The 72,089-nt window shown below is 35.7% G+C and overlaps 1 protein-coding gene across 2 annotated transcripts; it reads left to right on the forward strand.

Annotated features, from left to right (window-relative positions):
- Nucleotides 1–7,431: 7,431 nt before the first annotated feature.
- Nucleotides 7,432–35,417, forward strand: fam204a (family with sequence similarity 204 member A). 2 transcript variants are annotated; one of them, XM_066693269.1, is made up of 7 exons: nt 7,434–8,114; nt 10,457–10,547; nt 10,825–10,864; nt 13,415–13,517; nt 18,163–18,252; nt 33,396–33,505; nt 34,875–35,417. In XM_066693269.1, the coding sequence occupies exons 1-7, from the start codon at nt 7,878–7,880 to the stop codon at nt 34,924–34,926; spliced, it is 723 nt and encodes a 240-aa protein (XP_066549366.1). In that variant the 5' UTR covers nt 7,434–7,877; the 3' UTR covers nt 34,927–35,417. The 2 variants fall into 2 exon arrangements, with proteins under 2 accessions (XP_066549367.1, XP_066549366.1); XM_066693270.1 differs by lacking the exons at nt 33,396–33,505; nt 34,875–35,417 and adding an exon at nt 26,205–26,316 and having other exon boundaries at nt 7,432–8,114.
- The last annotated feature ends 36,672 nt before the right edge of the window (nt 35,418–72,089 follow it).

The following is a 72,089-nucleotide window of genomic DNA, read 5'->3' on the forward strand; positions in this document are numbered from 1 at the left end:
GATAGAGATCCCAGTTTCTAGTACAGTGAGACAAGCTGATATCTGGAGCCTCTTCTGACTTGGTGAGCCAGTCCATCTCAGAGGTGTTCTGTTGGAAACAAACCTTTTCCATGCTATTTTCCTTTACCACTGATATACACCCACATTTGTTACATGTTGTTATATTGTTGTTGGATGTACACTCTTAAATTATATCAATGCCGGCTGTATTCTCATCTGAAATATCATGCCATGTTGGCAATGGTATCCATCACAAAACCCAACCTCTAAATACCACATGACCTCTGGAACGGTCCATTACCACTGGAGGGAAGGTCGCCCATAGCTCTGGCAATTTAGAGTATGTATGTAGAGACAGATCATGTCTGTCACTTGACCTTAACCCAATTGTAACATTATATGGGCAATTGAAAACAACTTAACATAAGAACATAAGAACGTTTACAAGCGAGAGATTAATTATCTAAGTGATCCAAGGATCCTATCCAGTCTATTTTTAAATGTTCCCACATTTTCAGCTTCAACCACATCGCTGGGGAGTTTGTTCAGATTGTGACGACTCTCTGTGTGAAGAAGTGTCTCCTGTTTTCTGTCTTGAATGCCTTGAAGCCCAATTTCCATTTGTGTCCCCGGGTGCGTGTGTCCCTGCTGATCTGGAAAAGCTCCTCTGGTTTGATGTGGTCGATGTCTTTCATGATTTTGAAGACTTGAATCAAGTCCCCACGTAGTCTCCTCTGTTCCAGGGTGAAAAGGTTCAGGTCCCTCAGTCTCTCAGTAGGACTTTCCCTTCAGACATGGAATAAGTCTCTAGAGCAGCGATATCTTTCTTGAAGTGTGGAGCCCAGAACTGTCCACAGTATCCAGATGAGCTCTAACTAGTGCATTGTACACTCTGAACATCACTGCCCTTGTTCTCAATTCTACACTTTGTCAATTCTATTTATACAGTCTATAATCTATACAATTCTATTTATATTGTCAATATAAATATGGAATGGATAGACAACAGTAGACAACAAAACACTTCTAAATGTCTTTACAATAATGCCGTGTCATGCCTTTAATGTCATTAGTGAGACAGCATATTTGTTGAAAAATATTTATTTAGACTTTATTTTAGTGTTGAAAATTGAACTAGATCTGTTTCTTAAAAAATGTAGAAATAACTGTTAAAAACACCTTTAATTTACTTTTTTTTTAATTCATTTTTTTATTGTCATGTAAGAAATGCATTATTGGTTTGGCCCAGGGGGTGCAGAGATTATACGTGTAATTTGCATGGGTATACAGGTTTGTAAGTGCTAATGTTTTGACTACTTCTTTATTTATGACGTTACTGAAGACAAAACAATCTTGCTTTCTTTCTTAAACCTACCACTCAATAATGCAGCAACATTACATTTACATACATATGTATTGTGTGTGTATGTGTAATATATCTATATCTATATATATATATATATAGATATAGATATATCATTGCCTAACATCAATTATTCCTCACATTCAGCAGTGAATTAACAGTCCCCAGACCTCTACGTTTGCCATTAGATATCTCATCCACTTTGTACATACTATGTTAATCTGTGCTAATTAATTCTGCCACCCCTAGCCAGGCCGAGATGACTAAAATTATTACCACTTCCAGAGATATGCTTTTTTCATTTGAAGCTCAATTCAGCTGGTTCCAATAAACAGCCTGTCACACTAAGATACCTCCTATAATTATGGGTTTAAGATGATTAGTTTATCTTTTAATGCTTATTGCCTCTTATCCTCCAGAGCCAAAACTTAACAGTGGGTTCAGAGTTTTGAACTTAAACCCTCTACAGCAGCCGGCTTCAAATGGCCAGCATGAGGAATGACAGTAGTAATGGGCTGTATATTTCACCACAGGAAGACACATTTGCCCACAGACTATGCATCAGAAATGGTTATGCTGAGGTATGTATTATTGAATGATACTTTTCCTACTCACAGGTGGGGATGTATCATCTGTCTTCTCCACCTCGACATATTATTACTGTTAAGTGATCCTTTCCCTATCACTGTCTGTATTAGGTTTGCAGACATCCCTTATCAAACCTCCATGTACATTTGCTCTTTTGTGTCCCTGTCTGCAATTTAGACAGTTTCTCAGATAGTTTACAGGAAAAACAGACCAGTACTTTTCATTTTGCTTGCATTGTTGAATAGGTTGAATGGCCTGTTTACAGTTTGGATTAGTTGTTAGCTTCTCCTGTATTGTGTATTATTTTCCCCCTTTCATCAAACATAAATCTATATATTAATTGTAGCCATGTCTAAATTGTGAGAGTATTCTTCCTGAAATCTGAAGTCATTGCATACACATCTAGACTCAATTTCTTTTTTTTTTGGAGTGTCTTCGATTTTGACAATAAAGGGTTATTGAACCCTGGGTGAACTAATTTGAAGCAGATGACCTTCAACCATCAGGGGTGAATGCATTACAGTTAAGCCTCACTTCATAGGTTAAACCCAGAATTAATGACAGAGATGGGAAGGGAATGCTGGAATGGTGTTTACAATCAAAACCATCAATTGAATTACAATGAATGTCTGCAGACAGTGTTTCACAATAAAAAAGACAAGCTGGAATATAAAATTTAAATATATAAATCCTTGCTACTGTTGCTCACTGAGTATTCTGGAGTAATGCTTTCAGCAACTTTAGCAATGATGAGTCCATGCCTTTTCTTGGGTTTAGAGAACAAAACTAGCAGTCTGTCATGTTGTTTCAAAAAGTCTAGCTGTCCATAGACTGCTAATGCAAATGTCTTGATTTGAAGTGAGATTACATGCCTGTTGCCATCTGAAACGCTTCATGTTCTTAGCAGTCAGTTGTCTATTTGAAAGGGTATTCATTTCAGACAATGTGTGCCTTCAGTTTCAGTTTTTGTTGAGCAATAAAAAATCTGGTACACTTTAGAAACAGCTGGGCAGTTTTTATTTTTGGTGGGGGGGGGGGGGTGGATTTGAGACAGGCAGGGAGTTTGGGTCATTTCAATCCATCTCCTGGGCGAAAACATGATTATGTTGGAACAAAAGCCTTGGGTACAATTCCAGAATGAGCCCAGACACAGTAATTTGCTCTCCAGTGGGAACATTGGGTTAGACCCCCTTTCCTTTAACATAAAGGGAGCTACCTCTTTAGTTTAGATGTTCCCAGCTGGCCCCTCAGTCTTATTTCATTTTCATATGTTTCTATTTCCAGCTTCCTGGGCAGAATTCCAGCTTTTGAAATTCCAGCTGTGCCTTTTCTGCCTATCAACTGTCTCAAAACACCAACTCTACCTGGCTTCAGGAATATGCTTTCGGTGCATCTATTCCAACAAGAACCACCTCTCTTTCAAGTTAAGTTACGTCAAGCCTCAAACCATTCCCTTGCTTCAATGCAGTGCCGAATTCAATTTTTAAGCAGACAAAAGAATTAAAACTGGAATGACTCTTTACACATACTGGAGTGGGTGTAAGTGAAGAGAATTCATTTATGCACTTGGATTGAATGTTAATCTTGTGGAAAGCAGCATGATTAAAATGTCAGGATTTCAGATCTGACATGTTCACTTCCAGTACCAAGTACAAAGGGGGGAAACTGTAGTTTAAAACACTCTTATCTAGATTTTAAGTGTACCCTCTTGATCCTTTGGGATAAAAATTGCCAGGCTATGTGAATGCAAGGTATCTCCTTTCCCAAGGAATACATATATGGAAATGTAGCATTTGGTATTTATTTCCCCTCTGATTTACTATATGCTAAGTATTATAAGGTGTGCTATTGTGAAGCCTTTAACTTTTTCAAAGACGTATAATCAATTTGGAAATTGATAGGAGAGCTACTTAACCATTGTTAACTGGAACAAACTTCTATATGACACTGTGTTGTAATTATCCCTATCCCACTATACTAGTCTGTAAGAGGACCTTCCCCTGCTTGATATCCTGGATTGTCTGTGGTATGATTTGATGCTACAATACATTTTAATATGTCAGTGAGAGCTGATATTTATAGTCTTATTGAAAACAGTGGAAAACAACAGGTTCAGATAGGATTGTTTTGAACATTAGTTAGAGAGGTGAGTGTTAACTGTAGAATGAAAGCTCTCGTCAATCCTCAACATATATAAGATAAGCAACATCAGCATTATCAATTTATGCCAGTTGTTTCTTTACTCTGTAATTTCTAAGGGAAAAAATATGAATGTAACCCAATTAATCATATAGTTATGAATTGTTAATACCGGCAATTCATAATCCATCACATCACCAAAAATAAACGTCTGTGATTTTTCAAACTTTGCCATCAGTGTATAAAAACTTATGACTGACGCACAATCTATGCCATTCTCCCAAATTCAGGCCATTTTCTATTATATCTCATTATTGCACAAATTTCTTGGGGAAAGGAACAATATGCCTTATTTTATCTTCAGTAAAGTAACTACCTAACTATCTTTCTCACATTTTTATTGTACATAGTCTCATCTAGGTCTAATACAATTATTCTTCTTGCTAACTGTAATTGAATGCCCATAGCATTTAACCATCTGAACTTTCATATTATTCCCCTATTTTACCCGTTTATTATTTTGTTAGAGGCTCATTCATGCTGGAACAGTGAGCAAGCATTGCAAATTGCAATCTAAATAACCGACTGCAGAGACAATAGCAGAAAATCAGGTATAACACACAATAAAATTGTTATAATTAATAAAATAGGAATTATTATTTGATATACACTACTGTTCAAAAGTTTGGGGTCACTTAGAAATGTCCTTGTTTTCCATGAAAACATACATGAAATGAGTTTGAAATATAGCATATATAGGAAATATAGCAAAATGAATAGGAAATATAGTCATTGACAAGGTTAGAAATAATTATTTTTAATCGAAATAATTGTGTTCTTCAAACTTTGCTTTTGTCAAAGAATCCTCCATTTGCAGCAATTACAGCCCTGCAGACCTTTGGCATTCTAGCTGTCAATTTGTTGAGGTAATCTCAAGAGATTTCACCCCGTGCTTCCTGAAGCACCTCCCACAAGTTGGATTGGCTTGATGGGCACTTCTTACATACCATACGGTCAAGCTGCTCCCACAACAGCTCAATAGGGTTGAAATCCAGTGACTGTGCTGGCCACTCCGTTATAGACAGAATACCAGCTGACTGCTTCTTCCATAAATAGTTCTTGCATATTTTGGAGCTGTGCTTTGGGTCATTGTCCTGTTGTAGGAGGAAATTGGCTCCAATCAAGCGCCGTCCACAGGGTATGGCATGGGTTTGCAAAATGGAGTGATAGCCTTCCTTCATCAAGATCCCTTCTACCCTGTACAGATCTCCCGCTTTACCACCACCAAAGCACCCCCAGACCATCACATTGCCTCCACCATGCTTGACAGATGGCGTCAAGCTCTCCTCCAGCATCTTTTCATTTGGGCTGCGTCTCACGAATGTTCTTTGTGATCCAAACACCTCAAACTTAGATTCATCTGCCCATAACCCCTTTTTCCAATCACCCTCTGTCCAGTGTCTGTGTTCTTTTGCCCATCTTAATCTTTTCTTTTTATTGGCCAGTCTCAGATATGGCTTTTTCTTTGCAACTCTGCCTAGAAGGCCAGCATCCCGGAGTCGCCTCTTCACTGTTGACGTTGAGACTGGAGTACTATTTAATGAAGCTGCCAGTTGAGGACCTGTGAGGCGTCTGTTTCTCAAACTAGACACTCTGTATTTGTCCTCTTGCTCAGTTGTGCACCGGGGCCTCCCGCTCCTCTTTCTATTCTGGTTAGAGCCAGTTTGCGCTGTTCTGAGAAGGGAGTAGTACACAGCGTTGTATGAGATCTTCAGTTTCTTGGCAATTTCTTGCATGGAATAGCCTTCATTTCTCAGAACAAGAACAGACTGACGAGTTTCAGAAGAAAGTTCTTAGTTTTTTGCCATTTTTAGCTTATAATCAGACCCACAATTGCTGATGCTCCAGATACTAAACTAGTCTAAAGAAGGCCAGTTTTATTGCTTCTTTAATCAGCACAACAGTTTTCAGCTGTGCTAACTTACTTGCAAAAGGGTTTTCTAATGATCAATTAGCCTTTCAAAATGATAAACTTGGATTAGCAAACACAACGTGCCATTGACACACACGACTGATGGCTGCTGATAATGGGCCTCTGTACGCCTATCCATTACAAATCAGCCGTTTCCAGCTACAATGTATTTCTGATCAATTTTATGTTATTTTAATGGACAAAAAAATTGCTTTTCTTTCGAAAACAAGGACATTTCTAAGTGACCCCAAACTTTTGAACGGTACTGTAAAAAACTAATTAAATATGAATCATTCTCTTTAGTTTCCAAAAGTATATGGATAAAAAAAGCCTCAGTCGCAGGTGCCAAGCTTTGAATATACAACTTTTAGTCTATTATTCTATTTTATTTATTTCTTAATTTTATTTTATGGAGGTGTCTTTTAAACAAGCAAACTTTTGCGAAACACATTGTACATGCTGATAGTTTCAACGCCTGTGTGATGCCCCTGGCAACTGAATAAATTATCAATCATGATCTAAAATCAGGAGAACATGCAATAAATAATATAGACATTTTTCTTCCTCACAGCTTGTGAAATGTAAATATTTTTGACAAACATCTTTGAATTGTCTAATTGTTAACTGAGAATTGCATGTCAAGAGGAAAGGAGGGGGCCTCAAGAAACTAAAATAACCTGGTCAGTAGGGTTACTACCATCCAGAGCTATCTTGTAGTCTCCATGAAATACAGATTGATTTCCATGACATTACTGGACACAACCCTGTAGTCCAACGTATATAATTAATGGTGATCATTATATTGGCTATATTAGCTTTGCAGTTTCATTCATGGATTTGAAAATGTCATTTGAAATGTAAAATCAACTTCAGTGCTTGTCCTCTCTTACCATGTGATCAGTGTTTAGCCAGAGATGCAACTAAAACTGGTCAGATAAAGTCGGGCAAAAAGTAACCTTACACTCATGTTCGTCTGAGTTGATTGGGGACTCTGAATCAAATATTTCCCCCCCCCTCATCTGATGTGTAATTGAAATATCCTTTATTCTTAACAATATTTCTACTAGCAAAATTATGACTGCCACAATCCAAGCATAACTTTAGCAAACCCATCTTTAATGTTTATACATAATGCTTTCATACTGATAAAAAAAGAAATGGAAAAATAAAATGCAATAAACTTCCTCTAGAGCCTCCAGTAGCACAGGCAGCTTGGCATGCATTTCATGATGATGATACTGTTTTCTTGCATCCAGTTTACATGGCAAAGTTGTCCTGACCTACTTACAAAACAGCCGTACAAGCGGTTGCTTTGGAGACAGCAGTCAATAAGCAAGTCCCTGATTGGCTGAGACAGAGCCACCAATCAGAGCACGGGTTACTGCACGCAACATGGCTGCCTCCAGATCACGGAAGATAAACATGTTGATGCACTGCAGAATTACGGCATTACCTGTTTGCCTAAACAAGTAGAATTGTATAAAGGGAGTTTATTGCATATATAATTTTAAACGTATTTCGGTTTGAATTAGTTATTGTTCGCCATTGAGATGCTGCAAAGAAAATGAGATGCCTAGTTCAGATTCAATAAGGCACTCATAGGGAGAGTTGCTATAGCTAGTTAATTTCATATTTGTGTTGATATTGCTTAAAGCTGTATGTAGTGGACTAATAATTACGCGTTCATTAATCGGTATTATAATCTACTCGTGTTGTTACAATAGCGTAACGAACTGCCTGAAATGAAACGTAATGCCAGTAAATGTGCATGTATTACCTTGAACGATCAAGTTTAGTTTCAGATACGATTCAAACATGTACAGTGGACTTCTTCCAAGGGGTTATGCTGAAAGTGATGAAAGTTGTGACGAGGCAGAAAATGACGTTACGGAAGACCAACCTGAACAAGCTGCGATTAAACGTGTTTCCGAAGAAATCCCGGACATTGGCCACGATCAAAATGATAAAACTACAGAGGCCAGCAGCGGCCAGCAGCCGAGAGAGGAGTCGTCAGAGGACTGCCTCCCAGGAGTGTCCCCTGACATGTGGAAAGTAGGTTTCGGCAAGACATGTGTGATATCATATTGTAGATTAATAGTGTCAGTAGTAAACCGTGACGTGGAGGCTGCACACATGTAGTATTCCACAGTTGTAACATGTGTTAACTTGTTATGTGTGTTAATATCAGTTATGATATCATGATATTGCATTTATTTGTCTTTGACATAAGGTCTGACATGACAGGATCTAGTCTACATATTACGTCAGACACTACGTCAGACACTATAATCGACATGCCTAGAGTACAATGCATGTTTCATAACCATTCTTCTACAATATGAAGTATACATTAACTATTCATTAATATGCTTATTTTTACAGTGCTGCTGATGCTACTAAAATGACCAAGGATTGTATTGTAATTCATTAGAATATTACAGAGAGAATAGTTATGCTTAGAACATATGTTACTTTTGTGTTTTCTGTACCTGAACTAAAAAATAACCCTGAAGAGACAGTGATGTGCTTAAATGTCCATGTGAGATATTGCTTGGAGGTCCATAGCATCTGCGAAACACATTAGTGAAGGGTTTGATTCAGTTTGATTCTTCCCCAAAACATTCAGTTCTAAGCTCGTTTTTCTGGAGCATTTGTTTTTGAGATTTACTTTCCTGTGATTTTATTTGCCAAGAAGGAAGAAGCCGGAGACTTTCATTAACTGACTGTTTCCTAATAGTTCATAGATAATGCTTCTTGTTTATCGAACTAATAAAATTAAACTCCCTGCAGAGCATTATTATGGTGTGTAGTTTTAACTTACATGATGATGATTAAATTAATAAACATTACTGGCAAAATTGAAAAATCTAATTCACTGTGGCATGTCTGTTGCAGTCTTGGGTGCCTGCAGGAAGCACTACCCACATGTCGCTACTGTGAAACTAGCCTGGGTTTATGCCTCTAACTTGAAACAGTAATTTACATGAGGCAGTGACCCTTCAAACCAGGTGGACCAAGTGGTTGCAGACAAATGTAATGTATCAGGACTCGGTATCTTATTTATCCTTTCTGTCACTTTCTTTAATTCCCAAGAAAACCCCAGCTAAATGGTAAGATGGGAGGGAACTCGTATAGGCTACCTGCCACCTCCATTCCTCCATTATATGTATTTCAAAGCAATGAAGGGAAATATATTTTGTAAATAATAGTAGTAATAATAGTTAATTTATTGAGCATGCCCCAGTTTAAATCCTTTGTTGTAGGTATTTTCACATTACCATAGTGGAAACCAGGAGACTCTGCTTTCTTGTGTAAATTAAGTGGCATTTTTTCCATCACATTTATTTCAATTTCACCAGATTAAAACAAATTTCACATTGATGTTATTCCTTCTTTCTTAAGATCAGCAAACCTATTGCTTTTCTGGAAGTCTTTTTTTTTCTTTCTCTCTCCCTAAATGTCTTATTAGATTGAGTGCTTCCTCTTCATTTAATTTTACAGCCAGACTCCACTTTAAACAGTGCACAATTTAAACTAAAACATTTTCTTTTTTATGAAAAGTCAACCACTGGCAAATTATTTTGAGCAAACGATTTTCCAATGGTTGGTTTAAAGAAATGAAAACTCCAGCTGTCACTGGGGGCAGAAAAACAGCAGTTGCTAGTTCTGAAATCAGATATATGGAGTTCAACATTTGTAGGAAAATGTCATCAACATAAGAAGACTGCTATGTTGTTAAATATATTCCTGTGTGTCTTTGTGTGTTTAAGAGGGGTTAGGCTAGAACTGCCTCTCCATAGATCTCAACCAAGGCATAAAATAGGGTAGTTGAGAATATATTGGAAATATGGTTTCTCAGGTAGCTGCAAAATGCCTGAGAGTTTAACATGCAGAGGTATTCAGTTTACATAACAAATATAGGCAAATTAACCCAAAATGATTGTATTAGAAGGATTTAAGGGTCCCTGTCCTTTTCCATCCACAGATTAAATATCTAACATTCCACATATTTGCACTGTTTAGATTTATGCATTAAATGTTTCATAATTCATATTTATATTTGTATCAAGCCTTTTTTACATACAGGTTCACCATCAAAGTTAATAGAAGCCAGTGTCTGTGCAGTGGATTTCAGAGAATGTATTGAATCAGGCACATGTAGCCTACTCTTTGCAGGATAAGGGGAACAAACACAGTTGCTTTCCTGACAACCTGCAAGCCTTCAGATAACCAATCTCTCCAAGGCACTGTTGCATTTATTTCCAGTTGACTGGACAACTCATTGAACTCATGATTATATTAATATATAACATAAGGATATAATAATGTTACTTTGTCTTTTTGCATGTTTTTTGAGCCAATTTTAAACTGAATCTTTGTGTCGATCCCCACAGAAATTTAAAGAGCTACAAAATAAAAACATGGAAATGAAGAACATGATGCAACACAGAGGAAGAAGACGAAAAAGAAAACCCAGAAAAAAAGGTAAAACTATAGCCATGTTTTATATAATGTGATTTAATAGAAAGAATCCATTCAAGAGGTGTGTTTATATTAATAGCATCATAATCTTCAATCTATGACATGGGGAACAGTTATCTATATTTGCATAATAATTAAATATGTATTAATATAAATACATGGATTTCATGTTGTAACTAATTCTACATTGGGACTCCATTAGATATTGTTTTCACAAGTTTGTCAAACTTTAATAATTCGAAAGTGCATTTCCTAACATCCTTTTTGTGTTAATAAATAGATGAAAGGGCAACCGATTCAACAGAGAAGAAGGAGGAAAGGTAATGTACTATAATATGCTGTAAATCTGTTAAAGTGAAAATCATGTAATTATACACACATAATACTAAGTCATGAAGGTACCACATTTTTTATTTTGATATTTTTATTACGAAGTGTTCACTGATACTTGTAAACCAGCAATTTCCTTGAGAGTCTGTGCCTAACCTTTATAAGGGGGAAGTAGCATGTCTCATGACTTTAAAGGTGCACTACCTGCTTTCATATAACACACGTTAGTATGTGAAATGTAATGAATGTATGATAATAGCATGACTTACATGCAAATGCTCCCAATATCAGATATCTCTTTAAGAGAAATAAGGACACAGAAGTGAAGGGTTCCAATGCCATTTCATATCTCCTAAAATTAAAACATGGTCAGTTTTTAGTTTTTGACAGATTGTTACTCTGTATATTAGTATTTGCCAAGTTTTTAAATGTTTTTAGTAAAAGTAAGTTCTGAAATAACATTGGCATCCATGGGCTACTTTCCATGGTAAATAGTAATAAAATCAAAAGACAGTCAGAGAGGGAGCTGGCTAATTAAAAAAATAAAAACTAAGTCAAAAAATAAATGAGACGTTTTGAAATTTTAGTGTCACACGAGCCTTCAAAACATAAAAAGTCAACCCACAATTTGACTGCAGGTGCAGGAGTTGAATACAGTGAGATTCCTTAGTTGCTCTCTGTGGCTGTTGTAGGCATTAAAAGCAATAATGTTCTAACAAATTACAGAACAAACTGCTGAAATCAGCCACAGTTTCTTTGATAGTTCAAATGTACTTACTGATATCCTAAACTTGTTGCCTGAGCAGTGAGCAACAAAGGTAAGATGAAAACTAAAATGTTACAATGTTGTATTATGGAACATCTGTCAAGGTAGTAAGATGGAAACAAAGTAAGAGAAAGTGCTAATGATATTAAGCATCCTTTTCCCCTAAATTATACAATTAGAAGCTCATTGTTGCTTTTGAAAATCACTTGTGCAGACTTTGCACCCTGCTGCGTGGATCTTCAGTGTGTTAGGGAATGTTTTGACATCAATCTTCTCTGAATAGAATTCATTTGGACATTTAATTCTGTGCTATTTCCTTCAGGATTCTGCATATTGTATAATTGAGTTAAGGGTATAAAATGTGTTAACGCCTTAGTTATTTCAACACTTCTTTTTTTATAAAGACAATTTGAAAAACACATAATCTCTTAATGCAGCCTTGAGTAAGTAATAATTTGATGCATATTAGAATATATAAAAATGAAAATAGTAGACAGATATATCTACACTGAGACATTATGTAGAGGGGGGAGATTTATAATTTGAATTTTATAATAACCTTTAAAAATAATTTTTGGGTAGTCAAAATATGACTTAAATATTTATTTTGCTCAAATTAAACTGAGGTTAATTTGCATAACCAAACAAGTTATGAAATGAGCTAAAGTTTTCAAAGTCTTCACTACTGCTCTTTTCAAGGGCGACATTATTTAATTGCTGTTATTTTGATAATTGGAACATGAACAATATCATTTTAGAATGTTTAAAAGTTATTTAGAATTCAGTGAAAGAACTTTGGAAGTGTGCAGAGCAATCGCATAATGAAGATTAGAGAAGCAACAGCCATTGCTTTAGTCTGAGACTGTAACACCAGACCCAAAATAGCACTAATCATGTAACTCAATGTTATTTTAGGTAGAGTAGACTACTGCTAACAAGATCTGTGAAACCAGCCACAGCTTTATCCTGTATCATGCAACAGTATAATCATGACGTTACCTATTATGAAGATGTATTGAGATGTTGATGTCTTTCTGGTGGAACTCTGAACATTTCACTCAAACTGAACTACCCAAAAGCTAGAAAATGAGCCCAGAAATATCATGACAGGTTATTGTTAAAAGTTTGTTGTGCTGGAATACCATAAAAGCTTAAATGTAATTGTGGATACAGACACTGCAATCCCAAGTTCTGCAGGTGCCCACCCAGTGATCGGGGTTGCTAGTACCTACAAGCCCAGGTTCCCTCAAACCTACTAGTCCTAATCCTGGTGCTGTTGGTGGCAACCGAAGACTACTGGGCCACTTAATATGCCAATTGGCCTGGGTTCATACTCGAGATTCACAGACTGGGAGGAGGCTTTTATAGGCAATGTATGTAGGAGCCAGAGGTCCCAGGAACTGAGGATAATTGTTCACTTTTTCTAGCTGATTTCTTGAGGTTTCCCTGGTTGTGCTCAGCTAGGCATTTTTAAATGTGTAATATGTGATGTCACCTTTGAGGACTCCCATTTGGAATCCATATGAATTGCTTTATTAAATACGTTCAAAAAGGCAAATAAAGGGAACAAATCTTTTATTTATTTATTTTTTTATTTATTTTTTTAAGACCATCAGCTTATACTTGTTAGCAGATAGCTCGTCTTACCTGGTATACAAGTGGCAGTGTCAAAAGAAATGTATGCATGCTGAATACCCCTGTGTTGAGCAGTCTCTGTAATTATCTTCCATAAAACAGTTAGTGAGAAATAGTTGAAAATGTTGTCATTTTTCAGCATGCTTCAAGCTGAGCGTGAAGCACACTGGAATGGGCTTAAGCAGTACTTTGGCGTCAATGATAGGTTTCAGCCCCCCGCCTGCAGCAGACCCCTTCCCAAGGTAATGACTCCTTTGCCGTCGTATTTTCTCTATGAAGATTTTGTTTTCAATTCCATTCTTCGTATAAAGAGGAATGCAGTTTTACAACCTTTTTTTCCTTTCTAAAATACACATACAATATTTGTATTAAAATCTGAAGGACAGATGAACAAGCCTCTCTTTGCTTAAACATCAAATTTAGCCAACGATAAAGCAGTGCAGTTTTAAAAGGCTTTCCGGGATTTTGTATTATGTTATGTGTGCTGTTATATTTAACGCTCAGATTATCTGCTTAAGAATGCCTTCAAGCAGACATGGGAGTGATAATTCTATGGTTCTTTTTCTGTGTGATTTAAATAAAGTGTGGATTGCACTTCCTGCATACAGCTGTTTGTGACATTTCATCTGAGAGAAACATTTGATAGTGCAGCCATGGCATCAAACTTGAGGTGTATTTAAAGAGAAGCTGAGCATGTCATCGAGAGATTGTTACATTAAAGTAGTTTATATTAACTTCATTTTCTTGTATTTTTTCATGCTACATATCCGATTATTACTGCATTGAGAATCACTTTCCTTTCTGTTGAGATTGTTATATGCCATTCAACCAAATTTGTTCAGGGAAAAATATAAACAACTTTTAACAGACAACTCAGTGCTGATTGGAAGGAAGGGTACAGAGGAAATACATCTATGTCAAAGTACAAATACATATTGGAGGTATCTTATGTTCAACTTGAACATTATTTCTATCATTATTTGTAGTCCTTTGATTTTACATGGTTCCCTTCTATAGTAGCTCGAAAAAGCAAAATGGCTTCTGGTTTAAGCACCAGTGACTTACTCTCCAATGCCACACCTTCATGAAGATTTTCTGAAATGTTTTTAATTAGAATAATAAATGACAGTTGATAGTAATGGTCAATGTTATAAAAACAACAATAAACAACAGGGAACACAAATAAATTGAAATAACTGAAACATTTGGATACAATTATTACATTATCAAATAGCACATAATTAAGCTGTAATTATTTTTGCATATAGGGCAATAATCTCTCCATGTAAGATGCAATAAACTTACATCCCAGGGGGAGACAGCAAATTTACCTATGGAAACTAGTACTAATTTTATATATATATATATATATATTTTTTTTTTTTTTTTTTTTTTTTAACGGAACGGTCACATTCTTTGTGGAAAATTGACAAGTTTATGTAATCTTATTTAAGATTAAAAAAAGAGGTTTTTTTTTAAGTAAAACACATTTTTACATTTTCAATCCATTTAATGTATAAAATGTTACATTGACCCTTCTAGAGACCACAGTGTAAATTGATTTTGGCAGCTGAAATATTTAATATTGGACAACGATCCAAACCACATGGTTGTGCTATTACGACTGTATTGTTTCAATAACATTTGTAAAACAAGTTGTCAGTTTGTTTTCAGAAGTGTTGCGCCAGATATGTTTTTGTTTGAAAATTACACACCCACCTCTGGGTCACTGCCAAGCTCAAATAGTTGAATGAAACTCGGATGTCTTTGCTGAAGATTGACAGTGTTAATTGGTGTACTGAGATTCTTGTCACCATCTTTGAAAATGGGACAGCTTCAGGGGCTATTATATACTTAACTCCATCTCTATAAAACTGAACAACAGCAAGTGAAAACTTGTACAACGAGTTGAAAAAGCATGTTATACAACAAAGAAAAACAAGAAAACAGTTGGATTTTTTACTTTTTATTGAAGTAGGGGAAGGAGGGGATAAGTCCTTCTGACTTTTGATCAAATCCTGTATGCAAATGTTTTGTTCTTTACTTTTTTGCATATTTATATAACTCATGGTAAAATAAAATAAGTATGGCACAAAAAAATGACCAATTATCATCAATATAAAACATGCATTTTCTACTTTTACAAATAAATCGGTATTCAATTCCTATTTTCACATCAACAGATGCTGTTGTTGAGCTGCTGAACGCACAATATAGCCAATATCTGTGTGTATTGTTGTGAAGTGCTGGAGAAAAATAATGCCCATCAATTGTCCCGCCTCAGTTCAGGGCTATGCCAATTCAATGCCAGTTTATTCAAGCCAACTATCTTCCACTCACGTTAATTACACTACACAGCATAACATGTGACATTTTAGAAGAATAGGCTACACAAGACTTATGTTTTACTTTAGGAAACTTGAGTGTGCAAGTCACAGCACGTATTTCAGACTTTTTTTTGTCCATGCAAACCCTTTTGTTTGAATTAGTGTGTCGAATGTCACACACTGTCAGTTATTTATGTGGTGATATATTGTGATTATGGGTTAATACAGAAACTTGGAAACTCCTGGGAGCATTTACATGTTCTATTAGTACACGCATGAATAATTGAGCGTTCTCGTTTTGATGATCCATCACTATGTCAAGGAAGCATTTACAACTGTTGGGGTTTTAGAAACTGAGCAATTTCATTTTTACTTATTATTTTTGAACTTATTTTTTACTTATTCTGTCATGATAGATCAAACTGTAATGCCATGGATATTTGTTAAAAAGCTATAAACCAAAATGTGTTAGTAAGCCTATACCTGGCACAGGTGCTGTTTGAATATTTGGTCCTTGGAGAACATAGTGCTCCAAAATCTTGGCACCACTTGCATCTGAGCTCTACTTGCAAGTCAAACAGGGAATCTTCATTTATTCATTTCCCAATTTTCCTGCCTCATGTCTCTATTTACTGCTTCAGTGAATAATGAAAACACACAGGCCATTTTGTCTCTTGAGTGAGACCGTTAAATGTGTGGTATTAAACAACAAAACAAAAACAACTTTACTTTGTGATACCACCCAGCACCATTCACACATTGTGCGGATTAAATCGGCATTTTTGATCTAATGCATTGCTGTCCTGGCACCTGTGTAAGTAAGTGCTGGGAAAGAGGTTTACTGAGACTTTACTGAGCTTTTGGCTGATGCACTGAACAAGTTTTGAGCAACCACTGACTCAAATGGTACATCAGAGCAAAGACAAGCAACGCATCACAACTTTGCCTTTAATTAAATTCAGCTAATTGAAATACACTTCTAATTAAACTAACTTTAAGTAGCATGCATGTAAAAAGCTTTGTAAATAGCAAAGTTATTTCTTACTTTAAGCCATTTATGACTTATCAAAATGACTTGCGATAGCTTGACTTTTTTTTTGTCTATGCAGTTCTTTTAATTTGCAAATGTTCATTTTAGAAACAATGATAGCAAACTTATAACTTGCTGTTATATGGACAAAAATATACGTAATTCAATTAAAAACATAGTAATAGTTTAAGAAGTAGCTTAAAGTGTAATTCTGAAGTTAATTTGTTTAAAAATGGCATGAAATTAAGTTTTTTCTCTGGTTTTTGCTTTGCTGTTTCAGAATTTGAATATATAAGTTGGTGTGAAGGTAATAGAAGATAGTTTGGGGGCTAGGTTCTAAAAAAAGAAAGAAAAGAGAAACTGGAAAAAGAACAAGTGTTACCAACTTAATTTTTTTACTGGAAAGAAAATAAAGTTAAAAAATAAGCAGTCTAAATAACACCAGTATGTTTCCTGTCTGTTTTTTATTGTTTTCTTGTTATAGCAGAAAATGGTAAAATTACAATAACATAAGAGTTAAACTAAATGTTTTTTTTTTGTACACAGTTATTCATTGGTTTCCACAAAATTGCACATTACATTTCACCTGAGAGAGGATCAAACATACATAATTATACAAATATAAATGTCTATATTCTTCATGTATTATTTTCTCTAAAAGTGTATAAATATAACATTCTGTAGACAAATGTACATGTTTCTCTATATTTCTATACTTAAATGTGATTTGTGATAGTCCACATCTCACTAGCATTTCCAATCTTTGCATTCATTGTAATCAGAATTTATCTTCTAAAGCGCAGGCCTGCTTTGAAAGGAGGTTTCTGTCACAGATTTAATTTAGAGATGAGAAGTTATGTCCATCAAAATGTCTATATTAAGATGATTATTATTTTGTCACTATTAATATCTTGAGCAATCTGCTTCTTAATATGTGCTTACCAGTACACTGTCAGCGTCAATTAGAGTGAAATGATTTAATTTCTGTGAATGAGGACCACTTTCTGTAAACACCCTTTTAGGAGCATCAGAATGTAAAAAATGTCTTTCCATCATTAAAATTTTTGTGAATTACACCAAATTTAAAAAACAACTAAAATCATCTCTTTTGGGTCCATCTTAAGCAGGAGTTTAATAATTTAGACAAGTACCATCTTTCCCCTGATATCATCTACTAAGAAAATTAGACAAATTAGATATGTAGTGTTTGATGTGAAATTTTCTGCATAGTTATGGAGCGAACTCTCTCTGGAGAGAGGGCTTGAAGTCTTGAAACAGGGATATTTCTGCTTATGCTACTTTTTAGCTCCTAATGGAAATATGTAATTAAAGTGCCACATCCACGTTTATTAATCTCCTGTAGCATTTCTAGATTTTGTGCCTAATATCTAATCAAAGGTTTTCTTTTGAAAAAAAAAAAAAAAATCTACATATTTGTAGTGAAAGCAATCATATTAAAAATATTGCCTGGGGATTTTTTTTTTTTTTACTCGGTTGTTCTTTGATATTTTTTTTTAATCACTTTTTCAGACAGGCCTAGAAAAGAGCATTGACAAAGCCATTGCTGAAGGGGACCTTGTGCAAGCGGGTGAACTGAGTGACAGACTGGCAACTCGCGAGGTAAGTTGGACTGTTCGTAATCTCAGGGTGTTCTTTCTCTAACGGACTACACTAATAGTTGTGTAACCCTAAACTGTTTTGCTATGGTAGAGGCTTTGGCTTTCACTTGCTGGAAAAAGGCTGCAGGTTAGGTATAGATGCTGCAGTCCATTTGAATGCGTTCATTTAAATTTATCTTTTTTGATGTTTAGGAATGTTTGATTCTACCTAAATGGAAGGTATATTCTTTAAAGCCAGCTCTTAAAAAGTTTAGGGGTATGATCACATACCTTTGAAGTCTGTCTCACTGTAAGTCAGCATTATGCCCGGCACAATTTCTCAAACTACAGATGTCCTTCGATGTATTGCAGACAAAGCAGTTTGAAGATAATTTACCAGAAAATGTAGCCTCTACACTTGCATAATTTAAAAACATATTATCTGTCAGTTGGTGCTCGTCTCAATTAAATTATGCTTCAACTTCTGTAAAGAGTTGTGTACAACCATTATAACTTACAGCTTTCAATTTTTTTAACCCCAAACTGCGTTTCTTGAAAAGTGAATGAAGGGTTGTGTTTGCCCTTGCAGTCGCTACCCAGAAAATGTACTTCAGAGAACAAAATAAAGAGTAAAACATGCCATACATCCCATTCTGCATTGGCAGCAATTGGATCATGTTTGGGGTATTACTACACTTAGGGGACATACTGTTCATTAAACACTTGCATATGTTCAAAGAGGAGGCGATTATCTGTTCAGAGACAAACATGTTTAATGAGTACAAGCATTAAATAGGTTTATAAGGCAGCACACACCCCTCCCCCAGTTATACAGCTTCCCAGAAAATTTAAAAAACATTAAACATGTGCAAAGAATTGTGCATTGTATTGTACAGTATATAATCTATTCAGAAATCCCAAGATATGTTGTTAGTGAAAATGTAGAAATACATTCCCACTTAAATTCAGTCTGTGTAACCTATTTATTAGCAAACGTATTATAAAAAGCGAATAAGTTAAAAATAATGCCTGTTGGAATGTAGTGCACCAAGTACACACCACAGAAGAGTTTGTGCGCTACTACAAAATGCGAGAGTAGGACAAAAGTAATGTGTGTGCTTCAAACCACCCTTACTTCAAGAGTAATAAGCTATAGAACTGTTCCTCCTCGAAAGAAAACTGTAGAAATGTTAAATGTTAGTACTGGACTACTCAACCTTTATCAAACTTTTTTGGGTGGAAAAATACTCATTTAATAAAATTTCACATGCACATTGATAACCAAGGTTTTTATTTATTCTTCCCATCAAAATCTTATTCATGAATGGGTCACAGAAAAGATTAGAAGTTGATGCCCACATTTGATTAATCACATCTCCCCAACTTTGATCTGAATTTTAAAATGTCCATCTTTGTTTTCTTTACTTAATAACCACATTCAAATAATGCCTGGGGAAATCGTGTGTTTCTGTGTTGGTCCGTTTTAAGCCACATTGCCTATTAAGATAGAATGATTGTAATTAACATACTGAAAAACACAAAAACAATGCAGTAACCTCTTATTTGATACCATATTCACAGAAACAGCAGATAGCTAAAAATAATTTATGTTTCAATTACTGTCTTCCAATATTCACACATCCAGTGAGAATGACAATATATGTACGTAAGGAGAATTGCTGCTAATGGCCTTAATTTCATGGCGAAACTGAAAGCAGTGTTTGTTTACACATTGGATATTTTGCTCCTAATTTCATTTGTTTTAGATTAATTTATTGTATTTTCTGTTCTGTTTGCCTGTGTTTTAGTGTTATGCTTGCCTTCTGTAAACATTTTTCTTCTATGCTACTCTTAAAAATGCAGTAGTGTCATATACTTACATCTACATCCTGCTTTAGCTTAATGTAAATTCCTCCACTGCGTTGTGCATTGACAAAAAATGGTGTATGAAATTTGAATTAATTTTTGAGTGAATAAGTCTGATCTTGTAAGGATTTTGATGTAAATAAATGTGAAGGTCTTGTTTGTAAGTGGTAGAAACCAGTCTTAGATAGGTGAGGACTGGAATCTATTCAGCACGAGTAAAAGAGGATTATATTTAACTCGGTTTATACTGTACCTTGGTACTAGAGTTTGGGAATTAAAAAATCCTCAATTTTGAACATGCGGAAAAGGGTGAGGTGAGCCATACGTCTGTTGCTGTGTATTGATCACCCTGCTTTTCCTTCCTGTTGAAGCATACAGTAACACCGAAGATATCACTACTTTGAACTATTGTCCCATTTTCAGAAGCATCCACTGATTACAGTTATCAAGTGCAATGCAAATCTTTCTAAATTGAGGCCACTCTCAGGTTATGTGAAGATCTTCCCTGTGCTTGATCCAATTCAGACTGCAGCAAAGTAAGCACTTACAAAATAATAAGGAAAAATCTATAATTTTTACTACAAGAATGAAAATAAATTAAATGTGGGGAAAACAGCACTGTAGTAGACAAATCTCTAAATTCATCCAGATTGTCTGTTTGGTGATTTACTTGTTTGTGTGTGATTTTAAATAGCTTCTCAGAGTGACTCTTTGGATTACAGCAGTATTTGCATAGACGGGCCCGCTCACCTGTTTTGCAGCCTGCCAGATTGCAGGAGGAATGCTTTGGCAATGAGCTTTGTTCTCCATGCCTGGCTGACACTCAAAGTTAGCATTTAAGTTGCTGGTGCACGTAACAGCTATTTGTGTGCCGGTGCCTCGCTGTCTGAGAGTGCATTGGCCTCGGGGTAGTCAATTGACTATCATAAAATCATTTTGAGCACATTAGATCACCCTGTCAGAGAAAAGCTTAAAATGCTGTGTAATTTGGAGGACTAAATTATTGGGGTGATTGTCAGAGTGTTTAAATACTACTAGTCCTGTCAATAAGTGGATAGACTGCTTTATTTGCTTTTGGCAAATTGGTGTGTAGAATTGAATGTATAAAGTTATAATTTTAAATTGAATAGCACATTATTTTTAAGTGGAGAGGTGTATTTTAATGTACCTGATACCTCATACTTGTACTTATAGTTAGAGAGAAGAGTCACTTTATTTTCCTGTTTTCATGCATACTAGCCCTCAGATACCACTAAAGTAATCCTCAATCTTTGAACCTTCGAAGCAGTAGCACAAATGAGATTTAAGTCAGTTAACACTAAAGCACTACTACTGTTTTTGACAATTGAGGTAATGCACTAACAAACACACTTAAATTGCAGCTAATATCCAAATATTTAAATAAATTTAATTAGCCAGAAACCAATACAATTCTGTTTTGAATTACTAATAATATCCAAAAATGAATGTTGGTTTACAGCAGTTGTTTATTTTTTTCTATATATAAAAGTCAAAACCTCCAGGGGGCGTAGTGTTGCCCCATATAGGCCTGCGTGTCGGAACAAATGTTTTCCTATTTCATAATGTCTATAAAACCACACTCTGGACTGTTATTTAAGGATTTGCTGACTGTATTGTGTATCTTGTCACCTCAGACTTCCAACACTATACAGGGGTTTGACATGTTATACAAAGCCTACAACTGCTGAAATGCTCAACACTTTGTACACAAACATGGTTGAAAATACTACAGTGTGATGAATATTCATTAAGAGCGAAAACTCACAGCTGTTCTTTTTGTAGTAGTAGCTCGAGGAAGGCAACTGGCTCATGAATGACAGTAATCTAAGCAACGTGAAGTGCTACATCTGCCACAGTGTATTTATTTTAAAACACAGTGACATGTGCCTTAATACCAAGCCTATTAACCTGTAATTCTGATCTTCATAAACATTCCTCTTTAACCTCAGACTGTGGAAGGGTTGAAGAGGACGTTGTGTATTTTATGTAGAAATCAAAGCTCCACATCAATTACATTTTAAAGTATTTGCCTTAATGTTTTGTAATTTTAATTTTATTTTTCAGGAACAAACAGTGAGTTAAAAGCTCTAATACTTTCTGTCTGATCTAGTTGTTAAGTGTTTGCCATTTTCCAGCTCATTATTCAGATTTAAAACTTCAGCCACTGGTCAGATTTAGGGCTGGTCTTGGACCCACCAGCACCTGCACTCAGTAGAGTGACAGGTAGGGAGAAACCATATGAAATCAAACCAGTGAAATCATACCCTGGGAATGCAGGTATTAGCCAATCAAACGCCCCATGGGCCTTCTTCTCCCAGAAATGATGTCATTGCAGAGGAGGCGGCGAGTACAAGGGAGGGATGGGAAAATCTCCGATACCCTACTGATGAGTCAAAAATCAGTGTTTGTTTCTTTGAATGACTCATGGAAAAACGAATATCCTCAGACCTGATAGAGCAATGTAGGGGACAGGAATCTGAACCGTTTCACCGTTTCAGATGACTTACACAATAAAACAATAACCATATAATACCTGGAGTACCTATTTCCTGCGTTGTCTTTGTAAACTAACTTTATATTGTTTAAGAATTTTCATTAAAGGATCTACAGTGACATTGTGTTAAACCAACAGCTTGGTTGGTCCTAACATGCATCTGTTCACGGATAGCCAGAACATTATTAAATGTTTTCTTTCACACTGTAACCCTCATTTCAAGGCAGAGTAAAACAATAAAACATTCCTATGATCTATTCAAATGATCTGCACCAAATATACTTTTTTTCATCTTCATTTAACTATGTAGTTTAACTGTAATTTCCCACATATCAAGGAACCTATTACCCCTTACATGTAGAAAATTCAGTATTGCTGATCCAAATACAGTATCACAATGTTTACTTTTTAAACAAAACTACTGAAGATATAAAGTACATTTTCAAAGTATTTTAACACAAAGAACTTGTTTTTATTTCCACAATATGTTGAGTTAATTTAATCTGTTAATGATTTTTTTATTATTGTTATTCTAGTCCTTTCTTCTGTTTGTGTGAATACTAAAATAATTTAGTAAACCTTTATTTAAGACTCTGTTCACAATTCTTGATCTCTGTGTTCTTTCATCTGCAGCCAAGTCTTAAAAAAACATAAAAAGGATATTACAGGTTGCTTTGAAATTTGCTTGTCATTAAAAAGAAATAAAATGTGCTGTCTATTTAAATAATTAATACACAGCTTTAATATCATAGAGTTCTATGCACCTTTGAAAAACCTTAATAAGCTACAAGAAATGTGTTATTTCAAGAAACATAAGTAAAGATTATAAATGAGAGGACACCATCTTGCTGGTGGAAAGAAATCCTCCGTGGATTTCCAAATTGTGATTGTGGTAGTTCACATACCAACAACTTGCTACAAAATGCATTTGCCTCCTACTTTCAGTCTAGCTAATTACAATTTTGTTAGACATGTATGTCTGTGTTGTGTATATTCAAGAACACTTAATTGTTAAAGAGTCTGAAATCCATATCTGATGTGTAAACAGTACACATGCAAAGTTAAAGTCCAAACCTATACTTGGTTCCCTCTTGAAGTATAGAAAAAAAACACTTAAACTGAATAAAAAGCCTCTCGGATGGAGCTGAAAACAAGAGACGGTTGTGTTTGCAGAACTAAGTGTAGGTCGATTTCCAAGGAGAAACTTTTTTTTTTTTTCTTTCTGAAAAGCAAAGAAACATCAGAAGTAACTACGTACTGGGAATAGCTTCTGGCTTCTTAGATACTGTTTAATATTAGTTTTGTAGATTAAATGTTAGCAGCCCTGAAATTAAGAGACACAAGTGTCTTGGTCCTTTGATTACTGCACATTATTTTATACTGCTTTAAGTTACATAAGGAGTCATTAATTTCATTAATTAGCATAACATTAAGCGACAACTATATATAACTCACTCGCCTTGTGTCGCTCTCTCAGGAGGATTGATATGATCCTGCTGCTTATATTAAAATTTCTGCTTCCTTGGGTATAGTTAACTATGAGGAAATTAAAGATGCCTTTATTAAGAATGGGTTTTCGAAGTTTTTGTCCTTAAAGAAAATAATTCTGGAAAAAATGGAAATCTAAATGTTCTCTTTTTTAGCATTGTAGCTATTTATAGTTTTCTGCCTGTACAGTATATGTTGTTTGCCTGTGTCTCTTATTATGATTAAATATATACAATTTCAGCTTCATATATGGGTCATTTTACGGGAATGGGACAAATTGGAGTTCCAAATATTTTTTTAATTGATGTTATTTGTTTTCATTGAAACAATCTGAATTAAGTATTTCAAGTATGGAAATGTACTTGGCCGAGCTGAAATTTTAGTATTTTTATATATTTGTTTTTTTTTATTTTGTTAAACTTTTGCATTTGTCATTACCGAAACACTAATAAAATGTCTTGTATAAAGAAAAATACACACCATATTGATTAAATAATGATTGTTACTCTAAAATATAAACACATTTAAAAGCATTAGCATTATTCATAATCATGATAAACTAAAACTTTTTTTTTCTTTTTTTATTAAATGGAAATCTAAAAGCGCTTTACACTGAGGCACAGAATCCATCTGGGTAGTATGTGTTTAACTGGTAAATATTTTAAATCGTTTACTACAAATAACTTCTGGTGTCACTTCCGTAACAGTTTGGTCATTACCGAAACAAAACAAGTTGTTACGGTAATGACAATTTTAAGCATTTTTAGGATTGTATAAAAAATTGAGGCTACACATCCTGATTTCTTTTTATTTTGAAGACAGAAATTATAAAGTAATTTACATTTACATTAATTTATTTTAAAATACATGTACTTATTATGTTAAATCATGTACGGTAATGATGAATAATAAACCTAACTCATGATTTTCAGACATTTGAAGTAATTTTTAAAACAAGTGTTTGAAAGAGATCTACTCACCATGTGCTCAAGTTGGAAAATGATGCAACCTCTTCTTATGATCACATGATCAAGTGGTATGACCTAATATATGTTCGAACTAGGGGGCAAAACACTGTTACGGTAGTGACATTTAAAACTAGGGACAGGAATTGGCACACTTTTTAAAGTATATGTATTAACATTTGTAGTTATTGACACATAAATGCCAAAATTGCATCAAAAATACAATGGACATTTTATCATTTTTAATGATAGCAGCTATGAAATAGGTGTATATTGCATATGCCAAAATATTAAATACATTATCTTTTTTTTAAATACAAATTTGAGGTGGGGACTGCAATTTGTCCCATTCCTATAGAATGACCCATATATGTGTATATATATATATATATATATATATATATATATATTATATATATATATATATATATATATATATATATATATAGAGAGAGAGAGATATTCATTGTTGATATATGGTAAAGCACCAGGATTTTACTTTGTGTGAAAGCATACTTTGACCTATAGAAACCTATAGCTAAGTCTGATATTGCACAAACATCTACAGCCAGGCCTATGGGACACACTGTATTTTGAAGATATTCATTCAACCCCACAGGGAATAGAACAATATAAAATGTATACTAAGGGGTGGAAGAAGTGTAATTCAATTAATCATTATTTAAGAGCTACTGCTTAGTAGTTCTATTACAGATAAATAAGGATATGTTGACACCATGAACCAAAAATACACCTTTCTTGGTGTTATGTACAGAAATTGTAACATTGCATGCACCTCTGAAACTCAGATCTTAAATCAATCTGTTTATATCTATATATTAGCCTGGTTTTGTTGGTCTTATATGCAGTTAAAGGGACCCAGGGACCCAGGGCCCAGGGACTATATGTTAGTATTTACACAGTGGTTAAAAATATGCACTTTATTGACAATTTATGGAAATTCATACTTGTTATATGGGCCGTATCAGAAGACATCTACTGTACACAAAGTAAAATATAACTTCTTTACAATGGCTATTATTGTATATGAAGAGATAATAACACTGTGATGTTTGTGTTGATTTTTCCCTTCTTTCTCCATTGCTCGTGCTCAGTGCATTTTTGTGTGTTATCTTTCAGATATTTATGTCTCTGGACTGAAAAGTGCAGAAGGGATACTTCTTCAGCATCATAATTTCCCTTCTTGATCACTTTCACTATGATTTGAAGTTTCATAAAGGTGGCAGGCTTTCAGAAAACCAGGTCTTCACTTTGCTTCAGTCTTTTTTTATTTTTAAAAGCAACAATGTGTACTGGCAGTGATTCTGGAAAAAAAAATAACAGAAAGAAAAAAGCAGAAAGCAGAAAAATACCCATAGGCAACATTAATTATGTAAAACACTGATGATGATGATGATATGTACTCAACATATGTATTGAAGGTTAACCACTCTGGCACTCGATAACCTTGCTTTCAAACCAACTCATAGTTCATTTCCCCCTTCAGCTTTATTAAAACTGTGAGAAATAAAGGTGTCAGGGCTGGCTTTGTTTTAGAGGACATGGCTGGTTAACAAAGACAAAGAGGCAAGCTAAGAACATTTCATGTCATTTATGTATTTGGGTGTTTATAATGCTTTCCCCTGCTATACTGCATGTTAGTAATCAAATGTTAATGAGCGTTTCTGTTGTGGAAAACAGTCATTATCAGATCCCTGTCCCCCCCCACACGCACACAAACCCCCACCCTCTTCCCCCATTTAACTGTCGTGCCCGAGGCAACATGAAAACTGTTCAGGAAAAGTCTGTTCTTTGTTCCTTTTCTAGTAGCATAAGCGATTTCTCACCAAATGAACTTTTATTATATCTCTGGATGACTCAAGTTAAATTTTGCCCATTAATTTTTAAATCGAGTGATACTAAGCTTTATCAAATGCTAGGGAATCTAATTTGGATTATTGTATTTCATTAATTACTTGATAGACAAAGCATACTTTTCAATGTAGATTTTTTGTGCTGTTTAATTAATTAGCATGTTTTCTCTTTTAATTAAAGCCATTTTTTTAAATTAAAGCCCACAGCAAAACACATATATAATTTGTTTGTAATTAGTCCTTAATTGGTGGTAGTCGAAGCTTAGCACCCTCGGTTTCTTTTTTCATGATTGCCATTTTATTACCAGTCAGTCATTAATTAAACTGTTTTTCTAATTAGCTTATAAAACTGTTGATGGCACATTATTGTAAATGTGAGTTCAAAGCTTGCTAATAAGCCTCCCTACTCAGAAGAGCTAAGATAAAGGAATAAGCACAAAGCAGGCGAACTTTCATACTTTTTTTCCCCCCAAAGATGATAGTGTGTTATGTATCTAGAATCAGATTATTTAAAGAAAATAGAGAAGCGCGTAATACTGTAGGGTGTTACATCTTCCCATGAGTTTTCTTGCACTTTATGGAGCTGCAGTAATGCTGTTTGTTAAACAGACGAATAAAGATAACATGAACAAGATGTTTTCCACCTCCTTACAGATTACTATTATATTTTAGCTGATTCTGTGAGTGTACACTGAATAATTGTGTGAACAGCAGCAATGTATAGCTTAGATCATGAGCATCTCTTGAAGGGAAACCTAAGCAAACCTTAATTTTGAAAGATTGTTTGATGATAAAAGTGTTGTGCTGTGTTTATAGGTAAAACTTTGTTTATTTTAGGTGGTGGAGAAGAGTTCAGAAATATGTTTTTTTTTTCAGGTGCGAGATACAGATTTAATTGAACAGTGCTTGGACACCTATACCCTAGCGTCTGTCCACAATCTGTCTTAGTCTTGAAGCTTTGGCTGGGTCACATTCATAATTGACTCTCGGCATGGGATTCAGCGAAGGTATCCTTTTCTTCTGCTCCCCTGTAACACCTAAGTGTGTAAAATGCTTGGGTCATATATATTTACGTTTTTATACATGTTATTGTAAACATTACTATTATTATGTTCCTCCATGTCTACCATACCTTAAAGACCTAAATGTCAAGTCACATCTTCTTACCCATTTCTTTCCTGGTAAAGCTGCTTACAGAATTGTGTTATGTTAAGTGACATATGCTTAGAAATGAACTCCCTGCCATAGTAGGACACCTGTTTTTAGTCCCTAGCATCATATATCAAAACTAAAACTCATGTAATCAGATAAGAGGCAATAGTTCTACATAGATACAAATCTGCTTCGACTGCTTGTGTTTGGTTACATGTCATTTGTCATGGTTAACCCCTTTCAGACACTGTTGTATGTCATTATTTTGATGTAAAACAAATCTGTTACATAGCTTATATAAAAAAAAAAAATGAAATATTGGCTTCATAAATGTGCAGAATGTAGAAACCATTTTTAATTGTATTTTGAGGCATTCTTGCTGAGCAGTACTCTTTCTCTGAACTACAGAATATTTTTTTGTTCTCTATAAAAATATCACGGCAGAAAGCAAATATATTCTTATATGTTAGTAAATGTATTGTGGGTGGAGCATTACTTCTTTTTACAGAGATATTTTTAGTGTCTAGACTTGGTATATATTGAAATCCTTGATTATTTTTAAATATAAGTACAAATCTTTTTTCAGGACAAATGGAAAGTCTTAAATACAATGTCTTACCTTGTTCCCATTAGCTACATTGTGTCATCCTCACCATTCAATTGCCATTCTATCGTTCAAGTCCCGTCTTAAACATGTGACAAAGGCACATTATTTAGGTACAGTATTTAGTCAGTGTGATAAGGGAATTAGAATGGCCATCAGTCGTTTACATGATGGAAGTTGTGAAGGCAGCTCTGGGAGAAGATAGAAGTTATGTGCCTGATTAATCCCAATCCTCTCACCCATTAATTTAAAGCAGCTTCCTATTAAAATGTAGTTCAGAAGTTTAGAAATGGGTTTAGGCCTACTTATTTTTTTCTAAACCCATTATATGCTTTACAAGTCATGTTTACTGTCCTGTAATAGTACGGCTCTATGTATTACCTTCTGTGTTATTTATAGGCCATTGTGATTCATGGTAATACTCTTCAGTGTAACTTCAACTTGTTATTAAGGCGACGTACTTTGTATTAAACATAAACATCACCCTCGCAGAGTCTGATTTGATTCACAAATATCGAAAGGTAATCTGATTGCCTTGTCACATTTCTCATTTGTGGTAATTGTGAAAAATTCAAGTTGAGGCACATTGTGAAGCTCATGTATATGATAACTCTTTTGTGCAGTGAATTGGAAACTCGGTGTATCAGTCATTTAAAATAAATACAAATAAATGTGTTTCTCAACACAGTGTCGGTGCATGATTAAACAGGATAGACTGAAATTATATCTTGTGGTGCATTATCAAATATTATGCTTTAATTGTTTCCTTTCTAGAATGTATGAGATGTAGAAGAGGCCGTTACTGTAAACACATTCAAATAAATGCAAAGGGGAACCATAAATGTTTGCATCCAGGGCCTTCCCTACAATGAAACGTGTACCTGCATTTTATTTCAGTGATACAAAGAAACTTCTCAAGAATGCAGGTTGAAATTGCACTTATAACTGCCTTGTCACAGCCTACGATTTTGTTATCTGTGTTGCTGTTTATCTTGTTTTCCATTACAGAATTGCCACAGTTTGTGTTCGATTAAATAACACATTGTACAAAATACTGGCACGAATGACTGGCAACCCTGATAAAAATGAAAGTAAATATCTGTCAGTGTTTAATCAATAGTGCATTTTACTATCTCCTTCAGGGCATTGTTGAGGAGTCAACCAGCATCTCAGCCCATTATGGTTGAATAAAGATGAAACATTACAGATATGATTGACAATCAAAAAAATGTCTGTTGATGTTTCCCCCCTAGTGGCTGAAACTGCAGTGGCAACAGTATGAGTGCAATCAGGGATTTACACGCCAGTCTCATTTTAGACCTTTTTAAAGGTCATGACTTTAATCCCGCTGAATTAACTTTGTGTAACAAAGAAGCTGCCATGTGTGGGGCAATATTAAGAACATTAAAAGTTGATAGTAAAAAGGTGATAGACACCAAATGATCCTCCTCCAGCTTTTAAAGACAGCGCTGCTGAAAACGGGAGTCGGGTTGCATGACTCCATAGAACAAAGAGCTCATAGGCTGTTTCAAGCCATGTAGGTTATTTTTCTTTTATATTATTTTGTTTTGTTCATTTCTCTTGTCTTTTCCAGTTTCTGATGTGAAAACATTTGGCACTAAGAAGTGCGTATCTGAGGGGGGGAAAATCTCGAAAAATGGATCAAAAAGTAAATGAAAAATAATGTCATATTACTGAAAATATGAGAGGCTAATTTGTGCCGACTTTTTGCTAATTTTGTTCCAGCCACAGAGAGAAGAGCTGTCACCTGCTCTGTGCAGCGGCGATGACAGTGCCAGTGATCCATGAAATAAGCTGCCGCTGGCTTTGTTCTGATAAGAATGAACAAATCTGCACAATGTACTGCTCTCCGAATCTCATTTTCATACTTGCATGCAGGCTAAAAGAAATAAGCTGTTTGCAGGCTTGATTAATCAGACATTTGAGGGGTTTTTGTCTCTTTGATCTGTTCCGTCTCCTAGGTAACTTGGTTGACATTAATGTCGAGCTTCAGTAAAGACAATCAGGAACTGTAGACTGAACTGATAAAAAAATTAAAGACCTTTAACGCTTTAAATATAGTTACAGTTCTGCTCCATATATTTTTTTTTTTTTAAGGTTTTTATTTTGGTTTGGAACAAATTTGAGGACAGAATGGTTTAAAGACCTTAGCATAAGAAATCTCCCCACATGGAAAGCAGGTTAATTTAGGTAATCCCTGTGTAGAACAATAAAAATCTCTGGGTATAAACCTCAAAAGAACTCGTTTAGCATCCCCTAAATTGATCTTGACTCAGAATAATGCCTTTTATGTAATTTTTTTTGTTTTGTTTTTTGTCGTTTTTTTGAGAAATAAAGGCGAATCTTGCCGAGATTGCAGACAATTTAATAAACCCCGGATTTGCTCTCTGTAAATGTTATTGCCAAGCAAGCTTTTAGCACCTGCACCAGTTTACACGGTCCTTGAAGCACCAGAAAATTATCTTTCAGCAATCTGCACTTAACATGAGTATGATCAGCCATTATAACTTTCTCTATTTTAAACATTTTACTAGAAAACATGATGTATGGGTTTTAAACCTATAAAAAATTGTGAGGAATTAAAAAACTGTCACAGTGTGTTAGCTTCAGGTTATGCAGACGCTTTTACAAATCTTCCAAGTGACTGTATAGATGAATGCCTCAAGGGCCCAGCCGGAGCCCGGCTCTTGCAGCCAGCTAAAGCCCTTATCTTAAATCCAAGCAAAGTACCATTAATCTTTTTGAAAGACCTTTATGGCTTTTAATGTATCCCAAATTAGAACATTTTACACCCTTGGTTCCTGAAATATGGTGATAAAAAGCCTTTAGAGTTTAATTTTTCCTGACTGCTCGCTCTGACCTCCTTAATCCCAGCATGCATTATAAGATATTTTAGTTTCAGTCTTTCTAATAAAGTTTATCCCAGTTAATTATAATTGAAACATTTATTTTTTTTCTCCAGGTTTTTTCAACTAGAGAAATGGTGACACATTTCTTCATTACCCAAATACTTTTTTTCCTCTTCTGTGGGCTTTAATCCATTCTGTTTTTATTATTATTATTATTATTATTATTATTATTATTATTATTATTAATAATATTATTCTGAATTACCAAAAGGTTTTAGTGATTTGTTCAAAGTACTTATCAAAGTTTGCTTGCTGGAGGAACCTGGACAGGGCAGCTTCTCTTTTGTTTCAACCATATTTGCATCTAGCCATGGTTAAGGGAGGGTAGTTTGTTATGATGAAACTGCTGTAATTTGTATGTGGATTTCATTCTCAATATTAAAACGACAATTGCCTGTTAAGTCATTTATTTAAGCAAATATTTATAGAATAAATTGTGTAAACTGTTCTTTGTTTACATTATTTTCTTTGTGTTGAAGTAAACATCAACCCTTTTAATTGAGATTAAACACACTGCTTGTTTCTTTGTAAGAAATTAAGGAACATTATCTGCCTAGTAGACTGTGTTTGACTGCTAGGAAAGTACTACAGTTTCTTCTCTAATTAGACTTATAACTGTGTTCCTGCCTTTGTATGGAGATGACCCATAAAAATAGATGAAAAGTAGAAAAAAATAGAAGGCAGAAAGGTTCATTGTGTGGGGCGACCCTTTGCCTTATGTAAGATGCTAACTTGCTCAAATGTTTTGTAAATGGGATCAGCATTAAACCTGTAGGTTTGCAATCTAGTTCTGACAGTTAATCTGGTTCTGAATGGATCGGTTTATTGGTTAGTTGGTTATGTTCATGGTGCACAATTGGAGCAAGCCTTTACTAAGGACAGCACTCTGCACTTGAATGTTTCTAGAATAAACAATGAACAAAAAAGTATGTTGTGTCCATTGTGTTAATACAACAGTGATACCCTGCAGTAAACAAATAAAACAATATACTTGGAAGTATTTATTTTCCTTTGCACTGCGTCGAAGTTGTTGTTGCAGTATGGAAAGAGATGCCTTTTAGTGTGAGTTAGAACATCCGATACATTTCTACTGAGGGGAAATATTGGCATATCTTGCTCATCCCTCCGCTAAATAACTTATTTTCAAGTACAGACATTTTCAAATGCAAGTTAAAAGGTTTTTTGTGCCCCTGCCATTTCCAAGCATAGAATCAGAATTGTTCCCCAGGGACAACACACTTGTGCTCTTATCTCAGAAAGCACCGTGTATATTTGGAATGGTCTGTCTAGTCATGTTGTACCAAACAAGGTTTTACTGGTAAGCACAAAATGGTTCATAAAAGCAAACGATTGTGCAGTTCAAAGGGTTTAAGTATTCTCAAATTGAGCTTCTGAAATTGTTATTTTGAGTAGTAATACATATTTTCGTAGTATTGTTTTTTTAGGAGGTTGTCAAATGCATTTGGTGGTGACCTGTTAGAAAGGCATTCAATTAGAGAAGGCATTCAAAATACAGCAGGTTTATTATCAGATGATTCACTGAAGTGGAGGTTGTAAATGTACAAATTATTGCATCATTTCAAACATTTTCCACATCATTTCATTCCATTGGTTTTTCGTACTCTATGAACATTTTAAATCCCATCTCGGAACAGAAAAGGTGCATCAAGAAAGATGTCATCATTGTTGCTTACAGCACTTTGAGGCCACACCTGCATATTCAGAAGACATTTATATAACATCTGCTAACATGACACCTCTCTCTTTATAGCTGGGTGTGAAAATTGCAAAAGCTGTGGATTGCCGTGAATTTGTGAAAGCCAAACAGGAAGCTGAGACATCCCGGGAAGCCCAGAAAAGGAAAAAACAAGTTGCTTGGGGGTTTGTCCTTTTTCTGTTATCTTTTACAGTTTCTGATCAACCTGAAAAAGATTCACATGCCACATTTATTACTATCAATCCCATGATGGCTGGTTGTTCTGTACAGATCCATACTCATCACTTAGGGCAAATGCTTTGTGACTTTTTGAGAGAGCATTTTATATGGTGTGAGAGGAAAACATGGTCTTTTATTTTAAAATTAGAATATCATATTGCCCAACTGGGTGTTGTATCACAAAGTGGGTCTAACCAAAACCCACATGGCCCTAACTGAAAGAGTGCAAGCTCCACGCTGCCAAACACAATTACAGACTCGGCATCACAACGGTCCTGTTAGTGTTTATGTCCGGCTTGTGTGGCTCAGTCTTCTGGCCTGTCTTCATGTGTCTGAACAGCATGTTCCTCTGGCCTCATGGTGTCGCACCAACAAAAGTATTTTAAATCAATATTTCAGCTACTGGTGTATTTCTTATTTCTTTGTCATTTTTAATATTCAATCTGAATGTTGTAGAAAAACACTACTGATTGGCTTAAAGTATACATTCAGAGAAATATACATATTATAAGGATTATGTACTATATTTATTCTCAACATTCACCTTATGGTATGGTATGTGACTTTTGCACACCCTACTGTTATACACTACTGATAATTACAGGGCAATTTACCTTTAATTGTTGCCAATTAGTATACAAATCACAGACAGGACTTGTTAGAGCTAATTATAACATGTAAATATTCCATACAAAGTAGAGACAAATACCTTTTAATAGTAGAAACTAATACAATTGGTTTCAGTGTTCATTTGTTGTTCTCTCTCTCTCTCTCTCTCTTTCTGTGCTGCTGTAGTTAACACAACCACATATTGACAGCAGGCTAATACAAAAGCTAATTTATTGGTTGTAAAACAGTCTGCTCTAATCTACACGCATCTAGAGCTGAAATGGTATTTTATAATGAAGGATGAGTTAGGAAATGACAATTAGCCCCAGAACGGCCTGACAAAGCAGGAAACATGCAGTTTATGGTGGATGAGCTTCATGTGCATAAATATCAACAGGGGATTCATGACCTCAGTGTAAAGGGGTGGTTAGGGGTTTTTATTTGTTTGTTTTTGTTCTGTTTAACGTCTCAGGAAGATATGAATATTGAGGAATTATACGTGTGATATTTAAACAGTTGTGGTATTAATGTGGCAAAACGTATACTGATTTATCTACCCCTTAAGTTCTTAAAGCAAGCAGCCCATATATAAAACCACATGCCACGTTTATCTTCAAGTCTCTCTAGCAGTGCAGACTGGAATAGGCATCTGTATAGAACACATCACATCAAGTGCCGAAATAAAAACTTTCTTGGTTATTTCAGGTTTGACGCCAAGAAAAGATGGGAGACAAAAAGCAACATGGGCTACATGTGATGTTAACATCCCACAAGCCAGACAGTTCAAGAGAAGACGTGGATTTCTGCCATGGAATATAAATACAGCAGCAGATTTCTTCATCCATTTGTTTTTGAACCAGATGTTTACAAAGTTTAATTGAAAAACACGGGCAAGTTATAATGTTACAGGAGATTGTAAAGTCTGCTACTGTTCAGGTTTGTATTCCAAAAAGCACAGCTAAATGAGATATTGTCTGAAAACCTTTATTTCTGACTAATCTCTGTCAGTCGTCCGTACACGAAGAAAAGAAAACCTCTAGTAGAATTAAATTTGCATGGCCTATATAGTATCCTTATTGATTTAGTCATAACGGAATAAAACAAAGTTATACAAATGTCTTGCCATGCTGCTGAACAGTAACCACTGTTTAGGGTTATTGATGTTTGCTTACGAGTGTTTGTGTTAATGGAAGAAGAGTTATTTTTGTACAATCCTGAAGATATTAAAGATCAGATATTTTATTTCAATGATTGTCAGTGCTCCTTATTTTGAGCTGTTGTTGTGTGTATTTTGTTTATTCTCGTAAATAACTTAAGCGTTGAATAATTTACCAGTATATTACTATGTAATTTAGTCTAGAAAATTGTCTGGAAGCAATATCTATTTTTGTCTACCTTTGAAAGATAGAACGATAGGTAGATAGAGAGCCAGATAAAGTAAGGCTGGTATTTTAAAATTATATATTCTTCATGAATTCTTGGAAATTCATTGTGCAGCACCTTAAGAAATTTATTTCAGATTTATTAGCACAAATAACATCTAAGTACAATGTTTAACTTAATCTCAGCAGTATTAACTAATCACAGGTTCTTAAAAAATATAAAGTATTTTCTACATTGACTTGTGTTTTGTGCCTAAAATCATCAAGGCTGGAATGGAAGGGTACAGAAAACAAATATTTACATTTTGTCACAAAATTAACATGGAAATGTAATTTTAAAAATAAACAGCCATCCAGAAAAGGGGTTTTAGAGTATTTCAGTTGGCCAACAATGTTAATTAATTTTAGCATTCACTCTAATTTTAATCTGGTGAGTGATTATTGATAGTCTGGTATCTGAACAGCACAACCCAAATTTATTGTTCATTTCCTTCATAAAGTTGGGCATCCATCCAGTTTTTGACTTGCACACCGATTATAGGATGTTATATCTGTGACTGTAATCCAAAGTAATTGAACATGTAATTCCCTGATTGAGTGTGACAAATCTTTACCGAGTGAAATGTGAGCTGCATGATTCTGAAAAAGAAAAAAGAAAAAAGTTATTTGCCTGCAATTTTCTACAATATCTTTGTGAAATACAATGTACACAATTAACACGATCACCAAATTACACAGCAGAGGCAACTGCATAGTGGTGTGATGAGAGGTTAAACCTATCGTACCATCATGTGGGAAGGTACACGCGCTGTTTGGTTGGGTTTAGTGGCACTTTAATTATCTGTTAATTGTGAAGAGGTAGAATTCTCTGTATATGTGAAAAAAAGTGTCAGGTTTTAGTTGTATTCTTGTAGAAGCCTTTTAAAGGTTTTAATAACCTTTAATTAAAGCTAGTGGACATTAGGTTTAATGAAACCTGTTAGAATAGCTTTGTGGTTATTCTGTTTGTCTCTCCTCAACACACATACAGTTGTTTTAACTGTGCTCCTTTATAAACAGACAATGTGTTTCTTCTCTCCTGCCCTGAGACTGTTACAGTTTGAGATGGTTTGTTCTGCATACTCTTTTTATACAGTTTATGTAGCCAGATAGTGACTTTTGTCCAGTATATAACAGTACTAGAATCAACCATACAGAGTTACAGCTGGGTGTTCGAGCAAAGTAGGTCATTGTTTTCACGGTTAGATGATTATTTTTAACATACGTGCTCTTTTTTTGTAATTTGTTTCTTCTGAGTGATTACATTTCTTAATTTTTAAATACAATTATAGAAATGTAGTCTTTCCCCACTCTCTCACACGTCTGCTTTTATATGTTTGATGGAACAAAAATCATCTGCCGAATCATTCAAAAATGTATTTATAAGCTTATAACTGAATTTGCCTGGAGGAATGTGTTCAACACGAAAGGACAGGTTGGTTCACACAGCCGCTTCATTTTTTATTTTTTATTTTTTTTAATTTACGTTTCATACAAATCATATTAAATAATTTAGCCCAGTTACTGATGTTTTTACTGGTACTTTGTCAGAGAGAAACAAATCCAGCATTATTTTGTAAACATAATTAAGGGTTTAAAATCGATTACACATTGATTGATGTCTTTGGGTTTTTTTTTTGAGTGTATGCGTGTTGCAGGTTCTCAGGTAGTGGAACATGAATGTTGATCTGAATTTCCTGGCCAGCAGTGACAAAGGTAAGAAACCTTCTTGGTCAATAACAGAAATGGGGTTAATGCTCCACAAATAATTGGATTTAAATTTCAATCCATATAAAACTGTATATCAGTATGAAAACTGTTTTCAGAAGGTGCACATAATCTTTCAGGCTCCAGATTGTCTCGCACATTCCCATGTTATTAGCTTTGTGTTGATTCACTTTGGGTATGTTGATGATGATTTGTGTAGAAAAACTGCCTAGGCCCATAATAGGTGTTGACTGATGTTTGTATATACCATAATGTTCCCGCAATTTTGAATAACATTTGAATACAATGTGGATACATTCTAGAATGCCCATCTTCCCAACATTAATAACATTCCAACAATGTAAAGAAGTGTTAACAACTAGAAAGATTGAACTGTAAAATTGTCAATGCAATATTTGTGTACTTTAATGAAACTAGTATTTAAAAGCTCTATTTTTGTTCTTTATAGCAGTTGGGCCTAATACTTTTCATTTCCCAAGACCTTTCAGCCACACAGACACATTCTGTGTGTTCCCCAGAAAAACTTGGAGAAGAAAAACAAAATCCACTGCAGTTCACTGAGCTACAGAAAACGAATTCACATTTAGACTGATTCTTGGCCTGACAACCAAAATAAATAACTGAAATGCTATTTTTTTTTTGAATAAACAAATGAAGAAAACAACTGCATATCATATTGACATATACCTGGCCGTGTGTTTTCTAAAGGCGTGCATTAGTGGCGTGGGACAGGCCTTACTTGTGTAAAATGTTGAATAAAAGTGAAGGGAAAAATACTATTGCATTTTAAATATGTATGATTTATATATAAAACGCCTTAGGGAAACACAACAGACAAGTCACCAACAAATAGTAATTTTAGGGTTTTACTCCACCAGTTCTGACACCGGCAGTTTGGAGTATAATGTAGGATCTGGCAACAGTACATACTTGTTAGCTTAGCCGCAAGGCAGAGAAAGGATTCTCAGGGCGGCAAGGAACACTGACAGCTTGCAAAAGCGCAATGTAAAGCAGGCTATAATCAATTACCGTAAATTAAACTTGCAGTATAACTGTCAAAGGGCACTAAATCAGTGGCCAAACAAGTCCAGACAAAAAGACAAAAGTGAATCAAATGTAAAAGTATATATTTTTTAAAGTGCGCTTTTAATAGTGGAAAATGATTCTCAGATTAGCCTAAAGCTTTACATACTCCATTCGCCTGTCATGTTTTTGTGGACTTAGTGTTTTGATATATGCATGTAAGTAAAGTCTTTATCGAGAAGGTTGTCCATAAACTACCTCACATTGTCTGTCTGTGTCTATATATCATTCTACTATTAATATTTATAATTTATATATTCATTCTAATAAAAGATGCATACATTTGACAAGTTGGTGCTTGTACACAACATTGGTAATTTGTTTGCACATGGGTTTTGTATGGTGAAGTTAGCAATTTGTTTACTGTGTGAATACATTGAGATGCACTGGAAAACAGCTGTAAAATAATCAATGAGAACATCACTCACGTTAACACTGTGTTGGGCCTTCAAACAGAGTCAGCGTGGGTGTGTGCTCCACGTTGGCTTCACCTAGACACGGCCAATTGTCACCCAACAACTGTGGATCAGACAGTAGTGATTCATTGGGTCAGTAACAGATGATTATGTAGTCTTGAATGTATTTTCTGATGATTTACAAGGGTAACAATGACTGTATGTGTGTGTGTGTGTGTTATTGGCATTGTTTGTGTTAAGAGCACCATCAGAGGAAACTGCTGACATTGTACCTTTAACTCAGATGGTTTAAACAAGTTTGATAGATTAATAACCTTGACTGGAATATTTTAATTTATTAATTAAATAAGTAATTATATCTTGTTCTTTGTATTCCTTAATTACCCAAACATCTTTGATCAGCAAGATATTCATTGTAACACAGTAAAGTGAAAGGAAAAGTTTACTTCACGTGTATATTTGGTGCCAATGAAATGTAATTCGACAATGAAGGAAGATTAAATGTATTGTGAAATATGTTGTAGGTGGATTATATGCCTTGGTATTCATCAGATTGTTTTAATAAAAATATATTGTATGGTCACACTAAATACCACAGCAGAAAAAGTGATAAGCGTTTGCCTGCAAGAACAGTTTTGCTGTGGGACGAGGGAGGCTCTGACACACCCTTGGGTTACATCAGTGATCGGAATGGCGTCTCCTACATAAGAATTAACGCTGATAACTAGCAATGCCTTCCTTCACGTGCAACATTTCACATGTTGCAACAAGCACACATGACTCAGATAACCTCAGCTCTACTAAAAGGGCTGCTTCGAGTTTCCCTTTTTTCCAACATGTCACCATAGTTGGATCGTCCAAACTATAATTTGCCAAGGAGTGGCAATTTGTTGATTGTTCTTTTATGAGGTATAGTAATTAGCATCTTTAGAAACAATGTGATTAAACCTGTCATCTTTTATTCATGTCTGCTCTGCACCCGAGGAGTTTGGCAACACAGCTGCCTGGGTGAATTTGTGCACTAGGCTAGACAAACTACATCTTGCATGATACACAGTGATGGATGAATACTAGGATACCTGCTTGGTACATTGTTTTCCTGCTTCATACGGCTCGGTTTAATTTAAAAATGTTTTGTCCTTGGGGTCTATACTAAAACAGAGTAGCTGCTTCTGCAATTAGGTAAGGTGAATGTGTGTGTAAAGAAAATGTCCCTGTCAAGAGTGTAGCACAAAGATGGATAGACGCAGGAAATGACAACAGTGAATAAGAATATACTTAATCACTTGCCTTTCCTGTCTGTTTCAGGTGCCGCGTTGTTTAGTCAAACCTCACAAGAAGCACAAACCCACCGTGCCAGACTTTCTGGAGCAGCCTGACGGTAATTCTGTGTGAATTTATTAATGAATACAGTCACCGAGTTAGCCAGAGGGTCTCATTTCTGATCCCGAAAGAGCTTTAGACTTAGTTACTCAATTTGAATTTTTACGATTGCAAACACCTTGTTATTTTGTTTACTTATGTTAGTAAAGCTTTGCTCGAGAGTAGACATGACATGTACTTTGTTCAGAGTGTCACACCACTTTACTGGTCCTTATCTATGACATCTAGATTTGCTCATCTCTTTGAACATTATCACCAGCCTGGAGCTCAGAAACAGCAGCGCTCTAAACATGGAAATCCTTTTCCTTACTCCTGGGTAAAACATTACTTTCTGTGGTTACTTACTTCTAGCAAAGTTTGACCCCTGACCTTTGTTATTTTCTGGTAAAATGCAGAAAAAAACAAATAAAACAGATGTCAGTGCTGTGGGGAGTGTGTATAGTGTGCACAACCGTAGAGAAGAGGATAAAACCTCTCCATTCCAATTAATAGGCTTAACATGTTGTTAGTATATTGAAAATGCAAGTTTGTAGACATACAAGGAGGCCTTACTGGGTTAAGACATTGTCTGCTACTTATTGAGTAGCATCTTGTACCACACTATAATTTATTTGTTTTTCATGACATAACATGGTGCTGTATTGCCTTTTGAAGAGGTCACATTCAAATGTTTGTAATAAACTTACACTGATCCACAGATTTGATGCTCTGATTACACAAAAAAGGATGCATGTAAAAAAGATACCAGACATCAGTACATCTGCTCTAACAAACTCAGCCTTTATAGAACTCCTTCATGCTTCCCTGCTGTTAAAACACAATTGTTTAGGTCATAGTGTTACTAGAAATGGGATGTATTGAAGTATGCGACTCACAGTTCATTTTAGACATTTTATAATGCTGGGAACATATCATTTGTGGCTCAATGGCGAAAAAATTACAATTGCAAAAGGATCAATACACAAACATGAATCATGATTATGCATGAATTAGATCACAGCAAGAAGATTCCATAAATGCCGCAGGTTGCCTATCCAACATATCATAATAAGAAATTTATGTTTGCATTTCAAAGATTCCCAGCCATTTGAAAAAGCACAGACTTCATTAGATCTCAAGAACATCAATGTATATGACTCAATTCCTCCTAGATTAAAGTTATTGACAGCCGTTTTCTGTGTAGCACACTTCTTAGTGCTTAATTAAAAGATTATGGACATTTCCTAATCAGAATCAGTGTTCTGTTGAACAGAATTGTAGAGTGGCAGAAGGGACTGCATACAATCCCAGCAAATGTCTCTTAAATATGCTGTAGGTCATCCTGATCAGCTGCAAATAAGCAATACATACACACATACCCACACACTACTGTAATAAAAATCTGAGATGTCATGTTACAATAATTCATGCATTAAATTTTTAGGCAGAACAAAATAACTTTGTCTCCCAGGACCATATCAAAATCTCCTTGACAAAGATAAGAGAGATTAAATAAAATGCTAAACATCTGTAACAGTAAAAGACTGTACTTAGAAATGGAGGGAGCTTGAAAGCTCCTGCAGCAAAAATCACCTGCTACAAATACAGTAGTGGCCTAAGGGGTTGCTATTTTTTGAAGCATGTGAGCACAAAAAAAAAATGTATTTCTGTCTGTCAAGGAGACTGATTATACATTTTTAAGCACTTGTTTAAAACCCATGTTTTATCATGAAGTGATAATAATATGCATTTATGTATCATTTTTCCTTTAGCATTTTTGGTTTGTCGGTAGTAGGTGAAATCCTGTCCTCATTAATTAAATGTATTTTTGATCCAGTTTATCACAAATTGTTCTCGAACCTCTGTATTGTACAAAGCGAGGCAATTGTATAATCTTTTGTGCGAGTGCTTTTAAATAACCAATATTAGTTAGTGTTTATAACTGGATGACCAATTATTTCCTAATTCTGTTTACCAGCAAATTAACTGCACTTTAATTATTTATACTTTCTTGTTTGTATTCTGGATTTATACCACATTAATCTAACTTTTAAAAAATTACAGATCCAAGTGATTGGATCCAATCAGAATTCCCAGTGACAGAGCAGACAGATGAATCATCTGAACAGCACTGACACCCAACCTCCTTAACCAGCACTGCCTGTACAGCCTGACTGCACCACAGATTCAGTCCGTATGGGAACAAACCCAAAAGCAAACGTGGTAAAATGCTCTTTATTAGCCGAGATGCAAACAAATGCCACCACTGTTACCTTCACATGCGAACTAAATGGGGTTCAGTGGAGTGGGCCATGAAGCAGACACACTATGGGTTTGAAGACAGTGTTATATTAAGACAATGCCTGCGGTGGAGAGTGCCGGGCTGCTGCCCCTCACTGACCTCAGAGTCGCACCTGCGCCCCTGACGTCTTGGCTGTCCACCTCCTGTCAGAGTCTGCTGTCCAACAGGTGGCGCCAATCCGCGATAATGAGGACGAGCTGGACCCGGGCAGAGACGTGCGGTTTCCCTGCTGGCGTGGTGGCTCAGTGGGCTAAGCTCAGCTTCCCACCCTGGACTCGCACTGGAGCCCCTAGTCCCTGTGGCCCCTGAGCCTCTCCATGAGAGCCCGCATCGAGTCCTAGGCGAGATTTTTGGTGGCGGTCGTTCTCTACCATGCCGGCAGATTGTGGTAAGCTGGGTTTCAAATGGGTTTTCATAGGTGGGTTCTATTATATCTGAAAGATTAATTGTAGAAGTAGATGGCTGGTATGAGAGATATGCGCTACTGTGAGGATAGATAAATAATCTATCAACAGAGGTGAAGACTGCATGAGATCATCATAGGTTATGAAACCTTCGCCACTGGATGTCATTTTACTAAAAACCATTGTAATTGTAGAGCTGAGATTGGAGCAGGTGCTCTTCTAGGCACCACTGCTTCAGACTGAAGAGTGGCCAGGGTCAAGGGCAAGGGTCAATTGCAATGGATGTATTAAAATCAATATCTACTTATTATAATATAGAATTAAGTTGCATGGTTTATACCATGATATACAGGTTACAGCTGTATTTTATATTACTGTTATCAGTAATGGAGCAGAGGAGATTGTACCATCCCATCCCTAGTAGGTAGGAGGGAACTTACTCCATCATTCAAGTGTAGCACCGAGGAAACCCTGCACCCATGCCTGCTCAATACAGAGGTTAAAGAATCCCAAAAATGCTTTAAAATCTCTTTAAGAAAAAAAACACAACCAAATAATTAATTAATGTATAATCATTAATCATTATATATTAATATAATATATTATAATAATATATATTGTAATATAAATCAGAATGTTTTATTGTTGCATTTAGTCTATAAGCTTGAACTCCCCCCCCCTCTCTCTCTCTCTCTCTCTCTCTCTCTCTCTATATATATATATATATATATATATATATATATATATATATATATAGAGAGAGAGAGAGAGAGAGAGAGAGAGAGATGTATACTGTGAAAACAGATGGAGAATGTTTCATGTAAAAAGTTTGCAGCTGCAGTTTTCATGCTGTAAATGTGACCAAGTGATGCTCCTATTTTATTTTGACAGATTTCACTAATAGGTGTTTGTACAGGATAATTATACCAGATACAGACAATGCAACTGATGGAATTCTAGACCAGACTGTTTTAAATGCCCTTTATGTGGTATTTTATTTACCTCAGTAGGCCTCCACATTTAATTAAAGTTAAATGTGTGTGTGTGTGTGTGTGTGTGTGTGTGTGTGTGTGTGTGTGTGTGTGTGTGTGCGTGTGTGCGCGTGCGTTTCCCTACACTTATTTGCAATATTCCTGGAGACGTAAAACAAGGATTTAGTGAAACAGACAGGTTTGGAGCTGAAGATGTTGACATTTCATGATGCTGATTTAATGAACTATAAAATTCCATCGTATATTTGGTCTTCACAGATGTTGTGCAATTTTAATTAGCAGAATCATCACTCTTTCAAAAGGCCACTGGGTTGTTGAACCATCCTTGTTTGTAAAGAACAATATATTCCATTGCAGCAATCATTAAATAATGATCAGCATCAAGATAAAAGAATGTGAAGGAAAAAAAAGTCTTACAAAGTCTTAAATAACCATGGTTATTTAAAGAAAGTTTTGTTTGTTGTTTTTTTACCACTTTTGTGAGTTAAAATTATCTGCAATTTATTTGGTTTAACTATATATTTGTTTCATTTCAGTTCACTGTTACATTAAGATGTGGAAAAATATATGAGTACATTCCTGAATTAAAGGTACTTATAAATTACCAATTTCAAAAAAGTATGTTGGCAGTTTATTATCACAGGACTGGGAATTCTTTAAAATGTATAAAAGACCTACCAATTTATCAGTCATGAAGTCATGAATTAATTGCAATTTTAATATAGTTTGAATGTGATTTCCACTGATTTAGAGTCTTGCATTTTTATTGGTATTAAATTACAACTTTTTGAACAAAGTTGAAGCCAAGGTAATGTTTGTATAATAATCAAGCTATTAACACTGAATTATTGACTTATAAAGGGTTTTATAGATGAGAACAACTGACCTTGTATTAATAACATACAATGTATTTATTAGCAGAGGTTAGTCCAATCATAATTAAGTTATAAAGGCAATTGTTGTACATTAATCGACATAGACAGTGGAATTTTTAAAAGGAATGGTGAAATAATTTGTTTTATAAAAGTATTGTTTTGACCTCATTCAGGCAGGTCAAAGGCAATGATGCTGAATCAGGGCAAATAAACCACTCTTTCTTAAGATTTATGATTCTGCTTGGCCATATACATTTAATGGAGAAAATATGTTGTGATTCTAAATAATAAAAAACATTATATTTAAGTGTCATTTCTGTGATTAAACATTCGTTCTACAAACTACAGGATATATGTCAATTCGCTAACACAGCTGTTAAATCCATTGCATTAGATCTGCTACAATTTGAAGGCAAGAATGAATAATATAACTTCAACATAACAGTTTACTTTGCAACACAATAGTAACAGCTGTAGGTGCATATCAACCCAATAGTTAATTAACATTGCCAAATAGTAACTATATATATATATATATATATATATATATATATATATATATATATATATATATATATATATACACTCACCTAAAGGATTATGAGGAACACCATACTAATACTGTGTTTGACCCCCTTTCGCCTTCAGAACTGCCTTAATTCTACGTGGCATTGATTCAACAAGGTGCTGAAAGCATTCTTTAGAAATGTTGGCCCATATTGATAGGATAGCATCTTGCAGTTGATGGAGATTTGTGGGATGCACATCCAGGGCACGAAGCTCCCGTTCCACCACATCCCAAAGATGCTCTATTGGGTTGAGATCTGGTGACTGTGGGGGCCAGTTTAGTACAGTGAACTCATTGTCATGTTCAAGAAACCAATTTGAAATGATTCGACCTTTGTGACATGGTGCATTATCCTGCTGGAAGTAGCCATCAGAGGATGGGTACATGGTGGTCATAAAGGGATGGACATGGTCAGAAACAATGCTCAGGTAGGCCGTGGCATTTAAACGATGCCCAATTGGCACTAAGGGGCCTAAAGTGTGCCAAGAAAACATCCCCCACACCATTACACCACCACCACCAGCCTGCACAGTGGTAACAAGGCATGATGGATCCATGTTCTCATTCTGTTTACGCCAAATTCTGACTCTACCATCTGAATGTCTCAACAGAAATCGAGACTCATCAGACCAGGCAACATTTTTCCAGTCTTCAACTGTCCAATATTGGTGAGCTTGTGCAAATTGTAGCCTCTTTTTCCTATTTGTAGTGGAGATGAGTGGTACCCGGTGGGGTCTTCTGCTGTTGTAGCCCATCCGCCTCAAGGTTGTACGTGTTGTGGCTTCACAGATGCTTTGCTGCATACCTCGGTTGTAACAAGTGGTTATTTCAGTCAAAGTTGCTCTTCTATCAGCTTGAATCAGTCGGCCCATTCTCCTCTGACCTCTAGCATCCACAAGGCATTTTCGCCCACAGGACTGCCGCATACTGGATGTTTTTCCCTTTTCACACCATTCTTTGTAAACCCTAGAAATGGTTGTGCGTGAAAATCCCAGTAACTGAGCAGATTGTGAAATACTCAGACCGGCCCGTCTGGCACCAACAACCATGCCACGCTCAAAATTGCTTAAATTACCTTTCTTTCCCATTCAGACATTCAGTTTGGAGTTCAGGAGATTGTCTTGACCAGGACCACACCCCTAAATGCATTGAAGCAACTGCCATGTGATTGGTTGGTTAGATAATTGCATTAATGAGAAATTGAACAGGTGTTCCTAATAATCCTTTAGGTGAGTGTATATATAAAACATTGATTACATATTCAACATACCAAATTGTAACACCTCAACAACTTGTTAATTTAATTACTGTGATTGACAGGTGATGTTCAAGCTGCTGCACTAAATATATCTCCTATTCTTTATCTAGGGTTTCCTGCAATTTTTTTTTTTTACATTTCATGCCTGAATTAAACAATGCAAAACATGGTCAAAGGGCATCAGACAATAGTTGAGCCTATCAACTAATCTTTAATAAGTAATATATACATACATTATAGAAAGCACTTGCTTTCAGAATGCAATGAATGTTTTGTCAAATTCCTGCATTTCCCTGTCTATTTTCAGACACAGTCATATAGACTTAATGCTCCTCTTGTAACATTTTTTCAACACATTGCATCATGTATAGCATGTGAATGGAGTAAGAGAGCACTTTGTTCTTTTCGATAAACAAAACAAAACATCCCTGCCATGCTTTTTCTCTCTGAACCGTCTGTGATTGCAAAACATTTGTTTCTGTTCCTCCGAATGCTTAATACTATAGTATTCTTTGAATTCTTTGAATGCCTAACAATAATACTAATGTTAAGACCCATTACATAACACTCAAAGTACTTGACACATCTAAGAGAGAGGCTAGCTCATCACACAATGCTCAGCAGCCACCTGGAGAACTTCAATGATCTAACGCAAAGCTACACCGGCAACAGGAAAAGCTACCAAATCCTGCTTTTGCTGCACACTGTCCAATGGAAAACTAAAACAATGCATAGTATAGAAAGAGAACACTGGAGATCATTTGAAATTATGTTTATTTATATATTTTTGTGAATAATAATAATTTAACCCCCATCCCACTCTCTCAAACCAGAATTTATTAAACCCTGATAATATAAATATACTCCCATTAATTAAAGGTTGATGTTATCCATACAATCTAGTACCCAGACTATATTGAACTGGGAAGAAAAAATCTCAAAGTGCCCTACTTCAATTAACTTTATTAAAAACAACCAAATGCTGTGGGATAGGTTATGTGTGTGTGTTTGTGTATGTGTGTGTATGTGTATATAGAGTAACCATTAAAATATCAAATACGTTTTCCCACTAAGCTATGTGTTCTTTGCATTTGAAGTGCTTCAGCTCATCGCTGAAACTCACACCGTGATGACTTTCAGCAAAATTGTGGAGAAGAGTAATACAACTGATATTCAATAGTAAAAATAAAAGCATAGTAAATCAATAACCCAAAAAGCCCTTATACAGAGATAGAGATAGATGAAATATGTTATTGTTGATATCGAATAGCATCATCAATGTGTATGTGTTCATTTAAATACAACGGCAAGCACACAGAGCAAACAACTTCCGGTCTCTCACCTGGAACAGCAGAAATGGTGGACTGTGCTGTTTGGAGCAATTTATATAAAAAAGACGCCTCCCGTATTATCCCTCTGAAACAGTATCGGAAAGTTGTATGTACCACTTGGAAACTGGAGACGATAGAGATCTGACAAAAAGATGATTATGTTGCTGCTGATGTGTTTTAAAAGCACATGGACATCTGTTTTACTTTCCTTTCAATGAGGCGGGAAGAAGAAGGAAAATTAATCAGTTTCGTTGTATTCTTTCACGTTTATTATTATTATTTTATTAATATTTTTATTCCTTGGCAGACGCCCTTATCCAGGTCGACTTGCAACATAAATATATTTATAGGCTACATTTAACATTTACCATAGAGATATCGTGCTGTGTGTTTTGTCACAGTAACATATCATCTGCCACCGTCACTGTTCTTGTCCAAATACATTTGACATCATATCCTGAAAGGTGAAATGTCGCGTATTACGTCACATGTCATAAACTCATGTATCATCCAGAACCCTGAGTTTCCCCACTTTTAATTACAACTTGATCAGCTGTTCGAGGGCAGTTAAATTTTGTTATTTCACAATTTGACACTCACACACGGCGTTAGATCAAATGGAAGAATCTGATTCAAAAGAAACACCAACTATTTATTTTAATGAATAAAGGCATAAGTGTCTTACCTTGCCCAGTGGTGTGTGTAGCGTGCTGTGACAATACAAACATTGCATTAGAAACCCTGTCGCATAAGCATGGTAAATCACATGAATGTTTTGCACCTTTAGAAACAAGTCATATGAATAGGCACTTGTTCTACCATTATTTGTTCGGTTGGTTGATTTCCATCAGTTTTTTATCTAAGCAGATGTCATGTCAATTAGTTCCTGAAACTCAAGTTTGTGGTGGTATTGTCATCCCCCCATTTTTAGTGCACTTGCAGTTAAATAAGTTATTACGTATGGTAAGAAGGTTAGATGTCAATAGTAAGTTAGCCAAGATAGTATTCATAATGTTTTTCTTTAGGTCGATTAAGGTTACTATGAATCGCTGAAAAGGTAATTTTTTTAACATTACTTGTTGTTTCAACAATATACATATACATAATGTTATGCTGTAGTACGACAACAATTGCAAAATACAGAACTAAGATTAACTAAGAACTACATTTAAAATGAGAATTCATAGAAGGCTGAATGCTTAATCAGATAACAGGCAACAAACTCTTTACTGTGCAAAAAGATGTCACAGAGTGAAATGTAAAAAAAAAAAAAAACTATAATGAGGCATTGTGATTTGTAGAAGAGAAAACACGAGAGATACATTATATTTTATCATCCTATACATCTGTGGTTTAATTATTAGGGAACCACAAGGAATGAGTGCATCCTGAAGAGGTCCATCATATTGTGACAAGGAGGAGAAAAAAAATCTCCTGGGTTAAAAGTAACAATTTGCTGAATAAACACACCTGCACCAAATGATTCAAAAGAGCCATAAAATCATGACACAGCTGACAGGTCAGGAGGAATGCTTTTGTCTTACAAATAGCCATGCAGTCCAAATGATAGCTTGAGGGGGTGTGCCTGAATTATTAACAGTGTGGTATTAACATTAACCTGATATGACCAGTTGTACATGTTTGTATGTTCACTGTTCAGAAGTGGGTGACCATTCACTTGTATGTTTGTGTGAGTTTATGTGTACACAATATATATACACACATGGTAATGAGAAGCTGTTGTTTGAACCAAGTGGAAACATCTTGGGGAGGCTTTCATCCAGCAGTGGATCGATATAGGCTGACGGTGATGGTGATATATATAGTTATATATATTCTGTATCAGATAAATATCCTACAGATATAAATTAATAAATTAATCTGAGGCAGGAATAAAACAATGTTTCAGTAATTAACACTGCTTCAACAGTATATGTTTATTGTACATCTGCAATGTCTTTCAAGGGGCAATCGTTTGCATATCCAAGCCTTTTTTGCTGCAGAGCATGGGTGCAAAATTGTAATACTTATGGGTACTACTCTTTTGTAAATTTTTCATGATTGGTTCTTAATTAGTAAATTTAAGACATTATTTGTTTAATTGGACCAGTTGAAGTCTTAGCCAGGTCATGGTTTGAAAAGATTTAGGCCTATACCATTTGTTGGAAGTTGGCCCTATAGCACCACTGTAATTCTAAAATAATTTGAAGATAAGCCTTTGACGGCTTCGCCTAATTTTAAAGTTAAATGGCAATACCTGAAACTTAATTGTGTTAAATGTCTGTACAGTGCAGCAGTGTTATCTGAGTCTTATGCTGAAATATTCACAACGACTTTGGAGCTGGAATATTCGTGGCACTATATGAATTCCTTACCATCTCTTTGGTTTGGTGTCAACTCCCGGATGATTTTTACAAATGTGACAATGTGCTGTTTTGTAAATATCCAACTTAACTTGTTTTATTGTTTCTGCTTCTATATGAAATTAATTCATATTTACATTCAATACAATATTTTTTATAAATATACAGTAGTTACAGATCTGATTGGAAAATGCGACTTACCTGGAGATGAATAAACCTGGGAGGGAAATGTTGGAAAACTTTTGACAGCGGTCCAAGACACACAGGTCACCAGTTCAGTCATTGTTACACTGTAACGTAAAACTTCTGTGTTCAGGTTCCCACAGAGAACGTGGCCAAACACAGCAATCAGCTGGGAACACAAAGAAGAAATAACAAACTTGCTGCATCTGACACCAGTGGATTCCTCAGCTTTCCATCTTCCAGACTAGCACACTCATAGAACAGTACATTGTCTCCATGGGGTGAGCCAATTAATTGATATAGGGCCCAGGGGTCCACGACTCCCCCTGAAGAGAGTGCCAGCTGAGAGATGAGGCTTTGTAGACCCCAAGACTGGGTGAGAACCTAGGACCACCCAAGTGGAAATCTTTGTGTAGGACAAGGAGAGGCAGAGATGGGATTAAAATGACAGAAAAACTAAAGCTTAATATTAACGTTAATCAAGGCAGAGGAACAAAATAGTCCAATATTACTTTTCTGGGCTATTTTTCACATAACCATGTTTAGGAAAAAAGTACTCAAATTTAAATCGATCTTGTTCAATTGATGTAAAACCGGGTGAGTGTTTTCTTGATACATTTTTTGAAGTAAATCAGATGAATCAGGAAATCAGCTGAAAATATTCAATCAATGAGGGTAAATTGGAAGTTAATAGATACATGATGAATAAATATTCTGAAAACAACAAGGAACATATATTGACATGAAGTTAATGCCGTAGCTGTTTATCATTTGCATTTTGTTGAAACACCCCAATTGCATGCTTATTTGAATTATGAATTACCAGTTATAGAATGCCAATTTATATGTTAATTTAATAAATACAAATCCCTTATTTAGAACCTTTAGATTAAAGCATTAGGTAAGTGACTTCTGGCAGGGGCAAATACATAAAAAATCGACATGAATCAATCAAATGATAGGGATGTACACGAGTGTATCTTGACGCATACCACATTTTCAGCACAACCATTTAAACAGAAGGTTAGAGTTCCAAGTTACATGAGATTACATAGTAATAGTCTTTAAAACCATTATGTGCCATATGTGAGCTATATTAATGACACAATCAACAGTTATAAACCTGTGACCCATCTCCAGGGAAAAACAATAAAGAGAAATACACCACAGAGCTCTTGAAAGAGGTGATGTATGGACGTTTTATGTGGAGCTGAAAAATATGTTCATAGTTCATGACCCCTCAGTCAGCGTTTTGTGATTAACTACAATCATTATTACCCAAGGCACTGATGCTTTATGCCGCCCCATATACAAAGTATAACGTATATCTTCATTATCTTTGTTACTTTCTAAACAAATTCCCAAACAGTGAATAAAAGTTAATGTTTGTTTTCATTTTGACACAGGATCTCATTTGCTGCATAATGAGCGTAACATCTTGAAAGCCAGCCAAGGGTAATAAAATATGCTGTAGGTGTGTGATGGAGATAATCGCAAAATCATTTACCCAAATTGCAATTCTAGATGATGATGGTTACTAATATTTGCTGACAGCATGTACTCTGCTGGAGGCAAATTATTATATTACTATGCATAGGTCAATAGAAGGCCTGAGTGTAAAACTTGCAATAGTCTTTGTTATCAGGTTAATATTGTGACTTGATGTATTGTAGGGGTGATAGGAGAAACCATGGATTATCAACTTTTGTCAAGTATTGGGAGAAGGGTGAAATTAGGCATATAAATATTTAATTTGGGGTTAATAATTGGGAAGGTATTTTATATAATACAATTATGTTTAGTGTCACATATTTTGGTCTGGTACTGCAATGTCGGATCATAGATAATAAAGATTGTTAATTGTCGGGATCACTAATTGCTAGTACTAACATCTTATTTGAACGTATAAAAAGTTTATTTTAGCAAAAATAAATACATTGAAGATGGTGTGTTTATTGGAGTAAGCTAAAATTAGGAATACAGGTAAAGGTAGGAATGCTCTTACAATTTGTAGTGTATTTTTACACTAGAATAGCAATTTTTTGGGTGAAATATTAACGTCTGTGGTGTCAGTTTTGTGTTTGGCACTCCAGTACATTATACAGATTTTGCATGTTACTAAGTTGTCAGGCTAAATAGGCTAATTGTTACCCTTGTATTTTGATGTTTAAAAAACTGTTTTAGTAACAATTAAAAATACAAATTAATTAAATGATGTAAATTAATTTTTGCTGAATAAAACAACACATCTGTTCTTCCTTCCACTTCCTGCTGTACCAAAAAGAATGCATTTGACTTTCTTAAACGTTCTTATCAATATCATATGTTTATAAGAAATGATTATCATGCGAAATGATACATTTTCTCCGTCTCCGCACATTTATCTCTTTGCACATCAGATTTGTGTAATCTTGGTTTGGTCCAAGAGAATTCATCTTCCAGACTTGCCTGACTTTCAGAAAAGGAAGGCAAGTGTGGAACCAATTTGTCTCAAAACCCTAAGGAACTTCGTCGGGCTTTCCAAGATAATTATTCGTGCTCCCTAAAATCTTGTCCCCACACAAACAATAGCAATGCTTTGTAAAAGACTTTCTAAAACCTCTGCCAAGCATAACTTATAATTTAAATGACAATAGGGCACTTAACACTGCTTAAATTATTTCCTAGCACTATCAGCTACTTCACCGGCTTTGTCTTGTAACTGCTGCCTATCATTAACTACAGGGGTTACGTGGAAGTCCCTTATCTGGAACCAAGGCCGACAAGTTTATTTTGGAAGCCCACACTTGAGTAGATTGAATTTTGGAAAGAAAATTCCTAATCCTTTCCGACTAAACCTTCATATAGGCCTATGTTTTTTACAGGTGGAGTATTTAAGGTTCCCCACAAAAATGAAATCTGTATGTAGTATGGAATAGGATCAAGCAGATTCTATACATAAAATTAATTTAACGTATAACATTAAATGGTAGGTACTCCAGTGTAATGTGTTTTTTTTAATTCAGTTTTCGACTATGACAATATTGTAGCCAAATTAAGTGGTTTGGGTTGGTGTGCTGTGATCTGTAGCATTGGTCGGTCGGTTGGTTGATTGATTCAGTTTATTTTTTTAAGAAGAAAAGGTACCTAACTGTTTGACAATGGCGTTCTGCTGGCATGTGACTCTTGATAAGCAGATCCCTGTTTACAGCTTCAGAGTTTTGCTTTTTACGAACAAGAACACAAAGCACACTTAATGGCTTGATGCCCACTGCTTTTTTGGGGGGAAAACTTTGCATAATTTGTCAAATATTATAATAACAAAGGCTTTTTACAAGGATTACAGCATTTACCACCCTCCTACCTCTCCAAAGGGCTTTTTGTAAGTCCTGCTGATGCTGGGTATAGGGAGAACATCTCTGATAATGCTCTGCTTAATACTTATCTCTTCTGATTTAATCACATTTTCAAATAATTCTAATCATTTTATTTAATATTTTCTCCAATTCGTGAAAAAAAAATGCTTTTTGTTCTTTTTTTTTGTGGAAATGGCAAATAGTTTGGTAATTAGCAACTCCACCTCCATCATTGAGAAAATGTGGTTTATAAAAAGAGCTTGTTAGATTTCAAGGTTTACGGCTCTAAGCTGCGGCGCCGAGAGAGACTATGAAGTGAGCAGAAAGATGAGCAATCTTCAAAGGACAAGATAATTCACTACTGGGAGGTTTTAGAATTTTATCCTGTATTTGATGTGTTCAACACTGACATGTACAATAAAATGATGAATGCAGACATAAAAAATCCAAATAAAACAAGTACCGACTTTAGGGAATATCTCCTTTAAACACAGTCATAGAGCTGATTTAGTCCGTTAGTAAGGTAATAAAACTGCAGAAAAACTGAGCAGCATTCCCCTGCCTTAGGATATTTTTGTAAATCATTATTGCATAGAAAATATTTGTTAGTGGCACTGTATCAAATAAGTTGTGTGTGTATGTGGGTATAAAGCAAAGCAAGTCTACTCCATATTGCTTAAAAACCTGACAATTTAAGCTCATGTGTGTCACTCCAGGTTCCAGCAGATAATTGATTCCATAGTTTCGTCCAGGAGATGTTTCTTAAAGGATTCTAATAAATCAGTAACTGCACTTGATAAGATTTTGTAGCACGCTCCTATTACAATTTACTTTACGTATCTTCATCAGACTCCCGGCAATTGAGTCGGCGATGAATCTGTAATTTAGAACATTACTGACCATTTCAGAGATTATTTTAATGGAAAGGTATATAAATTAACCATTAAGAAAGTCTTATTTCGAAACTTAAGGCTAATGTTCTCGGATACGCCACTGACAGACACTAACAAAAGCTGTCGAGAAGTTTTGAGCATAGAGAAGCACCGACTGCTTCATTCAGCCTATAGTCTTAAACTTGGTATTATGTATATTAGTCCTCCCTGGTGTGTGTGAACATGCTTAACTAGCTATTTATTTATTATTTGGCTAGTAGAAAACTTGGCATAAGATATTTTTCTTTGAGACGGGGGGGTTATAATTTTCTTTTGGATGTTCTGTGATCCTTAAAGCAACCTTGAAGTTAGCTAACTTGTCCTGAAATTAAAATCACAATATGTCTTTTATGCCCAGCTTTAGGTTTTGCCCTCCTACTCCTGCTGCTCCTATGGGTTTGAATTCTGCTTAGCTGATGTCATATAGCTAACTGCATTAGTCCCCTTTGTCATCCAGGAGTGAGTACCAGTGCCTTCGTCCTATATTTCTTTTGGAAAGCGCAGATTTAATTAGTGCTAAATCCCTTGAAAAATTCATGAATTTCCCTTCCCTTGTTAAAAGTGACTTAAGCAGTGGTGTGAGGCTTTAAGGCAGTCTCAGTAAATAGGCACAAAAAAAGGAAACAACTGTTTATGTAAATAAAGGCTGTGTGTTTACTGACAGAAGAATAAAGGACCCAGGACACCCCCATCAGCTTAGCAAGCCCAGCCAAAGGGGACCTCTCACCATCAACTTCAGACTTATTAAACTGATTACCAACTCCAACTAATTAATCAGAGCCAAACCCTTTCTTCTCATGCAAAGAGGGAGCTCTGTTTGTCTCCCAGAGTTTTTTTTTTCCCCTCTCTCTCTTTCTTCATTCCCTTTTCTTCTTGCTCTGATTGAAGTAAGGGAACGGTTATTTTTATGCATCATCTGAGCCAGCAGGAAAGGAGGACAAGTAGTAATTACCTTAAACAAACAAGCCCATGATTGCCTGTGAAGCCACCTCTTTAATAAGCAGATCAAAAGAGGAGTGGGGAGTGAGCATAATGACTATAACTTAAGAATATTTCCTTGTAATAGGAACACAATCCTTATTTTTATTTTCATTTCATCTATTAAACCGGTTATTTTTGGTTGATTTGAGTACTTGGCTAGAAATGTACTGCTAGTGTGAAGACTGCCACTATGAACTGATTCCACATATGCACCGTACACATACACTTCAAAAAAGTAGTGTTGTAAATGTAAAATTAATATATCGGATGGAATCAACTAAACAAATGTTGCAATGTATGAATCTTTGGCTACTGTAAGTGAGAACACATATCTCAATTCAGTTTATGTCTATCATACAGATGATTCAGAGTTAAAGCAGCCGGTGACTTGTTCGAACCTCCACCATGCTTGCCAGTAAGTAGGAAGAACTTTTCATTTGTGTCCATATGAAAATCGGAACTTATTTGTGAAAGTTTTTTTTATTTGTCAGACTGTATGATGTCAAATACCTTCCTATGCCAATGCTTTTTCAGATATTGATGTTCTGTTCTTGTATAGACTGACGATCCACATAATTTCTGTAGGTCATTGGCTATTCATCTAGGCCTTTGTAAAGCCATCCTGGGCAATTTGTATTCTTACTGGAAGATGTTTTACTAGGTCACCCAGATCAAATTCATAGGTACATACTTATGCATATTAATAACTATTCTTCTTGTATACCCGGAACATTTAGACTGCTTCATATCTCTTTGGCCTCCTTTAGTGTCATCATGAATTTACATCAAGCTTTACTTTGCCTATTGTGAAAGTAATTACCTTGTTTTTCTCATTCTTTTTTGGTATATTAAGAATGTCTGCTAGTTTGTTACTAATTATATGATGAGTTCAATGAATTCAAAACCAGGCACAAATGCTGCATTAAAATGTAAATGACAAGATTTAAATATGTTAAATGTATTTCTCCATCTAATTTATATCTTTTATTAGGTTGTATGGGTCACATTTAACCCTTGTGGTTTGGTCAAATGTTGTCACTTCAATATTGCATAGGTAAGGTAGCTACCGAATGAAGTTTATTCGAAGTAAGTTTATTCATTTTTTCTTTATTTGGGTGGGGGGTGTCTCTGAGAAACTCTTTCCACATTTTCAAGTAGTTAGTTCAGTTGGACACTTTCTTATTTCCAGAAATCAAGTTTGGTTCAGACTCAGACCAGGCTCAGAAGTAATAACACACGGACTACTTAACCTACTGCGACACCGAGCTCCCCGGCTCTTCAACAGTCTCAGTCTTCAACTCTCCGTTCTCCTTCCCTTCTCTCCACTAAACACCCAGACAAAGAAACAAACAAAAGTGCCAAGAGATAATGAAGGCTTAATTGCCTTGTGTGTTCTGATAGCCCCATATAGCTATCTGAACCAACAAACAAACAAACCTGATCCTTTTCAAATGTTTTATTTTAGCTCAGTTCTTGATTGCGCCATGTTATTGTTGTTGACCCCTCTCTTCACCTCTCAGGGTTTAAAGTTCCAGGGAGGGTTCGTAAATTCACATCTTGTCGGCAGCTCAGCTGTTTGGCTTGGGCGCACAGATGTATATGTGTGTACGTTCACGAATGCATGCTTCTGTTTGCACATCCACTGCCTCGGAAACATATTTATGGCATTAAAACTAATTCTGTGTTTATACAACTAAATGACTTAGTGCAATTTGCTTTGAGGCACTTTATTTGAAAAAGGATGTCAGCGTTTGTATTTCCACAAAACTGCTTCTCCACTTTCCCCTCTACTTGTCGCCTGCTTTTCTTGTGTAATCACGTCGTCTTTGTCTTCCAACGATGTGCTTTTCCTCTGGAGAGACAGAGGCAGGATTTTTTCACTCTTAATTTCACAAATGCCAAGTGTATCTAGCGCCCTTATTGCTCCTAATTAATGCGCGATTAAAGAATAAAATAAGGGATTCCACCAGTGATTTGTTTTTCGAGGAGTGAGAAATTAATCCCCTTTGGATCTTACCGAAGCATTTGAGGATTCTTCTTGTTCTGTTTATCAAATAAACCGAGTAATTAGAGACATTAGATAAGTAGGCTAAACCACATCCCCCCACCCCCCCGTTTGCTGACAGAAACACCAGTATTGCCCTGGTAATGTCTAGTAATGTGCTTGTCCAATAACAAAGCCTTTGTATCTGTATCAGTTTAATTACGACAATGGCCTTGCTTGACCTTAGTCTGCCTTTTCGATCTGCTCTTGGATCAATGGGCATTACTTGTTAACAAACAGTGTCACTCTGATAATGCAATTCAGTCAACAACAGGGATGACACTTTTCCCTTTGATCCAGCTAAACAGAGCATTCAAAGAGCTCAAGAAATAAGGAGCATTCACAGACCTTCAATGCTGTGGCACAGTTATTGCTCCTAGTTCTGCCTGAACTTGTTTTTGATCAAACTGACCTTACGGTTACTTCTTTTACCTTTTCATTTCTTTCCAAATTGTTGCATTAGCAGCGAAGAACAAACAGGAGAGCACTTCCTGCTTCTTAAATTTAAGGAGGTCTTCAGACTTTTCAACAAAAGATACCACACTGCTTATCTGACAAAGAAAATTCAAAGACAAATGCAAGTTCAGCATAGGAGACTCTATCCAAAACAGTTAATTCACAAATATGAATCCTGCAAATAAACATATTTATTTAGGCCAAATTTCAGAAGTTTTTCAGAACAAATTGATAAGTATTTCTGAGTTCCCCTTACCTTAACTAATACACTATATGTTTCCATATCATTTAACTAATCTATTTGTACGTTTCTTCTTAGATGAACAGAACAAATCGAATATTGAAACACTACAAAGGGACTATCTGTGGAAAAACCTCCAAGCGGCTGTGAATGTCCAAAATATTCACTCCTCAGCAGACTGTGATTGAGAATCTGCTTTGTATTTATTTAAAAATAAAGATCTTGTACCAGGGAGCAACACAGATAGCTAAGTAGGTCAAAATGTGATTAAACCATGATAGTGTGTACAGTTTACACCACAACTGCATTAAATAATGCATCCTTCTGCCCTGACTAAGGTAAGAATCACAGGTTAGCAACTTGAAATGTGTGTCTTTAAACTCAAAGAGAGAAACATCTGCTAGCTTTTTTTTCCTTCAATAACACAGAGGCACAAGGAGGTCCTTTTCAAATGGCAAGGTGATCAGCATTCACTCAGGAGTCCCGCTTCTTTCTCATTCTCGCCACATCTCCACCCTGTTCATTTAAGCTCATTTGAATTAATTGCAGCAGACTGTCGTGATGACATACAGTATTGAATGCCAATGCCAGCAAACAGTGTGCAAACATATGGTTCGTTAGAGAATGGCTAAAAGTAAATTAAAGGTGTATTACCTCTCTTTGGAGAACAGGAATTGACTGCCCCCCCACACTCCTAATCTGCTGTGAAGTAGGGCACTGAATGCTAATTATACTTTTCTGATTTTGTTAAATTCTGTATGGTAGAATTATTAATTTTTTGTAAATGTTAATAATAATAATAATATGTGACGGCAATGGTTTTATCCATGGTAAAATATTAAATGATTTTGGCATTAACCCCTGTGATTTCCTTATTACTGTCAGTCACTTTTTGAACCTGAATTTACAAAATCCTACTCAGTAATTGACAAAGTCAGTATTGTACATCATATATATTGTGGCACAGAATATGTATGAGGGAGTCTGGTGTGGGTTTTAGCCAAAAAAGGTCACAAATGTCTATTGAAGTTCATGACTGGTGACACTGCAGTCATACGTACGCCATGGCCAACTCTCTGGTGTGGGTGAGTGTTACTGTCATCATCATCATCAGCAGCCCATATCGATCCACTTCTGGATGAAGGCCTCCCCATGATGTTTCCACTTGTTTTGATCTGCAGCTTTCCATGTCAAACCTGCAAAGATTATGATTTCATTTTCAATTTTTTTATGTGGTCATCTTCCAAGTATTTTTTCATCTCTTGGGATCCATTTGACAGCTTCCGTTGTCCGTCTTTGATCTTATTTTATTGTAAAATTGGCAAACTGAAAACTTTTGCAATGCATGGAGTATGCATATATTTCTCTCTATATAATCTCTTTCTCTCTCTCGCTCTATTATTAATATAATCTAAATTAATATAATCTAAAACAAATGGAAATATGCACAATTGTGTAACATCATGTCAAGAGGGAGTACCATTGTCCCAGCAGCTTCAACATGATGACAAGCACCCTTCCCATAATGCACAGCCAGCTCTGAGAACTTCCATAATTGGTGTAAATTGCTTTAGCAAAATAACAGCATTGGGAGCAAATTGCGACACGCCAGTGCTTTTTCCATCCTAAATATGGAATTTCATTAACATTAACAGGGAGGGAAAATGAAGCAGAATATAAGAAGATACTCTGAAAATTGAGCATTGGGCTATTGTGCTGGTTTTGATACAGGGTCCAAGTAAAAACAGAAAGTCAGTGAGTCTCCATCCAGCAATGGGATGGAGGATTAGAGCTAGGTATTTACCAAAAAAAAATGTTCTAAACAGGGTCTCCACATTGATTGGGGTTTGCAGGGGGTTTCACACGCTGGTGTTTTCTTAACCCTAATCCCCCCCTTTTGACAAGCCTGGCTCACAGTTTCTCACTAATTAGATAAAGAATTAGGGAGTGGATTAGGGGATGAGAAGGACGCCAGCTCTCCTGACCATGATAGCTATTTCAAGTCGCCGTTTAAATTATTTCATGCTTATTGCTTTTTTTTTTTTCTTTTGCATTTTAAAACAGCAGCAGGCAGAATGACAAATACCATTAATCTCTTTCTCGCTGGCAATACATTACAAAGGGGTTAGACAGGATTTTGATCCCATATGGTAAACACTCAAAATTGTCCATTACTGCTGGAAGATGGTGGATAGCAGCCCTCATTAATTAAACAGTTGGAGTAAGTGGAGTGATAGAATTTAACCTTAATAAATTATAGCTAATGTAGGGGGAATCGCATGCTTTAGAATAATACTCCATAGTGAGTATTATGTTAACAGATTATTATTTTTTTTAAACCTAATCCAAGTAAGAGATCGTGTCAGATAGTGTGTTGTTTAAATGATACACATGAGAATTGTTCCTATTAGAAATATCTTGAAGGAGTGTAGTTGCACCATTCACAAATCCGTCATTTCATACGATCCTATCATACAAGGTTTCATGTTACATTTCACTTTTCCTAATGGGTAAAGAAAAAAAAAAAGCATGACATTCTTGTTTATAACTGTATAGTGTGGTCAGGGTTGCATACAATTTTCAAAATCTGAGTTTTTTTCATTTTAAAGCACACAAATACATCTCCTACTCTGCCCTGGCTCTGAAGAAAGAGACAAAACGAGCATAAATGCACAAGTATGGTATAAAAGTGAGTAACAGAAAGTCAACTAAAGTAATATTGAATTCATGCCAGTTTTTTGTGAATTACGCTCAACGGGCACTAGTGATATGATGACAAAGTCCTGCAGTGGAAGCTCAAATGTTGTATTGTATAGACACACTAAATCAACGATTGTGCAATTAGTTTTGAGCTGTGTAGCGATATTAGAAACATGCTCTGTACTATTTTATAACATTAGATCCTGCAGTCTTTCAGGGAGCCATTGCATTTGAACAAGACCTGTTTGTACACACCTGTAGTCCACATATTGACATTTTCATTTATTATAAATGATTAATGCTTCTTGATTATTTGCCATCAAAGAGCATTGAGTTTAAGAGAATGTTATGGAGCTGTAAGTAATATTACCATTTCCTAAATCAGCCCCATTTATTTCCAACATGCACCTTATCAGCCCCTTCCCCCAACACCACCACCACCACCACACATCCTTCACACATTTTGGAAACTGAAACTGTTCCCTGTATTATCTGGTAGCAAGCCAACATTTGGAAAGATGGAATTTCAGTAATGCTCACAAACGTAAATGAAAACTCCAAATCCCTTACACAATGATAAAGTGTTTCCCTTTACTATCGAGTGGTACTTTTTAATGTGTTTGCTTTTATACCATTGTAAATTAATTGTACTTCTATCATAGCTTCTTTACACATTTATTATAACTCATCTTAAAATAAATCGAATTGTCGGTAGCAGTTATTATAAAACATTGAACAACGTCAGCTGTGTTTTGAACTCCAGAGAGAAGCACTAATCTATAGCAATATTTTAATCTGCTTCTCATTTAAAGTTAATTTACTGTGATTTACTGCCATAAATTTGTTGGGAGCACACTTTGAACATTGCCCTTGCCAGTTTTATCTGAAGGACAGAACTATGAGGAAACGTTCTGCAAACAGCAACAAAAGAAAGTCGAATGACATGCAAGCCCCTACATTTGAGAACAAGTTAAACTTCAGTGTGATCTGATTTATAACCCCTGAATTGTGACAATACTCATCTTAAAAGACAAGTTGGACTGTTCATTTTATATCTGTAAGTATGACAACCGCATATTAAAATGTCACTCTGCAAGTCTGTCAGTGATGTATTACAGGTAACAGGTCTGAAACAGCATTGTTTAATTTTCCAGAGAGACTGACGTTTACCACTTGATTTCCAAATCATAAAAAATACCTTTTGAGGTATTTTTTATGAGATGTTACTTAGTCTCTGGTTGCAAGACTCTTTCGTTTTGTTTTCTTTAGAGATTAACTTAATTTGAAACACACCTGCAAATGGCATGTTTCATCTGACTGGGATGGATGTGTATATTTTATATATTTATATGTGAATGTGTAGGTGTTTACAGGCATTCTTTAAATGAAATCGATAAGTAGCCAAGCCTCATTAAAATCTCATCATGTTGGATCTCGGAATCTAAGCAAGACGGGGCCAGTTTGTGCTTGGGTGAGAGCCCTCTGAGGAAAAGAAAAAACTTGTGTTGTTACTGAAGTGAGCGTTGGTACAGCAGTTTGTACGTTACCTCCACTGTGGAGACTCTCCCGCATGATGTCAGAGGACCTCCGTTGTTCAGAGGAGACGCTAGACATTGGGCTGGGGGGAGTCATGTCACCCAAAAGGAACATTTCCTTTTGGTGAGTGGTAATCTGATCTGTGCAACATGTGGTGTAGAGGCTACTTATGGATGTTATTTGCTTTCAGTTTTGCAGTACACACACAAAGACATCTAGCTGCCTTCATGACAAAGCTTAATTTGCGTCTTTTTCTTCCATTCTATTCTTCTTCTGGTGACCCCCCCCCCCCCACCATGTATAATGGATAACTTTGTGTGTGTAATTTCCTTTTAATATTTTGTGTTAAATAGGATAAGTTGCACATGAGTGTTAATGGCAGTTTTTATCGCCAGCCCGGTATTGTGGCACAAAACGTCTGAACCGAGCTCCCCAAGCTCATCTAAGATATGTGTTGGAGAAGCACATTAGCAAGGTGCATTACTTTCCACCCCAATGGTGAAGCATTACACACTGACACCTGCACACAAAACATACTTCTCCACCTCATTTCCTCCTATTGAGCCTTGAGGAGACTTATCCGAAGAATTATGTGGAGTAATAACTCATTAGAAACTGCAAATATGAAGGTAGGCAGAAACAACAATGAAGAACCATTTAAGAACAATCCAAGTCAGAGAAGATGATAAAACGAAGAAAGCTGACGTAAGAAACTGCTTGAGGCAAAGAGTTATAAAGAATGGCAGTGTTCTGTATCTTAGCCCATTCAACTCTGAGAAACAACATTGATATTAATGAGGGAAACTATGTGTGTTAGCCTTTCAGTTTCCTTTTGGTTTTGAATTAAGTACATTGAGGAGGTAGAAAACTAAAACTTTAACTAATTACATTATAAGCAGCAAAACAAAAAGTCTCCAGCTTGACACAACTCCCTATTTTGTACGAAAATCTATAAACAATTCCTTGTGTCAAAATGAGCCTTGGGCAGGTAAGATTTACGGTCTAAAAACCAGGTGTTCACCTGTAATTATTTACTTATTGGCAGGCTCGACTGCTAAAACATCCGCTGTTGCCATTTTACAATGATTTACTCACCAGGGCATATTTCTCCTCCCCCTACCAGCTGCTTTCTGCCGGCGGCCACTGCCTTTCACTGGCTCCTGAGACTGCCAGGGGTGGTTCTTTGTCATCACTTGATTTGTTGGCTCGCTGTGTGGAGACTACACTTGTAGCTTCCTGTGTCAGTTGGCTTTAGTGGCAAGACTCAGATGCTGTGAGACTAACTGCCCCTATCATCCTGCTGGACCCATGATGGGGTTTAGCTTTGTGAATCAAGGCCTCCCTGAATCCCAACACCCAGGCAGAAAACTTTCCCTCAAGCTGATATAAGCTGAAAATGTATAGGTGTTTTTTTTTGTTTTTATTTTGCCTTCAGTCTGCACTGGGTATTAATATTTTTCTCAGCGGCTGTCCTCCTGGTATTGAGGATGGGATGAAAATGGTGTTTAATTGTATTAATTTTTGTTTGTTGATTGTATTTACTCTCTTGTACCACTTGACACACATGCATTAATAGATCTCAAAGGAGTGGCTCCATTCAGATAAATGTGAGAATATTCACTTTGCACGTGCAACCTGCAATATTTGTCAAAAACTGCTAGAAAATGAGGCAATAGTCTGCCAATATGCTTATATAACACTAACATGATATACATAAATTATGAGTTATCTCGAAGTTGATTAGCATTAACAAAGATACCTAATTACATACATTGTTTTTCGTTCAATTTTTACATATTTGCATTCTTGAATGTAAACATTGTGCCCCCTGTGTCTCTATCAGTAAACTCATGCCTTTGTAAATGAGAATATATCAAACTATTCGTTAACATTAAAATGATTTTTACTTTCCAGTTTAAGTAAATTCCTAGGTGATTATGACATTAACAGAAGCAAAGCATAAAGGCTCTTTTCTGGTCTCTTCAGAGACAACAGCTGACAATTCAAGTTTGGGCATGTTCCCCATTGTTTGATGAGACTCCAGCTAAACAGTTGGTAATTTAATTAACTCTTTCTTTCCCTGAAGGCTGAGGAGAGCAGACTGGGGGCCTGGGGCCTATCAGTTGAAGGCAACGCGAGTGTTACTTGAACTGCTGACGCCAGTACCGGAGTGTCAGGTAAAGACCACCTGTGGGCTATTATACACATGCACTGGAAACCAATAGCATAATTTTCTGCTGTGCACCTTTCTCCCATAAGGCAATGAGAGCACAAGTCATGTGGGCGAATACGAAAATAGAACAACATCATATGGCAGCTCCAAATGACTCCAAAGGGGACCGGAGGGAAATCATGTCTGCCTCTCTTTCTTGGCACTGAGACATGCTGTTCCTCAGCAAAGCAGGAAGTTGTCTGTGCTCTGAAACCCATCAAATCTTTAACTCCGGTTTTGCAGTTTTCGTTAACATTGATTGCAGTTGATATGATGGAGTTGCTCACATCTCACAAACAGGACCTTGTGCTACAGATGTGTTCCCTCGCTTTGGAAGCACAAAGTCTATGTAGTAGGATTCATCACTCCATGGCCTTAGGCTCTCTGTGCTTTTGCATATGGCGATTGGATTGTGGGAAAATAGCTTGCTGTACAATCCTTCTGGTTAGAAGTACTTTACGTACAGTTGATCTATGATCTCCTTTCTGATGTCTTTTTTTTAGGTCAGAGAGTGTTCACCACATGTTTCATTGTTCACTGGACCTGGTCTGACATCATTTGTGTCGCATCCCCTAGTATCGACTTCCATGCAGTATTGCCCATAAAGGACTTCTGGAGCTCTAAAGTCTTTGCACTCTCTCTATTTGGGTTGAGTCTGGCTGTAGATTACTAGCCGGTTTCACAGACTTGATGAACACCAGTTTACTTTACTACTATACCTAAAATAACATTGGATAGTCCAAGACTAGTCCAAATGTATGTGTGCGTGTGTGAGAGAGAGAGTGAAACCAGCCCTTAATCATTAACATGTGTGAAAACACTCATCTTCACATTACACTCATGTTCTGCTGTATGAACTAGATAATATCTAGCCTATTTTGGTAGCTGAAACATTATATTTCTTGTGTACATAACACTTATCCAGGGACACTCCATGGTATTGTGCATGTCACAGATGATTTGTGTATTTTAAAAAGCTGCAGCACCAACCACTATATAAGTTTCTCTAAGACACCTTTCTCACTGTTCCCTTTGATGTGGGGAGACGGCAAATTAAAATCTTCAGAAAGTTAGTTTTAATATTGGTTAGGAAAGAATTAGCCTTGGGCTCTTAAACATTTCTTTAAGAGTGTTTTATTTTTGGTTATTTCTGCTTTAACCACTTTCCATTTTTTACTTCACGTGTTTATGGTGGTCTGTACTGGCATTTTTGTTTTTAAGTTTAGTAAGTTTTCTTACAGAATTAAGAAGTCCTTGTGAAGGGAACCTTGATACATATGCAGGATTATCATATTGTTGTTATAGTAATAATAATAATAATAATAATAATAGTTACCATGGCTCTAAAGGAGGATTTATATCTGTAAAATCCTATGAGGTACAAGTTTAATGTGAATGAATTTGAAGAAATGCCAGTAGATCATTTAGTTATATTTTCTTCTGAAATGCATGATAAACATTTTCATTCATTATGTATAATTTTCCTTTATTAGTAGGATTTTATACATACTCATTACATTTTTTTGTTGTTGTTGTTTGACATGATTTATTGAATGAATATGCATGTAATTTCCTCATAAGAATACAACATACATTCATTTTCTTTGCTGAGTCGAGTTCAATCTGCATCAATTAATTTGATAACTAAATACATAAATATGAATCATGAGCCTGAAAATTCATTTTGGGATTTTTTTGGTTGAAATAATAAAACACCTGTTTAACATGAAAACGCACTGTATCCCTGTTTTTGAGGGCTGAGGACCAGCAACATAATGGAGTTCTTCAAAATGGAAAAAAAAAAATCATTTGTAAACAAATTGACATCTTAACAAGCTATAAACAGCTGTCCTCCTATCTAGCAGTTTTGCAAACGCTTGAGTGACTAAAAATCACAATGTTTTTCCAGAGCTACTTCGTTAGTTTGTGGTCTGGTATTCATTAGGACAACAGGCCCCAGGGGGTTCTTACAGCTTAGGCTGGATTGTGACAGCGTGAGCTTGAACCAGCTCGGGGCCTGCTGAATTTAATGTGGGTGCGTTTCTGGGGGAGCTCAGTCAGTCAGTTACTGCCAACCTTGCAAGGACATGGCAGGGTCTGAACAAAGCACAAAACGAGAAGTGAAATCTCATCATTTCTGTGTATTTTTCATATTTTTATTTCATCTTTTTTTTGGGATGTGTGATAACCATTTGTCATCTAAGGTACCAGCAGTTTCCCCACTGGGAATTTCCATAAAGGGGTTTGTGAGCTAGAATCAACGAACAAATAAAAGTCCCTCCTGGGAAATCAAGGTAACAAGCAGATACATGTTTAGCTCTGGAGAGACTTCTCAAGATGGTTAAAAGCAGCCCTGTAAAGGCAGCACTGATGGAACTGCACGCTGCACACAACACAAACAAGTCTGGGGACCTAAACGAAATAATGAAGCAATTAGCTGGACTATTATAAGCACCTGTGACATTGATTGCTGCACGCTTGCTTCATCTGTGTTTTTTAAATCTGACACTAAAGATGTCCTAATGTTGCTAAGTTATTTTCTAAAAAGGCCTAATAATGAAGAGGAGTCACTAAATGTAGTGTATTGACACGCAGACGGTTTGTGTTAGGGATGCGAGTGTGTTGCAGAGATGGCATTGCGTCATCTATTATTGAAGCCTGCGCTTGTATAAACACAATTTTTATAAATTAGGGTCTCTCTTTTTCCAATCCATTAAGGTTAATGTAGTTTTAATTAGTACTTGATTTGAAGCCTATTAGATGCAATTTATTAGGTCTTTTTCAAACTTGCAAACTACAACATTGCATGGGATTAACAAGACAAATGACACGACAAGAATTAACAGCTGCCATTTTATATACGGTGCAGGCCCGGGCTTCGTTTTTATGAAGTGTAACTTTGTTTATTGTCACAAGTGCTTTGAGTCACATTAAATGGTCTAATCGCTGGAGGTTTTCCTGTCAGAGATTGCATCACTGGTCTTTTTGATTAAAAAAATATACTTTTCCGCTAGGCATGAAAATTGAGCTTTTTGTGAAATGTCAGAGCAGTGATGAATTGAATCTATTTTAGGCTAAGTAACTGTATAATGCATTGTGCCACAATGATTGAATAGTTAAATAAATCAAACAAAATGTATTAAAGTTAACAACTTGCAACAATCTGTCCCTTTTCAGTCTATAAATGAAGCTGATCTCCACTGGATCTCTGTCAGTGTTCGTGGTCCATACTGGGTGACCCTGAAGATGATTACTGGTGCTGAAATTGATTCTTAATTGGTCTGAATTTCCAAGTATTTGGTTAATTCTATAGTTGGTACTCATGATCATAAAAGTCCATTAGCATTAGACATTTTGACCCTTTGAGTAGCACTGGATTAGCTACAATACTCTAGGCCTTGTGTTCAAGCCATTTACCTTACAAAGTATCCAATATATACGAAACACACTTGGCTGGTTTGCAGGTGAAAGACGTATGTTCCATTTGTGAAGTATTTTGATGTGACAAAAGATAGAAGATTTCCAGATGCTGAATGAACTTGATTTTATAGTATGGAATGCATTTAGTGTTCGGAAGGGCTCCATTAAGTGTCTGTCATAAACTACAAATAAATGGGTTGTGATCATACTGTAATTTAAACAGAATTAACCGGTGACAGTGGGCCAATTTTTGAAAAATGTTCAAGAAGAATTCGGGGATCTCGTCAAGCATGGAAAATGTGTTCATTTCATACTGATAGATTTAAATGAACCCTTTGTTTTCCTTTTTTGTAGAAACAAAGTTCAGTAAGTTTATATTCCTTGTGCATTAATGATATAATAACTTTAATTTGTGTCATAAAACCAAATCTCGGTCTGGTATTTATGCTTAGGGACAAATGCGATCTGTGCCATTCTGAATGCTGTGATCAACCTGTTAACACTTTGGAAACAGATGTTCACAAGCGGGAATCATTTATCAAAGAGCACTTTGAAGAACATTGACATAACTTATATCCATATACTTGAAGCACACGGTTTCAGCAAAAAGTGCTATCGCTTTCATTAAAATGTGTTTAAGAAATAATGTCACAGAAATACTTCAGTAGATTCAGTTTTGCCGAGATTAAATGTTTTACACTAAATCTATTTCTTAATTTATATCCTGTCTAATACCATAGGATGTTTTTAAATACATGTCATAGTTTGTTTTTCTCTTTTCTTAAGAAGGCATCTGTTTGCCACGTATGACTCATGACATTATCATGATCAGTGTTACAGAAATGACTCACTTTTAATAGCATGATTACAACTGCAAGCTCAGTGCAGGAGTTGGCCTAGCTGATGTAGAGAGAAAATAAAAAATGGCAAAATAAATTAATGTCTATATGATCAACAAAAAATCAAACTGTAAATAAATCAACACATATGTACATACATATTGGGGGAACTGAAAATTGACATAATTACAGAATTGGCCAAGTTGGGGAAGGTTCTAGATCAGGTTGAATTTTGGAAACAAACTGGAAAATGGACACTTCTGCCAAATACTAGTCGTGTCTTTCCTGAAAATTTCCCCAAAGTGCTTCAGTGATAGGACAAAAATGGCCATGTATGCAAATATGCTGATGTTTTGTTTTCTTCAATGTGTCACCTGGAAAGCATTGATTAATAATGTAACCCAAGACTTTTGAATGTAGCAAATAATGACATAATAATAATAATACAATTAAATAAGCAACAAAATAAAAAAAATATATATCATGTCAGGATTATGGAACAGGTGGAATCCTTACGGCTTTAATTTCCTTTTAGGTTAAAAAATGAAAACTAAAGTAAATGTCTCCCAGAAGCCATTTAGCCGTCTCTTCTGTGAGCCGTCCTTTGCGCTCTGAGCTCTGAAAATGAGAGAGAGCAGTTATTCTTTGAGGGAAGAGATCTTTGTTTTTATTTTTTATGGGACAATATTTGGGATTATATTTTGGCCAAAACTGCAGTGTTTTGTAATGGGACAATTTCTTGGATTAAGGTGAGCTTCAGCTTGGACTATTGGAATGGACTTCAAGATTAGCACCTTGAGCAGCTGAACCCCATCGAGATCGTGCAGCCAGTTTGCCATCCTCAATGGCCGACTGAGCCCGTCAATCAGCTTTCCCTCCTGTGGCTGTTAGTATGTCTCCTTTATCATCCGTGCACTGCCATCTCAAAGGCACTGGATGTCTGTAGAAATGAATGGTGTGAAAATAGGCAAGGCATTGTCTGCTTTACAAAAAATTGCTGGAAAACAGCTCGGCTAAAAAATAAAAGTAATGTTGTACATCTTTAAGTTCATGTTGAATTTGTTTCAAAATCAGTCATTCTAAAAGACCCTAAAAACTACATTCTCATGGCTTGTTCATTAACATTACCTTTGCAAAGGGTGCTATACTAAATAAAAATAGATTTATTATAATGATTATCATTATTAATAAGTAATATTAATACAAATTTGATAGGAGCAGTAGTAGTAAAGTTAGTAGTATGACTACAAGTGCTTATCATTAATATTGAAATGCAATCATTCATCCAAATTCTTTCCACAAGCACAATGAAATTCCCTATTAGTAAATTATCTTTTCCAACATCTGTTGCCAAAAGGAACTGAGAAAGAAACAATATGGTCCTCTTTCGTAGCTGTAGATTTCAGCCCATTTAACCAAAGTGATGGAAGTGGTCACAATCTTTTGTTTAAAATCAAAAAGTTAATTTTTTTTTTTTCCAGAAAGTGAGATGTTTACTTGTGATACTCAGACGTATGCCCTCTTGACCTGCTGTGTTACAGCATGCTTTTAGTTGTGTACAGTTAAATAACAATGTATTCTTGGTGGGGGAAAAAACACCTGTAATCAATTAATATTCTGTGATTTGTGAGTGACACATGCTGGTTCAGAGCTTGAATTATTCAATGTTATTATAAAGTTGGGATATACAAATTGTGCATCAAACAGAAATGAACATATGCAAACATATCCAAACTAGTAGGATTCTGAAACCAAAAAGGCTAATTTGGCTGTGAAAGGGCTAAAGAAAATACACGTCTATGAAATGGAATGTATGTATGTATTGTGCTTTTTTTTGGGGGGGGGCACTGTTCAAACAAAACAGTTTTACCCGTATTAGTCATGCAGTACTATCATGATGGCTGTTTGATGGTTAAATGCATTCTGCAGTTTATCACAAAATTGAATTTTAAGTTAATATAAATATATGTTGAGAAACATTACAAAATACCTAAGGTATAATGAAAACAAATTTACATTCCTATGTATCTGGAACAATTTCCACTTTAAATTTCCACAGAAATTATTCACTAGAATGAAATCGGTACTTCCAAATCTTAATGTAATTTATTATGATCATTTAAATAAAAAAAGACTAACAGAACATTTTCTCTGCGTTGGAGATGAGTAATCCTTTACTGCATTCTTTTCCTTTTAAATGTCTGCTAAAATTAAACATTTTTAAGCAAATCTGAAAAAAGTATGATTTTCTTTCCTACAGTTTTGTATTTGGGACAATCTGCTATCCAGATGGCATTTAATCTTATATCAATTACATTTTAGTTTTGAATACTAATCAGTTGCTCTACTATCCTGCATGATCTCTGTTTGTATTGAAGCTTTTTACCTGCTTTCGTCTGATGTGTGTAATGGTACAATGCGTGTGTCTGTAACAATGACACCTTGTTAGGACAAAGACAGCTACTGAAGGAGTTCCTACCAAGTCCTTTAACCCACCACAGCCACTAGATGGTGTGTGATAACCACATGTACTTGTTACACCTAAAGAAGCCCTATCCCATACCAGACTGTGTAAAGTCTCACCATACCTTGTCAATCAATTGCTTGGAGGAATGTGTTCACTTTTTACGTCTGTATATGATCTTGTGATAATAATGGAGTTTAAAGCTGTAAATTTACTGTAGTACAACCCATTATTCAAACATATTGCATACAGTTTTGTGAGGGGTCATGTAAGCTTTTATAAAGACTGTTTATAATAGTGTTAATTTACTTCACACTAAGACCCTTGTTTTAACCTTGTTTTTAACTGTAATACATATATTGCACTTGTACAACCATTACTCCAGTAAACACACACACACACACCTGTATCTATCACTGCAAGTATATTGTGCTTTGAATGGAAAATTAGTGTCTTACTTAAGCATATGTTTAC

Source organism: Amia ocellicauda, chromosome 20 (genome assembly GCF_036373705.1).
Source record: "Amia ocellicauda isolate fAmiCal2 chromosome 20, fAmiCal2.hap1, whole genome shotgun sequence".
NCBI lineage: Eukaryota > Metazoa > Chordata > Actinopteri > Amiiformes > Amiidae > Amia > Amia ocellicauda.

Excerpts from the sequence above, each read along its gene's own strand:
- fam204a (XM_066693269.1), top strand. The coding sequence starts at position 7,878 with ATGTACAGTGGACTTCTTCCAAGGGGTTATGCTGAAAGTGATGAAAGT. Across the intron at positions 10,865-13,414 it reads ACAGAGAAGAAGGAGGAAAG|CATGCTTCAAGCTGAGCGTG; the intron begins GTAATGTACTAT and ends GTCATTTTTCAG. Across the intron at positions 13,518-18,162 it reads GCAGCAGACCCCTTCCCAAG|ACAGGCCTAGAAAAGAGCAT; the intron begins GTAATGACTCCT and ends TCACTTTTTCAG.